At 38.3% G+C, this 72,089-nt stretch overlaps 1 protein-coding gene across 8 annotated transcripts; it reads right to left on the bottom strand.

Moving 5' to 3' along the window:
- Nucleotides 1-6,779: 6,779 nt before the first annotated feature.
- Nucleotides 6,780-45,233, bottom strand: LOC132606128 (guanylyl cyclase 1). 8 transcript variants are annotated; one of them, XM_060319481.1, is made up of 13 exons: nt 45,089-45,233; nt 44,635-44,786; nt 43,247-43,444; nt 42,978-43,145; nt 42,627-42,751; nt 41,073-41,184; nt 40,241-40,315; nt 31,020-31,061; nt 28,920-29,008; nt 28,668-28,729; nt 21,684-21,756; nt 8,002-8,077; nt 6,780-7,219 (listed from the first exon to the last, which is right to left on the bottom strand). In XM_060319481.1, the coding sequence occupies exons 4-13, from the start codon at nt 43,143-43,145 to the stop codon at nt 7,178-7,180; spliced, it is 864 nt and encodes a 287-aa protein (XP_060175464.1). In that variant the 5' UTR covers nt 43,247-43,444; nt 44,635-44,786; nt 45,089-45,233; the 3' UTR covers nt 6,780-7,177. The 8 variants fall into 8 exon arrangements, with proteins under 8 accessions (XP_060175464.1, XP_060175465.1, XP_060175463.1 ...); XM_060319482.1 differs by having other exon boundaries at nt 44,635-44,789; nt 45,089-45,208; XM_060319480.1 differs by lacking the exon at nt 45,089-45,233 and having other exon boundaries at nt 42,978-43,159; nt 44,635-44,937.
- Between the last annotated feature and the right edge of the window lie 26,856 nt (nt 45,234-72,089).

The following is a 72,089-nucleotide window of genomic DNA, read 5'->3' on the forward strand; positions in this document are numbered from 1 at the left end:
CAACTACAACACAACACTTTATGATCTTCCTCCATAACTATTTTCACTTTTAAGACTTGCTAAACCTTCAAATCAACTCAACATAAGAGATAGGATGAAGAACATACCTTATACTTGAAGAACTTTAGCCACACATACTTTCTTCAAGACCAAACTCACCACAACATCAAGTAGAAGCAAGAACAATCACCTTTCATGGACTAGTTTGGTGTAATCTTGTTAAATCCTTGATTTAATGGGCTATAAATGTTTGGGGGATGAGTTAGGAAGTTTATAGGACTAATGAGAATGCAAAATGATGAAAAAAAATGGGGTTGATGGGGTTTTTATACCCCTTGAAAGTCGGTGGAACCGACTTTCCAAAGTGGGACCTGCGGAAGCCATTTGGCAGTTTGAGGGGTTATCTTAAAATGGCCATAACTCCTTACTCTGATGTCGTTTTGACGAGCGGTTTGTTGCGTTGGGAACTAGACTCGACGAACTTCATTTTGGGATTTTGAAACACATTAAAACTCCTAATATACCTGGAGATATACCCCTCCAAAGTTGACCCAAAATTCTATCTAAAATTCTGCCAACTTTTTTCTAAATTTTTGAGAAATTTATTTTTTTCGATTTGCTTGGTCTCGGAATCTTCCGAAACTCTCCATACATGATATTTATCATTAATCATACTTGATAATGGTCATGTCCTTTGGTTTCAAGGTTGTCCTTCCCGGTTACGACTTACGAGATTGTAATTCATCCTTTACTTCATTGTTACGTACTTCCCATGACTTATACCTTCAAAAACTTCATGGGACGTCTCCGATACTCCATTAATACGGTGAAGTACGTAGCATGCTCATGCTCTGAAATTGCGAGGTGTAACAGATAGTCTCCGGCATACCACATGTGGAACCCACTAGTATATACAATAATCTTGTACAGTTTAAGTAAATATTATTTATTTAAAGCGTTCTATTTATATTTATAAATATTATCTTAGTCTTTATTATTGTTTATAGAGTGTCACATCCTAAATTGATAATAAAAAAAAAACGTGACACATTAGAAATAAAGTTATGCATTAATTTAAAAATAACATGAAACCCTAAAACATAAATAACATAAAGTTAATTACTACAAGTCTTCAAATAAAAATGAACTTCGAGCACTTTTCAACCACTAAAATGACAATCCAAATTTTTGCGTATCTCTGATGTATTAAGCCTACCTTATTAATCACACAAAAATAAGTAGGGTTTTATATAAAATATTGAAGTTCCGGATACGTAAAAAAGTGTGAAAATATAAAAGAAAGAGAGTTTCAGCGAAGTAAATAGCACCTATGGCGCAGTATTTTACTGCGCTAAAGGAGATAGTCAAAATCCTTTAGCGCAGTAAAATACTGCATTAAAGGACTTAACCATGCCGTTACGGTTAAGTCCTTTAACGCAATATTTTACTACGTTAAAGGTATTTTTGTACCTATTTTTTTTTTCTTGAGATATTTTGGTTCACTTGGTCTTTCATTGGGTCATTTTGGTTCCAGACTATTTGGAAGGGCCTATGCCTTTGGTGTAGTAATTTTGTCGTAGCTACTAAAGGCTTATGATTTTGGTCTAGTAGTTCCACCACGAGGACCTAGCGTGCGGGTGTTGGATGATGTTTATGCTTAGTTGTTGTCCAACTAATACACTGGTTGTAGTGTATTTCCTGTGTGTGTGTGATGTATTACTCAATTCTCGTGCACGGTATTTTAAAACTTGCTTCGAGGGGGTATGATGGGGGGCAAGGTCGATCTTACTATGTCCTTGTGGCTCATCACTCGCTGCTCTCTTGCAAACCTTACAGTTAAAATTCCTTCAGACGCTTAAGAGTTTATGATTGTTGTCATGTCAACTGAGGTTAGCCGTCCACTTGGTTCGTGGAGGCTAGAGTTATTCAATGTATCTTAGCTTATGTTTATTTAAAACATTTTGAACAATTTGTATGCGTATTCACAATCAAAATTGAATACTTCGATTTTCAGACATTAAACCCCTTCACATAAGCGGAGATGAATGAACTATAATATAATCTATATGACATTTAGAATACGTCTCTTGAATTTATACTCAATTGTTAGATGATCCATGACTAGTATGTCGGCTTTGGATTATTATTCAATTAGGTAGCTATTGTATTCCACTGTCACGTTTAGATATGAAGAATGGTTACTTGTCATTTATGTGTTTCTATGATTATTGGTGTAGCCAGTTCACTTAGTTGGATTCGGTGCTCGTTAAGTGTTGGTCACGACCTTGCTGATATTGGGTCACTGACCTTTAATGTGGGCAATTCGCGGTGGTCTTTAACTTTTGCCCCTCAAATTGGTGGTACTTAATTTTTGACCTTCGCCTAAAACTTATGGGTTCCGGATTCGAACCCCCGCGCAGTCAAAAATTTTTCAAGGCAGAGTTTAAATTTCGCTCTGTCGGAGGGGGTAGACTTTACCTTGAGGCATATTTTATGTTTTTTACTTTTCAAGGCAAACTTTTAGTTATGCCATAAAGAAAAGTTCCGCCTTATGGGGCATACTTTTAGTTATGCCTTAACTAAAAGTGTGTCCCATAAGACATATGTCACGACCCAAACCGGAGGGCCACGACTGACACCCAAGGCCCTACTCGGCTGAGTGTCATACTACCATTCTATTCATAAGTCACAACTTTTTATGAACCTTTAAATTATGAAATGACGCCTCCGTCAAGTAAAAGATGAAAACTTTTTAATAGAACTTTTTCATCATGTCAAGGACTTCTCCCTTATCGTTAAGTCAAAGAAAATCTTTAGTCACAATAAAATCTTTAAATCAATGCATATGAACACATCGACCCATGTGGCCGCCTTACACAATTGTTGACATCGCCCCCAGGCAAAGGGACGTCAGTACGAATAATGTACCGAGTATGTAAGGCAGAACTGAAATAATATATCTCGACCCGAACGATGAAAAGAGTAATAGACTCAGTCTGTACCTGTAACCAACAGGGGCGGAGCCACATTGGCTCCAGGGGGTTCATCCGAACCCCCTCGGCAAAAAATTACAGTGTATTTTCAAAGTTAAAATTATTTTTTTATGTATATATAGTAGATGTTGAACCCCCTGACTTCTTCGTGTATTTACCTTTTAGAATTTTTGAATCTCCTGGATGAAAATCCAGGCTCCGCCACTGGTAACCAACACTGATAATCGTGTATGTGCATATGAATTTTTACAACATTATGTGTGTATATATATATATATATATATATAATGCATACTTTCGCCCTGCTCGTAGGCCCTTCGAGTATAATAGCATAATGGCCCCATCGGGCAGCCCTCTCGGGCATCATAATCATCGTATACCAGCTGATCAGGTGGTTTGCGTATATAACGCCATAGCCCTTCCCCTTCCCCATAAAATCATGTCGTACATATATATAAGTGTGCAAATGCATGATAATCTTTGTAAAACATCAAAGGACTCCCGTCGGAGCAACCTTTAGTTCAAAATGAGAACTTCTTCCACTTTTCATTTGTCTCCTTCGAGACTTAAAAATCAAATATGAAATGCATATGAATAAAGAAGCCATGTGAATGTCTCCTTCGGGATTTAGACATCATTATGAAAACATACGACTTATGGATGCCCCTTCGGGACTTAAGAAGTCAAGGAACTCAGGATATGAACAACACCAATATAAACATAGGGACATGAGCTCCTACATCTAGGAGTGGATTCATTATGAGTATCGCCACGTTCGTACTTATCATAGATCATGCCAAAGTGAAAGAAAGGATAACCTTAACATACCTCAAGTCGCCCAAGCAAATCCAACAATCGGGCTAATTACAACTAGCACGTATTCCTATAACAAGGAATACACATATAAACTTAGATGATGCTACTATATCACGTATATCAACAAGTTGATTCTAGAGTAAAACGGGCAGCATTTCCCCTTACTCTCCAATCACCTCAACATATACAACAACCCACAATAACAACAACAAACTTACAAAAGTCCTTAAATACTCCTTTTACTGCCCTTACAAAAAGTATACATCAAACAACCCAAAGTATATCAATATATAATAAATTATATACACTTCCTTTCTTCCCAATCAAGGAGCATAGTCTCATCAACACACCAACAACATTAGATACCATCCATATACATAGAAATTAGCTCAACAACACAGCCACAAAATGCTCAAAATAGTGCATAAACTCAACAACTACAACACAAGACTTTATGACCTTTCCTCCATGACTATTTTCACTTTTAAGACTTGTTAAACCTTTAAATCAAGTTAACATAAGATATAGGATGAAGAACATACCTTATACTTGAAGAAATTTAGCCCCAACAACTTTCTTCAAGACTAAACTCAACACAACATCAAGTAGAAACAAGAACAATCACTTTTCATGAACTAGTTTGGTGTAATCTTGTTGGATTCTTGATTTAAGGGGTTATAAGTGTTTAAGAGAAGTGTGTGAATGTTTCTAGAGCTCACAATAAGTGTAAATGATGAAAAGGGGGGAATAATAGGGTATTTAGACTCCTTAAGAGTCGGTTCCACCGACTTTCCAAGTGGGGCCCGCGGGGAGCCATTTGGCAGCTTGGAGGCATAGCTTGAAATCCCCATAACTCCCTACTCCGATGTCGTTTTGACGAACGGTTTGTTGCGTTGGAAACTAGACTTCCTGAACTTCAATTTAGGATTTTGTTTCACTTCAAAACTCCTGATATACTAGGAGATATACTTCTCTAACTTTGACCCAGAATTTTTGTCCAAAATTCTGTCGAATTTTTCAAATTTTCAACAAACTTATTTTCTTTGATTTGCTTGGTCCCGGAATCTTCCGAAACTCTCCATACATGATATCTATCATTAATCATACTTGATACTGGTCATATCCTTTGGTTCCAAGATTGTCCTTCCCGGTTACGACTTACGATATCGTAATTCATCCTTTACTTCATTGCTACGTACTTCCATGGTTTGTACCTTTCAAAACTTCATGGGACGTCTCTGATACTCCATTAATATGGTGAAATACATGGCGTGTTCATGCTCTGAAAGTGCGAGGTGTAACAACATAACTAAAAGTATGCCTCATAAGACGGAACTTTTCCTTAAGGCATAACTAAAAGTTTGCCTTATAAGACAAAGTCTATGCCTTAAGGAAAAGTTCTGCCTTATGGGGCATACTTTTGGTTATGCCTTAACTAAAAGTCTGACCCATAAAGCAAAACTAAACTATGCCTTAAGGAAAAGTTCTGCCTTATGGGGTAGACTTTTAGTTATGTTGGATCCGGCATAACTTTAGTTTTTCCTTCCCCAGCCCTATCTTGCGAAATTATTTTTTTATTTTATGCCTGAATGAAGTTCAAACCCAGAACCTCAGTTCGCCCATCTTTCCAGCAAAAAAAATGCTTTAATGTTTGTCCATTCAAACAATCTACATTTAGCATGACAACATAACCTAACGGGTCATCATAAGAGAACACAATGTTTAACTAGTCTCACTATACATAGATGAAAAGAAGAGGATAAGAAAAAGGGTTGGCTTAAATTACGACCAAAAAAGAATAAACATTACAGGTAGAAATCAAACAGATTATTTTGTAAAAAATGAAGAAATGGATATATTATTTTAAAAGCGGAAAAGGGCTTAAAATACCCTCGAACTATTGGAATTGGTATAAAAATACCCTCCATCCACCTTTGAGCTCCCAAATACCCCTGCCGTCCACCTATGAGGTCTAATATACCCCTGCCGTCCAGCTATAGGGTCTAATATTCCCTTATTTCTAACAACTTCATCTCAATTATAACACGACAATATTTAATTGGTTACCCCATATGATTAACTAATCTAATTAATTTTAAACCCACTTACCCGACAAACCCGACCTGCCCTAAGTTAACTAAGGCTAAAAATGAAGTAATTTTATCAAATTATCACTTATTTCTACCGGAAACAATAAAAATTGTGGTACGCTAATGCTTGATTCAAGCACTAATACCAGGCTGCATAATAGTTTATCCACTGCCCGCTCAGTTATTCCCATCCAGCTAATAACCCTCAAATAACCTTCTAAAAAGAAGAGTAATTTAACAAAAATCAAAAGAAAAGGAAAAAAAAGTTAAAATTAGCAAAAAAAATAAAACCAGTATGCAATAAGTGATTGGGTAACCAATTCCTTTCGCACTTACCATGAAATACTTATGGTATATTTGGGACGGTTTGGGTTTGTCGAGTACGTGGGTTGAAATCCGATCAACATAGTATAAAATTAATTAGATTAGTTAATTATATGAGGTAACCATATAAATGTTGTCATGTCATAAATGAGATGGGATGTTAGAACGCAACCACGCAGTGAGCACACCTTTTACTAAAATAAAAAAAAAAAAATAAAAAAAAAAAAGAGATTGGGCTGTTAAAAATAAGGGTATATTACCCAATAAGTGGACAGCGGGGGTATTTGAGGGCTCAAAAATGAATAGAGGGTATTTTTATACCAATTCTAATAGTTCGAGGGCATTTTAGGCCATTTTCCGTTTAAAAAAAGAATGAAGGTGCAAATAGGAAGCGGAACAAACATTAGGGTACCAAATGCAAAGACCGTCAAAAAAGAATGCTCCATACTTGAATCAAAACAAAAAAGGGAACCTGCATATCAAAACAATAATACAATTTTGTTTTGCACAAGAGACTAGGATAATACAGATGCACACTACGTAATTTACGAGGAGGTTTATGCAACTACTACACTATTTATTAGTAACTTCTGGAACTATTATTAATTTCATGAGGTACATATGATAGATACTTCTCGTGCACAGCCATGATACTATTGCCAAGAATGTACATAATATACAAGATTTACAAGGAGACTAAATTCATGATACTACTGCCTAACAACAACATACCCAATATAGTCCCACAAGTGGGGTCTGAAGAGGGTAGGATATACGCAGACCTTACCCCTACCTTTGTAGGGTAGAGAGGCTGTTTCCGATAGACCCTCGGCTCTCACGATACTACTGCCTAGATGAACATAATATACGACTAAAGAATACCCAATATGGGCAATACAACAGCAATGGCCAAGCCACAGAGGATCAATCATTCATCCATGGAAATCACAATAATCAGAAGGGGCTGCTTTCAGTCTCTTCTTTCTGTAAATGGATCTGCATGCAAATATAAAATCTTAAGAATGTCACTTGTGGCATCTTACAATATTTCCATCAAAAGAGCATATTAAAAAACTATCTGATGCAAAATTTACAAAAATTTAATGCAACTCCAGCCTTTTCTGGAATAGATTTTTTTTTTGTTTTGTTTTTTTTTTTTTTTTTGTTGATAAGTAATGATTATATTCTCATATGTTCAACTTATTTCGGGGCAACAAACTCAGGAGGGTCAAGGGGAAGGTACTGACACTGTAGATTGGTGGTCATTACCAAAGGAATAGTAAAAGATGTTTACTAATTTCATCCAGCAGTTTATACTAAAGCCATATTTGATTTAGGTCTTGTATAACACTTTTCTTTTTATAAGTTTAGAGCTTTTGCAACGCTTGAAACATGATATGTTATCCAACAATAAACCCGTGGCGGTTAGCCAGTTTTCATGCATGAATAGTCGAATACTGCTCTCCAAAGTTCTCCTTTTATCCCCTTTTGATGAAGTAATTACTTCTCCGTGAGCTTACAGCCAACGACAACGAGTAGTAGCATTAATGAACCATCAGAAGGGTGCCCTGTATTCCCTGGCAAAAGCACCATTCTATTGCATCATAATGAATGCTTCAAGACCATGCATACTTGTACCAAGCAAGCTGATTAAGCAAATACTGAAGTGCACTTAAATGTCTAGTCATCAAAGTGAACAAGTTTCAGATTAAATAACTTAATACAGAAATAAGTATCTCAATCAGCAAAAAGGAAAGGTTGCTAAAAGTCAACTTTACCAGTAAAAGATCCTCATCAGTTCCAAATGATTTGCGTGCCCCTTCTAAACAGCTTGAGGTGACCTTTTCATGCTTCCTGAATAAGGTTTCCAGGCAGACGTAGATCCAAGATTTTAAGTCAGTATACACATAATACTGATATACTCACTACTATTTGTGGACAACAGATACGAACTTTGTATAAATATATAGTTTCTTAAAATTTTATATATATATATATATATATATATATATATATATAGAGAGAGAGAGAGAGAGAGATGTATGTTAAGCCCACAAACTCTCCCAGACGAGATGAAACTAATTGTATAAGTCAAAATAAAAAAGGTTGATCTTAGATGTAGGATTTGTCAAATTAGTCAAGGTATTACTCTCTCAAATCATATGAAAGCATAATTCTGCAAGTCCAAATAATAAAGGTGGATCTCTTAGATGTAGGATTTGTCAAACTATTCAAGGTAATATTTCCTGCCCACTGTCCTACTACATCAGCAGATCAAGTATGAATTTTCTTCCTTGTGTCAACTGATCAGAGAAAAAAATTTACAAGTAGTCAACTATGCAGTCTAGATCGTGCTATCAAAACTAGAAAAAGTTCCTTCATTATAGTGCAAATCATCAATTTACCAGGACATTCAAACACACATCACATGCACTTCTTGTGATGAATTGCACACTGTAATGTCCCATATTTCTCAAATCTTCAAATAACTTAATCTTATCAATAGAACTTAGCACCGTAGCATGCAGGATGAACCATATCTCATGTGTTCTGCTATGCTCTGGGGTCGGAGAGATACTACCCTGTTAGATAATTAGACTTCTTAAAACATAATACAAGTGTACAGTGTATACACTGCTGACTCACATAAATGCAATGTGTAAATTGTAACGTGTTCCTTGAAAGGATTCAAGCGTAAATCATTTGTCTTAACACAGTGACCCGATTTCTCATCTTTTTTATCTCTTATTCCTCAAATGAAATTAGAGCATTGGTGAAGAATCCATTTCCATGAAAACAACAGCATGTTGGGTAGAATAAAACATCGTTTTCGATCAATTTTACTACTGTCGTATTTGTCCAAGATTTTCGCACTCTTTGCGTGTTTTACATACACCCGCACCACCTTTCACTCTAGATCCTCCTGCAAACCCAACCCAAGAAACCGCGCCATTGTTATAGTTCACAGATGCTCTTACGTTCCACTAGAAGGTAAGACACCTCCCCTTCGTGCAACATCATGCATCGGAGAGTATGAGACTTTCCCACCAACTTTTGACCGCCACTGCAATACCTGTAGGATCGACTCGTTATTTCGATTTGACCCATCTTAGTCCTAGTTTATTTCGGTGGCTGGAACCCTAGTCCTATGACGATCCTAGAACTTTCCGGCAGCATTTCTTCATCTACCACTTCATGCCCAATTTTCTAGCATCATCCAAATTGGAATTGGCTAAGAAACCTACCTAGTGCATTCAAAAATGCTTGACCACTCTTCAGCAAGTTTCTGATGACTAGTCAATTTCTGGTGACATTTGTCAGAAAAATCTTCACAAAATATCTTATATCAGTCTCTTTGTCAACCTTTGATAGTTCTTCTTGTAGCTTGTGGCTCCTCTGATAAATTAATTTTTACTGTTTATCTTTAATTCCAACTATGAAATTATTAATATTTGGCAATTTTTGTTCGAAGAAAATGAAATTTGGTAAAACGAATCTTATGGTTACCACATAACATCTCAATTGGAGGATTAAACTCTTGACAGTGGTATTTATCTATCAATTGTGGGCCAGAGGGCACCACTCATGAACATCTCACCAACAAGCTTTAGATATTGATGTATACTATCTCGTAAAGTACTGGAGAGTTGATATTCAACTGTGCTGTCTTTTGTGGAAATCTATTAATCACTAAATTGACAATACCTTTTTGTCCTTTACAAACTCGCTATTTAGTTAAGGAAAGGCCTGCACCCTTAAGGCTGTTGTTTCGTCCCTTCTAGACTTACCTTTTCTTTTTTTTATAATGGTATGAAATCTTACATTAATTCTCATTACCAAGATGGTACTGAAAAGGTTGCACAAACTGGACTTCCCCAACTTACATGACAAAAGAATCTAGCAAGTCCAGAAAATCCAACACATCAGGAGCAAAAGACCCAACAACAACAACATACCCAGTAAAATCCCACGGTGTGGGGTCTGGAGAGGGTAAAGTGTACGCAGACCTTACCCCCATCTCAGAAGATAGAGAGGCTGTTTTCAAAAGACGAGAAAACATGACGAGAAAAAGTTAGACAAGCACAAACAGTACAAAGCAAAACGGAAATGAAACTAACGAAAGCGACAAAAGCCATAATAAAGCAGTCTAAGAAAAAGAAGCAGTAGCTAGCACAGATAAATACGATAATTGTGGTACAAGAAATGACTAATATTTGCAAGAATCAAAGGACAAGAAAATGTAGATCGAAACTGCGACTACTAGTACGACGGGATATGTGGGACTACCTACTAGCCTTCTACCCTAATCTGAGTCCTCCATAGCCTCCTATCTAAGGTCATATCCTAGGTAAGCTGAAACTGCGCCATGTCCTGTCTAAGGACCTTTCCCCAATACTTCTTCGGCCTGCCTCTACCTCTTCTGAAACCGTCCATTGCTAGCCTCTCACACCTCCGCACTGGGGCATCTGTGTCTCTCCTCTTCACATGCCCAAACCATCTCAGCCGCGCTTCCCGCATCTTGTCCTCCACCAATGCCACTCCCACCTTGTCTCGGATATCTTCATTCCTAATCCTATCTCACCTGGTGTGCCTACACATCCATCGCAACATTCTCATTTCTGCGACTTTCATCTTTTGAACGTGCAAGTTCTTGACTGCCCAGCCCTCCACCCCGTACAACAAAGTCAGCCTCACTACCACTTTGTAGAACTTGCCTTTAAGCTTTGGCGGCACCTTCTTATCACACAGCACTCCCGAAGCGAGCCTCCATTTCATCCACCCTACGCCAATACGATGTATGACATCATCATCAATATCCCCATCTCCTTGCACAATAGACCCAAGATACTTGAAACTCCCTTTCTTTTGGATAGCCTGGGTTCCAAGCCTCGCTTCCACGCCAGCCTCATGTGTCACGTCACTAAACTTGCACTCCATGTACTCTGTCTTGGTCCTACTCAACTTGAATCCTTTAGACTCCAGAGTTTGTCTCCAAACCTCCAGCTTAGCATTCACTCCGTTGCGGGTCTCGTCAATCAGTACTATATCATCCGCGAATAACATGCACCATGGCACCTCACCTTAAATTTGCCGCGTCAAACCATCCATCACCAAGGCAAATAAAAATGGGCTAAGAGCTGATCCCTGATGCAACCCCATCTCCACTGGGAAGTGTTCCGAGTCTCCTCCCACTGCCCTTACCCTAGTCTTCACTCCCTCATACATGTCCTTGATCGCCCTAATGTACGCCACAGGTACACCTCTAACCTCCCAGCATCTCCATAAAACCTCTCTTGGTACCTTGTCGTAAGTCTTTTCTAGGTCGATGAAAACCATGTGCAAGTCTCTCTTTCTTTCCCTATATTGCTCCACCAGTCTCCTCACAAGATGAATGGCTTCTGTAGTCGAGCGCCCCGGCATGAATCCGAACTGGTTCTCTGAAATGGACACGCCTCTCCTCACCTTCATCTCCATCACCCTTTCCAACACTTTCATAGTGTGACTTAGCAGCTTGATACCTCTATAGTTGTTGCAATTTTGAATGTCGCCCTTGTTCTTGTACAAAGAAACCATCGTACTCCACCTCCATTCCTCGGGCATCTTCGTCGTCTTAAAAATGACATTAAACAACCCAGTCAGCTACTCCAAACCTTCCCTGCCTGCACTCTTCCAAAACTCTCCAGGGATCTCGTCAGGCCCGATCGCTCTTCCTCTATGCATCCTACGAACAGCACCCTTAACCTCATCTACCTTTATACTCCTACAATACCCAAAATCGCGACGTCTCTCGGAGTACTCCAAATCTCCCAACACAATGTCTCTGTCACCTTCCTCGTTCAAGAGTTTATGGAAGTATGACTGCTATCTCCGTCTAATGAGAGCATCCTCCACCAATACCTTGTCATCCTCGTCCTTAACGCACTTTACTTGATCCAGATCCCGTGCCTCTCTCCCTTACCTTGGCTAGCCTGAACAATTTCTTATCCCCGCCTTTGTCCTCTAGTTCTGCATATAGGCGTTCAAAAGCTACCGTTTTTGCCGCCGAAAGACCCAATATTCCCAAACAATAGATTATGAATACATTTAAATTTTATAGCAGCTACAGATTCCTTCTTCCCATCAAAGCATCTTTTGTTTCTTTCTAGCCATATGGTCCATGCTATGCATAAGGGAACTGTCCCCCAAAGCTTCTCTGGCCTCCTGTCAATCTCTGTGTTTGCCAAATATGGAGTAGCTCTCTAAAGTTTGATGGCATTATCCAGTGAACTCCAAAAAAGCATAAAAATATAGAGCAAATCTGCCATGAAGAGCTACAGATAAGTAGCAAGTAATCCAATGATTTCCTAGCATTCTCACATAAAAAGCACCTGCTGAAAAGAATAAATCCTTTCTTCTGCCGTCTATCATGTGTTAAACACGCTCCAAGAGTAGCAATCCAGCGAAAGCAAGCCAGTTTGGCACTTTAGTCTTCCAAATCATTTTCCAAGGCCAATCTTTTTAATATTCCACTGGAAGCTCTTGCAGCTTGTCATAGCATGTCTTAACAGTGAATGATCCATCTTTACTTGCCAGATAGAATTGACAATCTTTCTTGCAAACATCTAATGTCACATTCTACATTTTCTGCATAAAGGAGGCAGCTTTGGTCATTTCCCAGTCATTAAGCTTTATTCTAAATTGAAAGTCCCATCCTGAGTTAGAAATGCATTCTGCCATTAGACAATCCTTATCTCTGACCAACTTGCATAAGGAAAGAAACATGTCCTTAAGTATCTTCACACCATTTATTTGTCCATGGCCTAATTTTCTCCCATTTCCAACTTTTAGAATTATACTATATTTGAACCCCCCCCCCCCCCCCCCCCCCCAAAAAGAGGTTCGCAATATATCTCCAAATTGCTTTTATGTATGAAGTCTTAACAGGTTTGGGATCCCAACAGCCCTATTTGCCATATTCAGAGACAGTAACAGATTTCCATAAGGCATTCCTGCCATCATTCAACCTCCATATCCACTTGTATAACAAACACTTATTGTGAATTCTTGAGTCCCTTAACCCAAGACAACCCCCTTTTTTACATCTACAAACTTTTTGCCAATTGACCAAATGAAACTTTCTGGTAGTGGCATTTCCTTCCCATAAAAACTGGTTTCTTAACCTATTTATCCTCTTCTTCACTTTAGCAGGAATAGGAAGCAATGACATTAGATAAGTTGGTATCTAGTTCTAGAATACTATTAATTAATGTCAATTTGCCACCAAAGGACAAGTATTGTCTCATCCAGGGAGTGAGTTTCATTTCAGACTTGTCAATGATGGCCTGCCAAATATTTGTTATCTTTTCCTCTTGCCCCCAGAGGAAGTTCCAAATAGGTGGAAGGAAAGCTTTCAACTTTACACCACAATATCCCAGCCAACTCCTAAATCTGGTTATCTGCATTTACTGAGAAAATGCTACTTTTAGCCAGATTATTTTTAACCTAGACACAGCTCCAAAAGCTAATAAGATCACGCTTAGATAAAGGATTTGTTCTCATTCTGCACCATTGTACTTGTATTATGTCTTTGTTCTATCTCTTAAGTCTATAAGTGAAGCTCTATCACATAAGCTATGACTAAGGACAATTTTTTTCATTAAAGTATCTATTTAGAGCTTGTTCCTGTTCCTCCATGTAAATTTCACTGTCGGTTGTTAGTGGGTCGATGGTTAATTGATCAGCTTAGAACATATTAGGTTACCAAAAGTATACTAAGATATTAAGACGGACTATTGTAAACATACTTGCAAGTGGTTAAAATTGCTTCCCTGTGTCTCTTTTATCCATGACTGTTATTTGCAATTAGCTCTTCATCAATTAGACATCAAGAATATATTTCTTCACAATGGTATTCAGGATGAAGTATATATAGAGAAACCATCAATGTCAGAGTCTAAGGGTCCTAGAGGTCTAAATCTGTCAATTACGTCGATCATTATACAGCCAAAAGCAGTCTCTTTGAACATTACTCGATAAATTGAGACATAGTTTATGAGTTTGCATGACTTGTTGTGAAACTAATCATGAAGTGTCCTATTATCATTCTGCTTCAGATGTGCATTTTTATTTTATTTTTGGTAAAAGTTTATTATGTTGATGCAGTTAGTGATCAAGAGAACAACAACAACATACCCAGTGTAATCCCACAAGTGGGGGTCTGGGGGGGTAGTGTGTACGTAGACCTTTACCTCTACCTTGGAGAGGTAGAGAGGTTGTTTCCAGGAGACCCTCGGCTAATGGGAAGGTAGTGATCGAGAGAGCATTAACAAATCAAAAGGTCTATCCAGCACCTTTAGACCAAGGACCTACGCAAATTGCAAATATTTTCTTGGGGTATTGAGGCTGCCCATGCAGATGTGGCATTATAGAGAAAGTATACCTAAGTGAGGATCCTTAAAGATTTTGGAGACATAGACGATAGGTTAGCAAGTTAAACTATGTTACAGTGATTTGACCAGACATTGTCATTCCGAGAGTTTGTACGTCAATTTATGGATCTCCATTTGATCCAATTCATTACTATGTAGATGTAGTGGCATGTATCTTCTTTGTAGATAAAAAGTTCCCAAAAAAATACTTAACGAGCATAAAGGACATGAGCAGATCGTTGACTATACTATACAGACAGAGACAGAAAATATCACCTATACAAATACAGACTGGCAGGGTCACCTTCTAATAGACGTTCCAGCTCTGGATACTGTGGTTTGTTAGGAAGAAATTCAACGGCTTGAAAGAGCAAGATACAAAATGTGGATGCAAGATCACGTGAAAGAAAATATAGGGCCAGTACAATATCAACTTGTGAACTCGTAGGGATGAAGACCCTACACCGAGAACTAACGTTTGCATAGACTAGCAGACAGAACTTGTGAGTATGATACTGATACTGCACTTGGTATAGCATTTAATCCAGTATTTCATTAGCGAACCAAGCATGTAGAATGATGGTCATTTTGTCATAAAATCTATGAAGAGACGCCATTACTAAGTTTGTAAAGTCAAAGGACTAACTTGCAGACGTATTAACTAAATCATTTGCTAATCCGTGAGCTAATTATATATGTAGGTTGAAACAAACTTGATACATACTACATCTATACAGTATACACCCATTAAGGAAGAGTTAGATAGCTAGATAACCTGTTTGATTGTGTACAAATGTAACAGTTTATTACATCGGAAAATGTAATACTCCCTTCGTCCCAATTTATGTGACCTTTTTTACTGTGTATGGAGTTTAAGAAAGAAAATAAGACTTTTGAAACTAGCAATCTAAAACAAGCCATAGACATTTTGTGGTATAAATCATCTCGTTAAGGGTAAAGGAATTTTAAAGTTAAGTTGTTTGTAAATATAAAAAGGTACTATTTTTTTTGGAACAGACTAAAAGAGGAAAGTGCGGCTTTTGGAGCTACTCAACACTTCTCCTCCTCTGGGCTCAACTCCAGACTCTTTTCTGGAATTCCAACTCTAAAGGTCTCTTATCGGTTAGAAGCTGCTATTGCAATCTTATCGGTACATCTTCACAATCCCTTTGGCCTTGGAAGACTATTTGGAAAAGTAAGGCGCCTCACAAAGTCAAATGTTTTACTTGCTTGGTATCTCATGGAAAATGCCTTACTCTTGACAGCTTGGAAAATAAAGGCAAAATACTTTGTAATTGTTGCTCTCTATGCGGAAGGGATTGGGAGGGTGTGAACCACTTATTTCTATATTGCAGCTTCACCAGTCATAGTTGACATTTTATTCTGTGTCATGTGGGTATTAAATGGTGCATGCTTAGGAGCACGGTTGGTTGTCTCCTCTCATGGCACAAACAGGATATGCATAAAGCGTCGGCTTACATCTGGAAGTCTATCCCAGCAGTAGTTTGGCGGGTTGTATGGAGAGAGAGAAATGGTAGAATTTTTTATAACAAAAAAGACAATCAAGTTAATCTAAAGCACAAATGTATATTTTTGCTTAATTTTTGGTGCAACATAACCTTTGCAAATGTTTTGGAGCCGGAGGCGTTGGCTGAGTTTCTTAGTTCTTTACATTCACAGTGAAGCTATCTTTTAGATGTACTTCTGTCCAGCTTTTCCTTAAACTTGGCCCCTTCTTTACATCAAATTAAATTCTTTCAGTTACCTATCAAAAAAAAAAAAGTGGGCAGAGGGAATTACACATTGTAAAGTGTGTTGATGATAGGCTATAAACACAGGTTTTTAACTATATTTTGCCTCTTAATTGCTACACTTTAATCGTGTTTGAGCTATAATGTTAGTATTTTTATACTTATTAGGTGTGTTTCTTGTGTAGGACTTGTTCCTGAGTAAATGAGCGTTTTCGAAGTTCAAAAGGAGATTTTGGGACTTCGGAGTCTGAATAGAAGTTCAACCAACAAAAATCAGGATTGAGTTCAGGATTCGAGGACTAGTTATGCATGCTAAAAGGTGAAGAAAACGGACGACAGGAGGCAAACCAGGCGACGCGTGATGCGCCAGCGACCAGTAGCACAGCCTGAGAGAAAAAAATGAGGTTGCAGAATATTTGGCGTGCCGCCCGCCTAGCGCCATGCATTGCGCGGGGCGGTCGGCCAATTTCGGGTTGTTTTCAATTTCTGATTTTTTAAGGGTATTTTGGTCCGAGCACTTTCTGCTTATCCTATAAATATATGAAAAGCACGTTTTTTAAAGGACTTTTGATCTAGGGAGCATTGGAGGAACGTAGAAGAGGATTTGACAGCCGAATTCGTTACTTTCCATCACGATTCGATTCAATACGGAAGTTTGGATCAATCGTCGATTGTAATGTTTTCTACATCTATTTCTCCTATGTTCTTTTATTCTATTATGGAGTAGTTTCTTATAGGGTTTTGACAGACATGATGTATTTATTAACGTTTTTAGATTCGATTCTTCTTTTATTGCTTGAATTCATTAACAAGGTTTTGAATTGAATTGCAGAGTTATTTACTATTTTATTTAATTGAAAGAAGAATAGTTTGGTGGATATCTTTGCATTATTTTGTTTGGTTCTAATTGGTGATTCTTCTAAGTAACCGAAAGAGCTTCTTGAATCACTGGTTGAACCAGCCAAACAACGGGCAAGAGAGCTACCCCTAGAACAGCACCATCTCATGATAGTATTTCAATGGAACTCCTTGATTTGGCCTTGATGCTGTGGAATTCCACGATCAAAAGTGGTTTACCAAGTTCTTCCCAACCGTTAATCCAACACCGGAAGAGGAGATAAATTCAATCAAGCTGCGCCTTAATTATATTGATGTTTACCAGAGCCTAGAGCCTTGATCGACTGAGGATATTCTCCTTGACTAATTCATTGGGTGATGCGAATAATGATATGGTGCGGGAATTCTATGCCAACTGGGTCCCAGGATTGGTATACACTTCAGACTATGTTATCCAGGTAAGAGGGACGAGGGTGAATTTCTCGTACAAGGTGATTAATGAGTTGATGCGGTGCCCTAAAGTACCTTGCGTCGAATATGATGACTTCTTGTGGAGGCCCGATTATAAGGCCATTCATCACACATTAGGCGGGACAAATTTCGTGGCTGCTTGGGTCCGTGATGCTGATGGGTGACATCAGCATATGCGCCGATGTGATTTCAATATGGAAGCCAAGGTTGTATTGCGTTTTATCAACTGCCGCACTATGCCCACAGACCATGACTCTACGGTGTCCAAAGAGAAAGTGTACTCGATATACGCCATCTTAACTCGTATGCCCATTAATATGGGAAAAATCATGATCACAGTAATGGGTAAGACTAGGAATGATGGTAAGGGAAGGTTGCTCTATCCAAGCATTATCAACAATTTGTTGATTAAGGCCGCGATGCCTACAAACCAAAGGGGTGATGTCATACTCACCTGTTCTAAAAAGAAGTATGATGTCACGTCAGTGAAGGAATCTACAGGGGAGTCTAGTGCTAGGCTCACTGCTGCGCAGAGGACAAACCGCATTGAGCAATCAATTTCTACTTCTAATGGCGGATTTGCGAATCGGGCTGCGAAAGGAGAGGCAAATTTAGAGGAGCACCTCCACGCCGGCCAAATGGCAACGGAAAACAAAGCAGCAAATAAATTACTACACCCATACTTAAGCTAAGTGTTGTCCTCAATGCGGATAAACTAATTTAAAATTCAAGAACATATGCAAAAACTATCGAATGGATTTAATAGAAGGAAAACTTCTCTTGAATATCTTCTGAGCTTGATTCAAGAGCAATTCAAAGAAGCTCTTACAATTACTCAAAGAACTGCACTTCAACAACAATATACTAGCTTAAGTATTCAATAACGTAGTTCTCTTTCGATTAACTAAAATAAGTAAAACATATGCATAATGTTCAAAACTACAAACGAGAATTCTAGCAAGAAACATAATCAATCTGTAAATAAGTCTCAAAACACCATGTCTGTCAAAAACCTAAGATAAACTACTTCATAATAGCAAAAATAAACATAATAGGAGAAGAAAGTAAACTAGAAGTCATTACAACCAACTTTCGTATTGAATCGTTTGTAGAAAGTAGAAAAGTCTTCTCTCAAACTCTAAGCCGCCTCCCAAGATGTAGCCGCCCAAAGATGAGCACCATCTCATAACGACATGGAACTGAGTAGTGTTTCGATGAAACTCCTCGATTTGGCCTTAATGCTGTGGAATTCCATGGTCAAAAGTGGTTTACCAAGTTCTTACCAAACGTTAATCCAACACCGGAAGAGGAGATAGATTCAATCAAGTTGCACCTCAATTATTTTTATGTTTATCAGAGCCTTGATCGATTGAGGATATTCTCCTTGACTAATCATTGGGTGATGCGAATCATGATATGGTGCGGGAATTCTATGCCAACTGGGTCCCACGATTGGTATACACTTCAGACTATGTTGTCCCGGTAAGGGAGAAGAGGGTGAATTTCTCGTACAGGGTGACTAATGAGTTGATGTGGTTCCCTGGGGTACCTCCTGCCGAATATGATGACTTCTTGCGGGACAAATTTCGTGGCCGCTTGGGTTCGTGATGCTGAGGTGTGCCACCAGCATATGCGCTGATATCATTTCAATATGGAAGCCAAGGTTGTATTGCGTTTTATCAACCGCCACATTATGCCCACAAACCATGACTCTACGGTGTCCAAAGAGAAAGTGTGCTTGATATACGCCATGTTAACCCGTATGCCCATTATATGGGAAAAATCATGATCACAGTAATGGGTAAGACGAGGAATGGTAAGGAAAGGTTGCTCTATCCAAGCATGATCACCAATTTGTTGATTAAGTCCGCGATGCCTACAAACCCAAGGGGTGATGTCATACTCACCTGTCCTAAAAAGAAGTATGATGTCACGTCAGTGAAGGAATCTACTGGAGAGTCTAGTGCTAGGCTCAATGCTGCGCAGAGGACCAACTGCACTGAGCAATCAATTGTACTTCTAATGACGGATTTGCGAAATCGGGCTCCAACAGCGGGTCCCGCTTGCACCATACACTGTATAGTTCCTCAATCTTGGAGCACCTCCACGTAGCAAGCATTGACACCATGAATAAAGACTACAACAGCGGGAAAAAAAAAAGGTCCTTTAATGTATGGGGTTAGCTATTTTGGTCCTTGATATATCCCCCTTAACGTATATGGCCTTAAATGTATGCAAAAGTAGACATTTTCTTTCCATAACCTTAAAACTAATGGAACTCATGTTAAAGTTAACTAGATTTGCTCACGTGCATTTCACGTGACAAGAGAAAACACAACAAATAAATGGAACCTTCATTTGCTCAACGAACAGAAGTGACAAAGAGTAAGTTCTCCTAATCTTAGCTTGCAAATCTGTAAGTTCTCTTAATACATGATGCACTGCCATCCAATAAATCTCATAGATGATGGATATCCAGTAAATTCTCTAATACTGTGTTATAGGTACTCCGAAACTTAGACGTTCCATTCTGTTTTACCATCGCTTTTGATTTCCATTGGTTGGTTCAGAGCTTCTCTAGTGTTTGTGGAAATCCTGTGCTGAATGGAGTTGGAAGTCAAGGTTTGTCCCAACTTGTAAAATGTCAAAAAGGATTTTAGGGAAAAATTTAGTTATTACTTGATGAAAGGAAAAGAGAGCTTGCCATCGTGCATTGGCAGCTGTGGACCGGGCTGATGAGGTTAAACTAAAGTTTTCCCCTCTCCCACCTCACTGCCGAAATAAAAAGTGAAATTAAATAGAAAAAAAAGGGGGAAGTATTGGATAAGAGGGTGGATCTAATAGTTGCTTGTTTGTGCAATTATTTGTGTCCTAACTCCTAACTAAGATATTTACAGTCTTTATGAATATTCTCTTAATGTTGATATTGTGCAAAGTGTATCAGCAAAATTATATCTTGTATGGTATAACTCTGGTCTGGCTCCTGCACGGAATAGCTGAGCAAATGTTGCGTGCTTATCTAGGTTCATTTGGTATCACTGGAAATCTTGCTTTTTCTCCAATGTACACCTTGTCTAGTATACTAGCTTTCCAGTTCTTTTGTTCAAATCAAAAAGATTCAGAGAGTATTAGCCATCTCTTCCTACATTGTACAGTGGCTGCTGACAATTGGGACATGTTACTACTCTATTTTCGGTCTACATAGGGTGATGCCACAGAACATCAAAGATGCATATGCAAGCTGGTGCCTATGGACAGTTGACAAATCCATCAGAAACATTCTAGATGATGATCTCAGCAAGTATCTTTTAGTGTGTACGGAATCACGGATGCTTTATTGGAATCTCAACTCCAATCACTCCCCTAAAGCTAGATGATTGCTTAACTATTTTGTTGGACAAACTTAACACCTGTAATTAGCATTGATAATGTTTTGAATGTTCATTCCCGAGTCACAGCATAGCCATCTCTTGTAATGGAGCCAACATCTGTACTTCTGTAACCCCCGCATCTCTTTGATGTATTTGAATGAAATTACTTACTTCATCAAAGAAAAAGATTCAACTCCACATTCTGCGCTGCTATGTAATGCAAATGAAATCATTTCTTTTTGTTGTGTTTTTTCTTCTTATATGAGATGCACTTGAGCAAATCCAGTTAACTCTAACATGTTTTGGGGTGCTCCGTCAGTTTCAGGATTGTGAACAGAAGTTTTGCGAACATTAAGGACCCTTTATGTTAAGAAGTACATATCAAAGACCAAAATAATCCAACCATTATACATTAAGGATCATTCAGGTTTTCTCCTCGACTTCAACGAGTATCCTTGTAACCTATTATTCCACATTCTATATTTACATGATGTAAAATTTCACGAGATGAACCTAAAATCATTTGAATGGTAAAATGAGTCATCATAAATAGGTGTTGCCAAGTTCTATTTTCTCCTCTTTTTTTTTAATGTGTTTTTTATTTGGTAGATCAAAGACAAACCTTGAACTGGCAGGATCACGAATCTCAAACTCATCTGTATCAGCATCATATCCACAGATGACAACATAGTGACCTGCATCGACATATTACCAAATTATTATGATTAAATAACAAAAGGAAATTGGTTCGCATTTAGATAATAAACAACTTTCATTCACTACTCTCACAAATTGATCTAAAACCATAATCCACCAAATGCCAGTGTCAAATCCACCAAATGCCAGTGTCAAAGCCCACACTTCAGAGTAGTGAAACTAAAAGGATGGAGTACATAAAGAATCTACCAAAGAAGCGCTACCAACATGTTCTACTCGACAGTGTTTGTAAGCTCCAAACAGCAAAAATTAAGGACACAGGTTAACAGTTCACCAATGTAGGATGTGCTGTCATTCATAGAGAAGATTATGATTGTATTCAACTTTTTGGGTTTAACCCTCTGGTAACCGGAACCCACTGGCCTGAGTAATTCAGATTCGCACGGCGTAGGCCCATTTAAGGGGGAAGCACTCCTACCAGGAATTTCTCCATTCCATTGTTTGAGCTCGAGAACTCTGATTAAGGGTGGAGCGATCCCATCCATCAGACCACATCATTTAGATAGACTTATGATGGTATTCTTTGAAAATGAAGGCAATGCTCCCTTAATGAACTTCATATCAAATAATAAACTCCAACAACTACCACAACATTGTGTAAATAAAGTTTCATGTCTCAACGTTAACATTTCTAACAGCTATTTATGACTTGTTTATAAAGATAATCCCATAAAATATTGAATTATATTGGTATCTACCTGGACATGTTATTTTTTTATATTCATCAAAAACAAAGTTTACAAAAATGACGCTTCAAGAATAATTATTACCCAATGTATTTTTTATTTTTTTTTGAAACTGGTAACTTTAATTATTACCCAATGTATTATTACCCAATGTTAGCCTAGTTTTAGTATCATATAAGCATATAAATATAGAGATACACTAATTTTATGTCAACCACAAGGAGATGCATTCAATTCTTATTCAGGACATTGGTGTGATTGAAGCTGTTTTTTCCTACGCATCAACAAGATGATGATCGATATTAATTCCAGTTGGGGAGGTACAAAATCTTCATGAGATCACCATGATATATGGATGCAGGCAGTGGCATAGCCAGAACCTCAGCAAGGGTGTTCAAACTTTAAAGTTGTCAATCTTAAATCAAACTACGCAATATTTAGCTAAACCATAAAAACAATTGTGATTAAACTATAATTTTTAAAGAGTCAAGAGAGTTTGTAGTTTTTTTAAAAAAAAATTAATATACCAATAGGACAGTCCTATTGGTGGATTTTATTTATAAGGAGATAACAATTGTATCTTACATCATGCTCAAAATAAGAACTAGCTAAAAGAAGAAAGACTATGACTATGTTGAAGTTCAAGCTTGTGAAGCTCTCCCTTCCTATTACATGAAATAAAGCTAACTTATATATGAGTTCCTCATTGTTAGTTGTGAGCTTTTTGTTATAGAATTGTTTTTTTTTTTTTTTAAGCAAAGTCCACTAGGCTTTTTGGGCCTAGGGCTAGTTTTATTAATTTTCTAGAAAGCAAAAAATACCCCAAAGGGAGAGTACAAGTAAGGGGGACTAGGCCTTACTTTACTAATCCTATGAGGCAAAAAAAAAAACCTCTAAACTAACAGGAATGGAAAAAAAATGAACTAGAAATGATCAAATAGGCTATGATCATCACAAAGTTTATAAAACACTCTGTGATGATATTACACATGATAATACTAAGATAATGAGAAAATAATACAAGAACGAGAATAGAGTCAAGGCCCTTGTTCTTTGAACTTGTAAAATCTTCTAAATCTTGTAATTCTATCACCGTGTCTTGTTCTTCTAGCCTTTCCAAAATATCTTGGAACTTCATCAATTTTTCTTGGATCTAGTCGACTTATTTGAAATGGTAGGAACTGCCACTTTTTGTTTTGCTTGCCTCATTGGAATATGCCTTGGGATGAATTCTTCAATCACCTTTCCGTCCCAACTCCCCTTCCTAGTGTGACTTTTATTTCTGAATTTTCCACTTTGCACCTGTCTAGGTGATATATCACCCTCCCTAGCAACATTAAAAAAATTCTGTGCAGTAGACTCCTCATCCATATCAATTCTAGCCTCTTCACCAACTGGAATTGCAACTTGCAAATTTCCTTGGGACTCAATTTGCACCACCAGGCTTTGCTGCTTAGCATTGTTCATAGGATCTTGCTGCACGATTTGCTTCTGCTTGGTTTCTGAATTCCTTTTATTCTTTAGCTGCAAAGAATTCTGAGTAGATGCATTTCCTTTCCCACCAGACTTTGCTACATTTGCATGTTGGTTAGCACTATTTCTATTCTCATGAACTGCAACTAATGGTCCTGTATCATTCTCCTTTGCTATGTGTTGTTGCTGATCTTTGACTTCATTTGACCTCACCATTTCATTGTCACTTGCACCATTTATTTTTGATGCACTTTGCTGTTGTTTGTGACCGAATTTCACTGGAGAATTAACTTGAATTATGTGCACTGCTGGACTGCTTTCATCAACCAAACCTTGCACCTTAGCACCAGATTGAGCTTCAGTACCAGGTTCTACAACCATATTCTCCTGAACACCAATAAATACATCATCCATGTCCTTGCCAAACATAAGATTAATGGCATCTTCTGATGGTTCTGAATCACCGGTCTGCTCATAATCAACTTTCTCCTCACTATTAATTTGATCCTTCTCTAAATCTTCTTCAAACTGCTCACTCCATGTTTTCCTTTCTTCACCAGTTCCATAAGTAGTAGATGGAACTTCTAAGCAAGCTTGGTTCAACGTAACAAGCTTCTCCACTACTTGGCATTGATTAATAGGAAATGTAGCAGCAGTAATATCTTTCATAGATGGCTTCAAGCTCTTTATTGAAGTGAAAGCTTTAGCATTAACATTAAGTTGCTTCTCACCAGCCTTATCAGCTACATGAACTGAATATGCAACCAGTTGTAAAGCAGTTGTACTTTCTGCAACCTCCACAAGATTACCATCACCAACAGCTGCAACAACCAACTGCTTCTCTAATCCATTCTTAGCAACCTTATTCACTGCTTGAACTGTAGGTGTTATAGCAAACTCCATATTTACCACATCTGCAATCTTGCCTTCTTCCACATTTTCTCCAACCTGATCACTCCACAAATTCCTTTCACCACTAAAACAAGTGCTGGAAGGAACTTCATGACAAGCCTTATTCATAGTGACCTTGTGCATATTTGGACTTGGAAAAGAGGCTTCAACCCACTGCTTAGTATTTAACTGCTTGCCAAGACCTACCTCCACCACAGGAGCAAATGGCACGACTGTAGCATTCTCTGCTGCATTATTTCCATTTATAGGTGCTGCTACTTGTAATGAAGAAACTGATGCTGCAACTAGTTCCTGCTGTAATTTACCACTAACTGCATTAACTTGCTGCACCATATCTACACCAGAGGTTGACACATTCTTTCCCATCTTTGTTTCTGCAACAACCAGCTGTTTATTAACTTCTCTATCTAACACCTCAACTACATCATCATCTTCACCATTCCTTAGTGCTAGAAATTTGTTATTTAGTACAATCGCATTAGACTGCACTGAACCAGTAGCATTTTTCCCATTTTCCACATTATTTCCACCAATACTTTTAACTTGTATTAATGCCAACTGCTCTTGATCGTTATCAGCAGCTGAATTTCCTACTGTTGCACTAACTTGGTTAGTATTTTGTAACCTCCTTGGATCAACTGAAACTAGCTCCTTCCCAGTGTTCTTGTCATTTACTTTTCCTTGTTGTAACCACGACTGATTCTGCCCATTATCCTGCTTGTGGTTCTTTCTCTTTGGAATATGCCATTGACTTGCATTATGCATTGGATTAACAAGAACAGATGACAAGACTAATGCTTGGTCAACATTAAGATTGGTAGCTGGTTCCAACAGTGATTCCTGCACATATTTCTCTATATTTTCCACACCATTATTTGTTGTAAAGTTTAAATCATGAAACTGCCCAGCTAACGTTCCTCCACCATCAACTTCTTTATTCCTTTTTTCATTCAGAAACTGACGTAAATCGCCATCAAATTTGTCCACATGAGGCTGTTCCATAACCCCTGCAACATCCTTACTAACTTCATCATTATTTTGCTGCTGCGACACCCTCTTCTTCAATATCAACCTACAGTTGATTTCTTCATGTCCTTGATGATGACAAAATTTACAATATGGAGGGAGATTGTCGTAAACAATCTGCTGAAATTCCTCTACTATTTTCCCAGTAGCCTCGTCCAACAAATTCACCCTAACACGACTTGGTAATTTATCAAGCAAATCTAGTTCGACTTTTACCCTTGCCGTACTTGGACGAGATCTTTCATTGGTCGCCTTATCAATTGTAATTGGTTTCCCAACTGCCGATGCAATGGACAATAAGAAGCACGAGCAAACAGGTTCGGTGCCAAATTTGGCAGTGAAATCCACACAAAAGCCCTCGAAGTTTCTTCGTTTGGTTTGAAATTCCTAGTCCAAGGGAAAATTCTATACATATAATCTTCACCTTTACTATGTAACGAGCTAATCAATCTTGAAACAGCCATTACATAGTCTTCATAAAGATCAAACCTTACGAGGATGTGCCTATACGCAAGCCACCCGATCACACAATTTCCATGCGCACCTAATTGCTTAGGAATAATATCACGAAGTGCATGAATATCAGGATGCCCGAATGAGAATTTCATGATTATAGCTTGATGCAAGCCTTCCTCAATAATGAATTGCTCCACTTCCTTCAAAGTAAATTGAACAGTAGGTTCACCATGTATATATTCAACAGGTTTAAGCTTGGTTTTTGGAATAACTTGGGCGTATTTTTTGGGATGTAGCTTGGCAGCGTACAGTAGTTGAGGTGTAGGGTTAGTATTCGTCTCTCCCACAGCCATGGGAGGCTGGGGAGAGGCCAAAACAGACATGGGAGGCTAGGTCTCCATCGGCCAGAGAGAGAAGAGAGGGTTTAGGGTTTGTGGTAAATCATAAGATTTTTTTAATAAACAACTTTTAGTTAAATGAAATTACTTTAAAGATAAACGAAATTACTTTAAAGATATGTTGGTCGTTTTTACACACTTTTAATAGCATTTATTAAGAAACTCAGATTACAAAAGAGAGAGTCAAACAGACCACCATGTTTGGTCTTTGGTCTGTTTAGTCTTGGGAAAAAATGGGCAGATAAAAATGTTGAACACGGGAATCGAACCGGTGCACCCTACCTCCCTTTGAACACCCTTGGCAGTTGGCTCTCTCTCTCTCTGTTGTGCAAGGGTATTCAAAATGTAAAATATACTTATACAAAGTAGTTTTTGACCTTTATACACTATGATTTTATTGGTTAAGGATATTCGCTTGACCACTCTTGAGACACTATAGCACCGCGACTGGATGCAAGGCAGTCATAAATTTAGGTTTGCCTTTGGAAGGAAGAAAAAAAAAATAGTGAACTCCAACAACCTGTTATTCAAAAGATGGAGACAAGATCGGAGAGATGGAAAATGTAGTATTTGTCAGAATGTAGAAGAGTCACCCTAAATAAAATCCATATTCTCTAGTATTCCCATTTAACTCATCTTTGTTCACCATCCAATCCATTAAAAGTATCATAACGTAATGAGGAAATTCTTGTGCGGTGTGCTGAGAGGCTTTATTTGGTGAGTTGGGATAAGGGAACTGCTCGCAGCTCGCAGGCCTGCTCCCCTAGATTTGGGCAGTTTGGACATTTGTAGATTATACATCTTCAACCAATCTCTTTCAGGGAAATGGTTAGCATGATTCCTCTACCAGGAAAGAGCATTATGGAGAAAGGGGATTCTGATGAAATACGAGTGATAATGGAATAAGTGGTTATTGTGGAAGGTCACAGCCTCATATGGAATGAGTGTTTGGAGATGTATTATGAAGGAATGGAATAAGTTCTTCAGAATTAATGGCTTTACTATTGGAATGGCAATCGGGTTCGCTTTTGGTTGGATGTTTAGCTCTCAACTCTGAAGACAACTTTCCTCGTTTATTTTTATCACCACTCTCAGGGAGGCCACAGTAGCTGGTTTCCTTACAAGAGATGGGTGTCATGTGACATCGGATATATCTTTTAGGAGTCCAATTCAAGAATGGGAATGGGATAAGATCAATGATTCGTTTCAAGAAGATCTATAACTATACTAATTTTGGATGATGATTGTGTTCTTTGGAGGGTGAACTTATCAGGGCAATTCTCTATCAAGTCTTATAATACTGTCTATTCATCAAGGGACCCAAATTAGTGAGGAAACTGAAAAGAAGATAAAAGGCACAAAACAGGTGGCTATCTTCATTTGAGGCACAGCAAGGTATCTAATCCTAAAGACGGGCAACTATAGGAGCACAATATTTAGTTGGTGTTGCTTGTTCAAGAACAATGAGATGATGAAGGCCACATATTGTTATCCGTTGCTTTGCCATAAAACCACATATTGTTATCCGTTGCTTTGCCATAAAACTATGGCCCTTGGTATATCCCGTATTTGACTTCTCTGGTGAAACCTAGGTCCATGGTTATTGGATGTGAGGAAGGAGTTGTATAAGGTTTCTCCCTTTCTGGATTTGGCAGATATGGGGAGAACAGAATAGAAAAGTTTTTGAAGGAACAGAAAGTCCGTTGCGAAGAGAAAAGAGCTCCTTTCTGTTTCATTTGTATTTTCAGTGTAAAAAGGATATTTGATATTGTATAGGTAGTTTTATTGTCTTTTCAGGTAAACTAACATCGCAAGGTGACAATGACTTGGTGTGACATTAATGAACTATTTTACTTTTCAAGTTATAGCTCACTCTACATGAAAAGCTGACACACATACACACACGAAAAGCATAAACTACAACAAGACGCTTCTCACCAGTATAGCCTGGGCTATCATTGCAGAAGTCTGATATACAAATATCTTCCAGCCACGAGTGACTGCAAAAAAAGAAACAGAGAAACAGAATTACAATGAGGGAAAAGCAGAAGTAAGCACTTATAACCTCATTGGCGACAATGTATACTAAAGAAATCTCGCTTTTGCGGTGAATCTTCTGTGGCGGGTGAGGTCGGCAGTGGTGGATTTAAGGAGAAAGAAAATTGAAAATGTGTATGCAGAAGATTCTACCTTAACTTGTATTGGTCAACCAAAGCGATCCCAATAAATTTCCCAGACATGATCAATGAAGAAATCTCTTCACTGCTAATTGATCTGCACTGTAAAAAGAGGATGTTTTGTACTATTACTTTTGAGATGTACATAATGTGCTGAATTCAATTTCTGACATGAATGACAGAAATTAAGGCAGAAAATTTCAAAAATGACAAGTCGCACTTCAGAATTCTTTTCCAGATAATTTAATGGGAGACAAGGCAGATAGATAAACAAGCTTAGGCATTGATAGTAGGAGGTCAGCTGAGCTGCAATGCCCGGTCATTCCCAGATCAACTAATTCACTAATGCCAAAGCCTATATGAGGTACATAACACACCCTGGAACCAGAAATTTCCAGGATTTGGACAACCCAAGGAAGAACCAATCTCTTATGTACTCCACACCATCTGTTAGCTCCATGAGTAGTCCAATCATTCCACCATACTAAGGCCACATGGACTACGAGGCCCAAACTAGAGGGAACTCTGGCCATACACCATGCAAAAGATTCTTCTTCTGCTAAGACATCTATCGATACCAATATAAATACATAGGCTTGCATTTTGGTGCATACCATATATATGTAAATGCATCATTGAAGAAATATACTTCCCATCGTAAGTGTAGATACCAAAATCATTGGGCTAGAGAGCAACTTATCTGGGCTTCATTGTATTACAACAATTCTAAGGCTCGTGTGCTGGAGTTACGATGCAGAGGCTTGTTACAAATAGGACCAGCAGGACCCTATCCTAACCTGGTGAGTGGTGACAGAGAGCAGTACTAGTACTACTACCTAAGGGAAACCACATCACTTAGAACTTCTTTTTTTTTTAACTGAGACCTTGCCAAACTTCTTTTGTTTTCTTGATAAGTATCACCTTACACAAACTTTACACCAACTTTATCCTACAACCTGTACATTATTGTCCACTCTACAATAGGTGAGGCACTCCTCATAAGTATGATTTGATCGTAAACATTAACTATGTTATAGTTTTGAACTGATTGCATCTTTCTGCAACGAACATTTTCCTAATAACCGAGAGATCGCCAAGGGCCAGTGGCGCATGGTCCGAACTTGGTGATAATGGACCAACCCCTCTATCCTTCTCTAGTTAAAATATCAGTTTTTTGTTTGTGGTAGGGCTAAAATCCGTGATATGTGCCTAACCCACACATTATGTGTTGCGCTCTTACAACTAGACCAGAGCCCTGGGGGTTTCTCCAACAAATATTACATTCCAATTTTATATGAAATTAAAGCAAGACTTCATGGTTATAAAAACAAAATCACATGAATGCACAAAAAATCTTACAGGTAAGAAGGCATTTGATTCAGAGGAATAAGATTTCTTGGTCAAGCTAAGAAGACTACCGATTGGGTCCTCTAAACCCACCAAGTCTGGCCCTTTATCTATCCTTAAGAAAGAGGTATGACGCATGGGAAAGAATGCAAGAACTCTATGATACAAACATACAACCTTAACCACGAGCAGCAACCCTCTTGATTGATCAGAAAGAGTGAAAGGTGCTTAGCCACTTCCTATAACCACCCTGATCAATGAGATGAGCAGGCTTCCCCTACTTTCATTTTTTACCTAAAGCAACCATAATAAGATTGGATTATAAACATAAATAAACTTATTATTCTGAACTGCTCCCTCCTTTTTCCAAAGGAACATTAGACTTTCATTCTGACCTAAAACAACAATCACTTAAACCCTTGCCCCCCCCCCCCCCCCCCCCCCTCTAGAGGGAGTATAATCAGAGTAATATACCTATCCACATGCCAGTTTTATCAGGTTAAACTCTCACCAACTCTCCCATTTTGCTTGGTGTCTCTTGTTCCACTAGCCTCATCCTGCTACTCTCTCCAATAAAGCTTCATTTATAAGTTCTTATCCCAATACTTCAAAATCAAACTACCTTCAACACTTAAGTCCCAGACTAACAGCTGGTCAAAGTTCACAGTTCTCAATATTTCGACTTTGGAGAGTGATAGCTGTCAGAAAATAGTATCAATAGTCAGTCAAGCGAATCTAACTGAAATTGGAGAGTGTAGGAACTTACCTTTTTATGATTCCTTAGTAATATACTAATAGCCACCATGTGCTGAATAAACAAGGTAAAAGGGAAAAGGGTCAAAATTCCGTTTCAGTATACGAAATTCACAACATTTGTCCTCCATTAATAGTTTGGCTCAACCATGCCCCTATCATTACTTTTACTCGGACCAAATGTACCCTTATTTCACACGGAACCTGACGAAGCATAATTAGAAGACTAATTGGAGGGCAGTTATGGACCTACACCCATACATTAAGGGTATATTTGATCCAATTTAGTTCCTCACTGCAATTATGCAATAACTTGGTTAAATTGTAATGAATTTTCTCACCAATTTAAGACATCACATTGAGCACATCGGTGTTCATTTTTAAGCAACTTAAAGTGCCATTTTATAAAACTTAAATTAGAACCTCTAGGTAAAGATACAACAACCATATTGTCATAAAATAAAAATAAAAATAAAAATGCATCGCATTACTTCAAACCACAAATATCTTTACATTCTATCAAACCACCAAATGCCATTAGATTCCATCAAACCACAAAATACATTTACATTGCATTAAGATAGCATAACTAAACCCACAATTTGCTTCAAAAATATACTCATAAAGAACAAGAACATTGAGACATATCATAAACAATATACTCATAAAGAACAAGAACATTGAGACATATCATAAACAATTGAGAGAAATAAATGAGGAAGATAACTTCAATATTACTCCAAATATACTTAACTTGGAATTTACCAAAATTAAAGGAAAAAACTAAATCCATTAGAGCAGATTTGGGAAACTTAGAAGAGGGGCTAGGGTTTGGTTCGAGTAAGAATATAACGGATTAAATGGGGTTGAGAATAGGGGAGGGCGGTACACTAATTAATCTAATTAGTCTTGTAATTATGCCGGCTGGGGTCCTGAATGAAATAAGGGCATATTCAGCCCAACTAAGTAATGGTAGGGGCATGGTTTGACCAAACTATTAGCGGAGGCCATATGTTGTGAATTTCGCATACTCGAAGGGCATTTTTGACCCTTTTCCCAAGTTAAAAATAGATCATAGAGAAAACACATATAATTCTTTTTCCTATCATAGAACCAATAGAAATAAGTTTGACAAACTCTTAGGAACAAAGTAATCTCAACCAACAAGATTGAATTGTTTAAATTAAATAAAAAAGAAGAGATTGAATCGTGCCCTTGTCCTTTTGCTCAGTGGTTTTAGGAACCCTTTGATATTTAAAAACCCGTTTTGTTTTTAACAATTCCTCTTAGCCTCTTGGATAGGGGAAGAACCTTTGCATCTTTTGACAGTTTACCTCAATCTCATAGATTAAATCAATCAAATATAAATAAAAAAATGGAGAAAAGAAGCAAAGAGAACACGGTGAATGGCTTAACAAAGAATGAGAAACTTTCTCCTAAATTTGGTGCCTCCTCGAATTTGGAGAATAAACCATCCCTTGGGACTCTAATCAACAAGAGAGGGTAAGCAGAGAAACAGATATCAATGTAACATGAAAAGCTTAAGCTTGCCAAGATGCATTGTTACAACCAGCTAGCACACTGAATTTGTCTTTGTTTTCTCATTTTGTGTGATTCAGTGATATTAAAAATGGAAAGGGAAAAGAAGTATTCTTGTCAAACAAACACAAATTGAAAATCATTTCCAGGGCCATTTTTCTTAAGTTATATGCAATACTCAATCCAGTCAAAGAAGTTCAAGCTAACGTAAATGCAATCAAATTGATACTGTAGGCTACCAAGGCAACCAACCAAATCTGATGACAATTCAATGTTTTCTTATTCAATATTTTTTGGACGAAACTTGGAGGAGTAAGCCAGTCTCAAGGTATTTCCACGGGAAAAGGGTCAAAAATACCCCTCTACTTTGTTTTAATGGCTAAAAATATTCTCCGTTACAATTTTGGGCCATTTATGCCCTTGCCGTTATGAAAGTTAACAAATATACCCTTCATTTGACGGAAATCCCCAAATTGATTCAAATTACCCGATTTCATAAAAAATAACCCACTCCCCTATTTTACCCGCCCCGACCCACCTCCTAAAATGACCCATTCTTCCTCTCTCCCATATTTTCTCCTCCAGCTCTCAAGCCCACTGCTCCGGCAAACTCCATCTCTGAGCAACCACTTCTCCCATTCCCTTTCCCTTTCTCGATTTTATATCCCGTTTCAGAAAATTTGGCAAAGCAGCCATCTCCAGCGAGCCATGGAATCAATAAACCACTACTAACGGTTGGAAAACCTTCATATCTGGCCAATTTATATGATCGTCTTGTGCTTTGACATTGCTCCGGCGTGTCGCCGTCGAAGCAATGACGCTGTGGAGAGCTATAAATACACACATCAACAAAAAAACAGAGGAGACGGGGCGAAATTGTCAAACTGCTCAAGGAAACTAATTTGTTGGCATCAGAAGGAAGAAGAGGAGGGAAATGATAACACATTGCTTTCAAGATTGCCTTTGAAACCCCCAAATCTCTATTCCCATTACCTAAAGCTGATATCAGAATATCCCCAGTGAATCTAGCAACGTCAGTAGAGAATTCTGGAGATAATTCACATGCTTTACAGATATATTCCAAGAAATCATGGAAAAAGGAAACAATTGAGCCATCTCCGGCAAACCACGGAATCAATAAACCACCCTTACTAACTGTTGGAAAACCTTCATATCTGGCCGATTTATAAGATTCTTGTGCTTTGGCATTGCTCCGGCGTGTCGCCGTTGAAGCATGGACGTCGTGGAGAGCTATAAATACACACAGCAACAAAATAAACAGAGGAGACGGGACGAAATTGTCAAACTGCTCAAGCAGAGCTGAAACCAATTTGTTGGCATCGGAAGGAAGAAGACGAGGGAAATGATAAACATTGCTTTCAAGATTGCCTTTGAAACCCCCAAATCTCCATTCCCAGTTGGTTTCAAATCTTATGACATTGTGAGATCCACTAACACTGCAAATTCTTGGTTTGATTGGATGGAAAGGAGTAGAAATTTCATTACAGAGGTTTCTCTGAATAGGAAGACATTGGAATGGATCGTTCAGATTCTAAGAGAGGCCTCGAAGTACAGAGGTAATGGTGTGAGAAGGTGGAAGAAAAGAGATAATTTGTCTGAAACTTTTTGTGCAAAAAACTTTAATAGTGTTGGACGTCTATCAGCATCATCAGCATTCGTGGCAGGAGTAGGGCTGCTAATCATTCCGGAGACTTCATTCAATGCTGAATGGAGATGGATGGCTGACAAGATCGGTAGGTTCATTAACTATCCTAGGGACATAGTTCATGAAGGAGAACCCATATAGGCAGACAAAGGACTTCCCTAAGCAGATGCACTTAGAAATCCCAGATGGTCCAATAAAGAAGTGGTTATAGTCTTCAAAGGGGGGAGATGTTATTCACATCAAAGAAGGATTTGATTCACCGGAAAAAGAGGTATTGAACAGATGTCTGGTTGGTTTCTTCTCAACCACAGCGCATAAACCTGAAATTTCAATTTTATCAGATATCAGAAGATGTGCTAGCTCAACTTGGAGGCAACTACATGGAATGAATATTTATGAAATATGCGATGGCAGATTCCTTTTTGAATTTGCATCTAAATTCAGTGTTGAACAGAGTTTGAAGGGGAGATGGTACTGGAAAGATATCATTAGCTTCCAGTGGTGGTCGCCAGTGAAAAGAGGCCTGTCTAGGGATTTTCCGAGCACTATTTGGACCAGAATAGTGAGCTTACCATTACAATTCTGGTTGTCTGAGGTCTTCAAAGCCATAGGAGACTATTGTGGTGGATAGGTAGAGACAGAAGAGGAGACGGAACTTTGAAATCATCTTAAATGGGCGAGAATTAGGGTTAAAGGGATGCAAGTAGGGTTCCTAACGAAGTAACCTTGGAACATGAAGGTTTAATGTTTACACTCCAGATCTGGATGGAATCGCCGCAAGGATTTACACTGGAGAAGAAGGGTTGACGCAAGTGAGAAACCAACAGATATCGAGGGATCTGTACAAAGGATCAGAGGTTGGTATTAGGGATTGGCATGGTATGGTAGATACCGATTAACATACCGAAACCGAAATTTTTTTACCGCGGTTTCGGCATTATGGTATTTGATACAGTATTTGGTACGCATTTTTAAAAAGTTTGGTATTCCGTACGGTATTCGGTATTCATAAAGAGAATACCAAAATACCGAATACCATACCGAAGTATATAATTACACATACAATTCATATATCTTAGTATTCTAATACTAACAAATATATAAACTAGTATTATTAGAAAACTAATTGTTTAAACGTTGGAACTTTGACTACTCTATCTTGATTTAAATGTCTTTTTTGTGTAATTGATTTACAAAGGGGATTGCTTGTACTTTCTTTTGAATATTTTTACATGTGTAAGGTGTTTAGTACATATAATTGAGACATTTCTTAAGTAGCAGAAGTCATAATTCTCCACAATATGAGTATATGTAAGTCGAAGTCGAACAAACTATGGTACCGATTTACCGCACCGTAAAATACCGAAACCGAACTTTAAAATACTGACCGAATTAATTTGGTACGGTAATGGTATAGCATTTTTAGAAACCGAAAACCGAAATTACCGTACCGAAGTTTCAAATACCGTACCATGCCCACCCCTAGTTGGTATGATACTGGAATCGAGAAGGCTGGCAGATCACGTGGGGACCTCGAGTGGGCCATCTAATTGCTGTAATTTTTTGGACATGTCTTTAAAGACTTTGGGCCCAAAAGTTATTGGGCTTCAGAATGTAAAGTCAATGGGTCATAGCTCTAGGACTCAATTAAAAAAAGATTCTGGTCTCATTAATGCACCATGTGACACCTCACGTGAGCCTATTCTGGTCTCATTAATACACCATGTGACACCTAACGTGAGCCTATCTTATTAACCCAGAAAGATAGAGATTTATAGCCTGTTTGGCCAAGCTTATTTTTCCCCCAAAAGTACTTATTTTTTCCATAAGTGCTTATTTTAAAAAAAGTGAGGTGTTTGGCCAAGCTTTTGGGAGAAAATAAGTGCTTTTGGGGAGTAGCAGAAGCAGTTTTTCAGAAGCTAAAAAAAATAACTTTTGCCCAAAAGCACTTTTTTGAAAAGTACTTTTGAGAAAAATACAATTAGAAGCACTTTTTAAAAGCTTGGTCAAACACTAATTGTTGCTCAAAAGTACTTTTTAAAATTAATTGGCCAAACACAAACTATTTTTAGCCAAAAGTACTTTTTGGAAAGTACTTTTAAAATAAGTTGTTTTTAGAAGCTTGGCCAAACAGGCTATTAAGAGTTGATTCTCAGACGACTGCTTTCTTCTCGAATTTGAAGGAAACTGCAACAAAGTTTCTGGAGAGTATTGCGAACTGGGAAGCAGCGAACAAGAAACAAAATTCTGATCGTTCTTCTTCGTCTCTTCTATTTCACGAGGAGGCTGGTAAAGGTAGTGGGGCTGTAGAAAAAGAGAATGATACAGATGATATGATATGACCATAGTTGAAGAAGAGACATTTATGGTGACCCATACAGATGCAGAAGATTCGAACATGCAACTATTGCAGGTGCATGAGGCTGTTCCGATTGACATGCAAGTCAGGATTGCCAAGTGTCTGAAGTGGAGGCATCTAATTGGGTAAAATTCAATATTTTGGAATTAAGCACCATTTATGGGGCCGCTTTTGAAGATTGCAAAAAAGAAGCCTTAGCTTTGCTCATCAAGCTGGATGAAAGGAAGAAATTTATAGAGAAACTTGAGGGGAGCAGTACAGCAAAACTCGAAGAAGTAAAGGGTTGTTTAAAAATGAGCTGAAAAACCTGCGATCAGACCTTAATGAGGAAGTGGAAGGGGTGAGGAGTCGGGGGAAGACTAGTATAACTTATCAATGAAAGTAAAGTTAGCGACTTGGAATGTGAGGGGACTTAACGGGTTAGCAAAAAGGAACCTTGTTAAGAGTTTAATGTTAAATTGGAAAGCTGATATTTACTGTTTTCAAGGGACAAAGCTTGAAGAAGTTGAGGTGATGGCCAAACATTTGTGGGCCACAAGGAAGTTGTGAAGGAATCATGATTTTATGGGATAGCAGAGTATGGACAGGGGAGTTAGTTGTTGAAGGACCTAATTCAATCTCATTTAGGTTTGAAGCTGTACAAGATTCCTTTTCCTGGTATCTAACTGGAGTGTATGCACCACATTCTAGACTGGAGAAAATTGATTGTTGGGATGAGATTGCAGCTGTTAGAGGTCAGATGGAAGGTCCCTGGGTAGTGTGTGGGGATTTTAACACCAATAGATACATGGCAGAAAGGAGGAATTTCTCAAGAATTACAAATATAATGAGTGATTTTTCTGAGTGGATTGAAGACATGGGTTTACATGATCCTCACCTGAATGGGGGTCAATTTAACTGGTTCAGGGGGATTAATCATAATAGTGCAGCTAGACTTGATAGATTTCTTTTTTCCGTGGATTGGGAGGAAGCTTTCAGAGACATAAGACAAAGAATACTTCCTAGAGCCATTTCCGAGCACTCTCCAATTACTTTGGAGTGTGGAAATGGGAACCAAAAGAAGTCTCATTTCAAATTTGAGAATTGGTGGCTAGGCATGGATGGTTTCAAAGAATTGATACAGAAGTGGTGGAATTAATTTGAGGTCCAGGGCTGTCCTGATTTCCAGTTAGGCACCAAACTAAGAATGTTGAAGAAAAAACTTAAAGAGTGGAGCAGAACAAATGTTGGAGAATTGGCAAACAAGAACACTTGTCTTCTGAATGAGCTAGCTGAACTAGATCAGGCTCAGGACAGCAGGGAACTCAATGAAGACGAGATGATGATCAGGGCAACAATTATGGTTGAATTAAAGGAATTGGCAAAAAATGAGGAGGCAAGCTGGAAAGGAGAAATCTAGAGTCTTGTCGCTTCAACAGGGGGATAAAAATACTAAATGTTTTCAGAGGATTGCTACTGCTCATAAGAGATACAATATCATTGACAGGTTGAAAGTTGGGGATGAAGTTGCGGTAGAAATGCCTGATATCAAAAGGACTATGGTGGATTTCTATACGAAGCTATACTTAGAAACAGAAACTTGGAAGCCCTCTTTTCAATTTCCAAATTGTCCCAAAGTAAATGATGAAGAAAGTGACTGGTTGCAAAGACCTTTTTCAGAGGCAGAGGTTCTCAAAATTATTAACATGTGTGCAGTGGACAAGGCACCTGGTCTGGATGGTTTCACAATGGGGTTTTACAAAGAGTGTTGGGGAATCCTTAGAGAAGATATAATGGCAACGGTTCAGAACTTTCACCAGAATGAGATTTTTGAAAAATCATTCAATGCCACTTTCATTGCTCTGATTCCCAAGAAGAATGGTGCCGAAGAATTAAAAGATTTTAGACCTATAAGTCTTATAGGTGGTGTCTACAAGATCTTATCCAAGCTTTTTGAAGGCACTAGTAGTTCTACACAGAAAATTAGGATGAACTGTCTTAATCTGTTCTTTTTTTGTGTAAATAGAATCTGTGGGGGCAAGTAGGTGAATTAGTTGACTTGATAGGCAATGTATAAGATATAGGTTTTTGAACAGGGTTTTTGATAAAAGGCAAGGAGGAGTGATTTGGGCATTTCATCTGAATGGTTAGGGCATTTTGATAGAAATCGGGCAATGGCGAGGTGGTAGTTTCTCCACGAATTGACCTGGGTTTTCTGCGATTAAATCACATAGCTTAATCAATGACTCCATTATCAGAGAAATGGAGTAACAGCTAGTTAGACATCTGACACACTGCTGCTAGATAACTAATTAGTTGATCAATGGTGTTTTTGTTTTGCTTTGTAGTAGAGATAACGGATGGTGGAGATGTGGCGGCAGCCGCCGATGGTGGGAAAGGGAATGGGAGAAGTGGTTGGTCGGAGATGGAGTTCACCGGAGCGGTGGACTTGAGAGCCAAGTTGCTGGAGGAGAAAATATGAGAGAAGGAAGATTTGGGTTATTTGAGGAGGCAGGTCAGGGCGGGTATATTATGAGAGTGGCTTATTTTTGAGAAATCGGGTTATTTGAATCAATTTGGGGATTTCCATCAAATGAAGGATATATTTGTTAACTTTCATAACGGTAGGGGTATAAATGACCCAAAATTGTAACGGAGGATATTTTTAGCCATTAAAGCAAAGCAGAGGGATATTTTTGACCCTTTTCCCTATTTCCACCGAAAGCGGAAGAAGTCTATTACAGTGACCATCAAAATCACTGAGAAGGTGGTACATCTAATTTGTCCCACTAACCAGATATTATGGCATGAAACAGATCTGGATGTTTGTAAGTCAAATTCAATTGATAAAGCCACAAAGCAAGAGGTCAATTAGTTAATCTACCAACTACCATCTAGTGCTTCAATCCAAATTCCAACTAGTTGACCAATTAGACTTAGGTTTGCAAGCAACATTGAGTGATAAGGACATCCTTTTTTTTTTTCTTTTTTCTTTTTTTTTTTTTTTGATAATGATAACAGATAAGGACATCCTTTTCTCTTTACACCAGATACTGATGCTACAACTCAATCTAGAGGTAAAAACGACACGCCATCTAATCCTCAAATTTAACTACTTTCTTCCTTCCATTTGTGTTGTACGTGAAACATAATTGTGTTTTCACGTGAAACATATCCCATTATCTGCAATCTTAGGTCTAATTGCTTAATATGTAGACCAAGACAGTGACACCAGTCATTTTTTATATAAAGATGAGTTCCTTAAAGCCTTGAAGACTACGTTTGGAGAACAACAGTTCATGCATGAAGCCTTTTCTTCCATCAATCTTTTCGATAACAAAGAAATCCCTGAGCCCTCTCCTTCCATCAATCTATATCATTGGTCTATAGCAATGAATGGTTTTGAAAGACACTAACCACACCTTTTTCTCTCTACTGTACTCAGTTTTAGCTTTGTAAGCGAAGCTTGTTAAATGGTAGCTAGCCATTAGATGGTAGCATTACAAAACAGAAGGTCAAAAAATCGAAGCAGTAACTGATCTTTCATTGAAGATATAACTGGACAAGACCCTCAATCACAACTATTGTCATAAGCATAGATCTCCTTCTGATGAAAATAACAACTTATACCCTGACTAATAGCACGGCAGAGTATTTACTACAAGACTGGACACAACTGAATGGGCTTTACCTCTATATTAATACCAGCATCACGTGCCTTTTGGAATAGCATATCAACTCGGACCAGATCATTGGACAATTGTTCCTGCAAAGTACAATCTGATCAGCATCACAAAGACAGCAGAAGAATGACAAAGTAAAGTTCTCAGACTAGTAGGAAGACAACAGCGTGTAGAACTGTAGATTCTCTATACTTTTATCATGTTTAGTTACCCTGACTTCCTGCTTCTCCTATACAATCAACATACTGATAATAATACTAAATATGCAAAGACAAAAAAGGCAAGGAGCACATTGATCTTGATAGTATATGCTACTTTTGATAAAAAAGTACAATACAAGACATGTCTAACCTGATTTTCCAAATAAGAATATGTGCACTTCGACAAATGAGATCAACGATAGTTACATCATTGCATATTTGAAGCTTGACACACTTGAAAAAGTGAAAATCACAACGAGAGCAATCTCTAATTATTTGATCTTCTGAGGGATATATCGAAGAGTGATTAATAAAAGATTATGTGATGTTCATCAGACTAAATATAATCCTATTTTGTAATTTTTTCCAAATAAGGAACCTATTTTGTATGTTATGTCACAGATATTTGATTTGGTGATAGCAGTTGAACACATCCATACTTCATATGAATATGCTATGAGATCTTTAAACAAACATACGATGTGAAATTGCTGATTTATATAGGTATTATCTTCACTTATTTTTGGCCAGTTACTCACTTCATTTCTAACAATACTTGCAGTGTAACAGAACTTGCAGGGTAACAGAGGCAAGAAATGTAAGCAACTCTAACTCCACAAATCAGTCATAAATACTCCACCTTGTAAAATGTCTCCGCGCAGAAACTTGGATTAGCTCCTATTGTGACTGTAAAGTAGGAAAAGTTGACAGAAAATTTATGCAACAAATATGCCAGATCAACTGTCCAAATACTGCAAAGATTAAAAACAACGTCAATAAACTTTGTGAAGCTTTTTATCTCATTCATATAAGAGCTGTTTCATCCGAATCAACATACCCAGCAAGGAACCCAATTGTGAGACTTGAGATGCAGTAAATGAAAAACTATAGAGAGACCAACAAGTCAAAAATAAAATGTAAATTTCTTGAACATATTCATTTTAGCAATTAGTATGCTTGCATATAATTTCGAGTAAACTCATAGTTCAATGGAGATCTGCCGAGTGGAGAATAAGAGAGAATTCCTTATTGAAAATATAGGTGACAAGAAAATAATTATTTGCATTCTAAAAGAGAAAAAAACATAAAGAAGGAAAGAGCTGGTAGTATCATGATTTGTTAAGTCTAAGACAGCGATCCTTAATTTCGATTGTGAACATACCAGTGGTCGTTTAAAATTCAAAAAAAAAAAAAAAAAAAAAAAAACCCGTTAATCTAGTCAGTTCAATTTTATTTATTTTTTGCTATATTCCAACACAAAAAGACAAACTATGACACCACATGTTTCTCCATGAATAGTATAATTTCACTAATTCTCTTGAATTTCCTGCAAAGTAAAACATCTGACTACTTGTTTTAAAGCATAAAAACACACTTTTCCCCTGGTATTATCTGCAAGAATGAGAATACCACCAAAATGAAATGAAACGGCTAATCATGTTCGTAGTTTAGCATTATTAAAAAACTACAAATCGATGCAGAGACTTCAACAAGAAAGAAAATGGAAGAGGGCCAGAGTGGACGTTCCCTCTTGCTCTGACATTGAACATTCTTTGTCCACTCATCTTAAAGGATTAGTCTAGTATTGAGAAACATGATTGACAAATAAATCTAGGAAATTTGATTCAATCTTCCTTGGAAAGAAGCATTCTTGCATAGCACGGTTGATGCCACCAATCAGTGTGTCAGGTTTTAATTTTCATTGTAAGAAGGCCATTGTGCACTACCTTTTCATGTACTTTGCAGTTTATCATAGGAAATCATCATTATGTACATCAATGTAGTGATCAACCATTTATAGGAACAGTCTACATTGGCATAATCCCCTCTAGTTCCAAATATGTTGTAACTCTTTACACAGAGCACCTAACTGACAGTTGGTCTTTCTGAAGATCCGAACGCGTGGAGAAACGTGCAAAAAGGATAGGTTTAATAAAATGACAGAGGAAAGTTGAGGTAAGACATCAAATATTACATGATACGTAATTATGGGCTTTCAAGGAGTGTGGAATTCAAATGTTTCTATTTCGATTATTGCAAAAGGGAAATTCCCCAGGAAATAATTAGATAAAGCCAAACCAAAAAATGAAAAGATGAATGAAGTAGACTCAAACATGATATTTACCGTCGTAACGTAGCAAAAGAAGTACTTATAGAGTGAGGAGTATATTTTTATAACTTTTAAAAGAAGTACCTTGTAGTGCAGCAGAGCTCTTCCAGTTCTTGCATATCACCATCCTTTATCCCAAGAGTCCTCAAAACCATTAAAACACAAGCAAGACCACAGTCCCATGTATGTAATTGGTTAATGTGCGGAACCTATATTAACAAGCACAGCCTGACTGTTAAAACTAGAAAGACAACTGAGCATATATCTAGAAGATGCTTGCTAAAACAATAAATGGTAGAAATAATTTTTTTATGACCGTAGTATTATGTACACATAGTAGCCAATATTCAAATTTTTAAATTAGCAAATTACTTCAAAAAAAGTGCCCCAAAAAAAAAAAAATTATATGGTTGTGAATAGAGCAAATAGACTCACTTCACAAAAGGATGAACACGAAAGGACTGTATTGTCGCATTTGTTTGTGCCAACTGATCGTTTACAAAGGAAGGACTCCACCCAGCTTAAATGATCCCTTCCAGATCCTTGAGTGCTTTCTTCTTCTGTCCTCGAAAACTTACTCAAGAGAACATACAAAGGCCACATCTGCAACCAATAGACTGATGAAGGAGCTAAACATCTCAATCCACAAACCTTATGTAGCAAATTACAAATTGTCACTTTGATGGAAAATCTCAAGTCCTCACCTAAGTTGCTTGGACTCGGGTGCGGGTATCCGATACGGGTACAGATCCGAGTGTCGAATTCGGCAAAATCTAAATTTTAAGATTCGGGGGTGCGGATCCAGGTATGGGTACAGGGATTCGGCTAAGAAAATCCAAAATTATAAAAATAGAGCTATAAAGAACACGACCCCTCGAATTCTTGGTTTCTCTCTGTTTGGCCTGAAACATGAAGCAACGAATATGAGACAAAAGGACTATAATATTGAAGTTATGTCATTTCCCATGTCTTAAATCTGTTTTCTCTTTCATTTTGAGAAATCAAATTCTCAATTTTCCCCCCAAATTTGTCCATGGACTCCGGTCAAAGTATCCTTGATTGACCGTATCCGAGACGTATCCCGCCCCCGCACCTGCACCCTTCCCGTGTCGAGACAGGTGCGGCATAAAAAATGAAGAGTCCGCGCAACTTAGGTCCTCAGTTGTTGTGTCTTATCAGATACACTTTTTATATTAGATGGCAGGAGGATGCAGCAACGTTCAGAAAGTATTCAGGGTCTGGAACAAAAAATATTGCACACTATTTCAGATATTTACATGGTTCTTCTTTTCTCCGCGCTTCCAGATAGCAACATCATAGAATATAGAATACTTTCCACTTGCACCCAAGGGTGTGGCCGTCAATAAAGTGAGAGAATCATGAGGTCTCACGTTCAAATCCCAGCGGAGGCAAGAAACACCATGTGATTTCTTCCCCTCTACCTAAGTCTTGATGGGTAGAGTTACCCGCTACCTGTGTTGGCGGTAGCAAGTACTCGATGGAATAGTCGAGTTGCGCGCAAGCTGGCTCGGACACCACCGTTATTAAAACAAAAAAGAAAGGAATAATTTCCACTACAACAAATGTGATCAGGATATCCACATCCACAAGTTGGTTGCATATACTATAGGTACCATTTCAATTAAATGGCTAAGCATATGATGGCTACGGAAAAACACATTTATCTACGGGAGAACATAATTCCTGCAAATGCAATTTCAAATCTCAGTGGAGGCAAAAGAAGTCAGCGAATATTTCATCTGACTAAGCATTAGCAGACAGAATTGGGGATTCAAGATTTAAACTCTACGGATTCGACCTTTAAGGTTTTAGTATTGAACCTATTAAAATTTTAAAATTAGGGGTTCACCCCTACTATTTGTTGCAATCTTATTAAATTTTTAGACAAATTAATACTCCGCGTCGTATAAGGTTGCATCTGCCCCTGCCGGAGGTAGCAGCCTGCTCCTAGCAGGTACTAGTAAGAAGTGAGTGCAAGCTGACCCCTATTATTTAAAACAAAAAAACAAAAAACAAAACAAAACAAAAAAACCAGAAGAAGATGCAGTTTAATAGATATATGATCAGTTACCTTCCTCTCAAAAAGTTGGGAAAATGAGCAACCAAAAATTCATTGAAACCCTTTGCAGCTCCTATTTCAGATATATAGAATTCCAATCGGATCAAATTAAATTGTGTGCATTCCAATAGTCTTACAAAATCCCAAGACAGAGGTACACATTCCTGCTGGGATCATTCAAATGCGTCAAACAGAAAGATATATGGGCATAGAGATATAGGTATGATAGACCAATGGAAGAAGTGGGAAACAGAAAAACAAAATAGTTTGATCAGAAGTCAATAAAGAAAAACTTTTAGGTCTGCTTGGTACGAGTAATAAGAATAAAAAAAATTATCCGGTTATATTTGAGATAAATTTATTTTAAGATTTAATTGAGATAAAATTATGATATAATTAATCTCAAAATTAATTATTTTAAAATTATAGTGTTATTTTACTCTTGTGAAAAAGTAGACTAACTAACCCCTTATCTTGGATAACTTGTTTCCAACCAAAGTATCCTTGAGCGGAAAAGAACTGACAGAAAGGCAGGCAGGGTCTCTAATTCTTCGTTGAATTTCTTTTTCTCTTTTTCGTTAAGGCTTTCTCGACATTCTATTTGTTGAGCGCTTCTGGGTCCCACGCTTTTATTTCCGTTAAGAAGATATGATGCATATAATAAAACACATTGATAATTTGACAGTCACCCCCAATTAATACCTTATTACCCTACCCGTTTCGCCATGAGAATTATTTCCTTTTTTTTTCTTGGAACTTTTTTTCACTTTTCTAAAAAGTTAATGTTTAGTCATAAAAAATTTAAATATAACTTGAAGTTATATTTAAAATTTAAAAATGTTGTACTTGAAATTTAAAATACAACCAAAATCTTGTTTTTCACTTTTTTCATTTTCTATTTTGGACCGTTACTTTTATTTTTCTGTTTTCAATTTTTATCCTAAAATTTTTTATTTTTATAAAAAGGACACTCAAAGTATTTATTTTTACAGCTACTTGGTTTAGTTCTTGTTGGGTTTTGTATGGAGTACAAGTGCAAGGGATTGAAGGGACAGTTTTTACGCACTGGTTATATTTAATAATTACTTTGGGTGATTTTGCTAGTTTTTAGAAATTAGGAGTAAAAATCATATTTCATGTGTTTTAGAAAAAGTACATTTCAACAACCAAATACTATTTACAAAAACTACCGTCAAACACAACTTCTACTCCAACTCCAACTACAACTTTAAAAATTTCAAAAAAAAAGTGAAATTATTTTTGGTTTCTATGGACATTGCCTACTAAGTAGTTTCTCTGCACGGTACATTGCACCTGTATTCTTAGTTTTGTAGTGTCATAAAATAATATTAATATAATTAAAATAAATTCTTGGGTAAATAATTATAAATTATAAAGTATAATTCTATGTGAATACTCAATGCGGATCGTCATATAGTAGCTTATTTGTCGTAGGTCAAAATGACTGGATCTTGTCTGGCCCTATAGGAACTATCATTCACAAGTTTAAATTTGGGGAGAAAATAACATTTCTTTAGTATTTCTTTTCTAGTTCGATCACTGTTATAATTTGTAGTTGTACGAAATCAGGTGAGTTGATATAATCTTTCCTCGGTTGGTTAAAATTTATTTTTTGGTAGCATTATGTGTTGTCGGTGGTGGTGGTGATGGTGGTGTATGTATGTGTCTATTGTTAATATTTTATTGAAAATAAAACTCAATGCAGCAAGTAATGTTCGAACATTAACAATGTTTCTAATATGTCAAATATTTAGTTGATTGTTTCCTTATTTTTTGTTATTTTAACAACACACTTTAAAGCTGAATATGATCAACATTGACTATAGTTGCAAATTTTTATGTCTTAAAATTTTTGCCTTGTTTTTAAGCTAACCTCGGAAACTTCATCATCAAGTCCACTCGCAAACCCTGATAAGGGATTAGTTAACTATATTTTCGGAAAAAGCTCTCTAGAGAAACCCTAACCTAGCCGAAACCCTAATATTTTTTTCTTCCCTTTTTAGGCCACTGGACAACCTCCACCGAAGGGTGTCCAGCCATCATTGTCACCTTCACACTTGATAACACAACCCATGTAGCCCCAATCGTATGCGCATGTAGTAAAACCAACACAAACAAATATCTTTTTTCCTTCATTGTCACAAAAAAATATTATGCACTTGCATGGAGAGCCTAGATTTCTATGAGATGAGCAGGAAATTGAGTAGATGATTTTACGTGAAAACTTGCAATATGCAATCGTAGGAAAGTTCTCTTATGGTTGGCTAGACATAAAAGAATTGCGTAAACTTATTCCAAAACAATGTGAATTGAAAGGCGACTGTTCTATTGGTTTGTTGAGGAATAGGTACGTTTTGCTTCGTCCAACTCTTGTGGAAGACTACGTGAGTTTATTGTCAAAGCCTGCTTTCTACATTAATCATTAGATTTGGTGGTATCCGATGAGAACCCTCAAGTGGGATCCATGGTTTGATCCAGATGCAATTGCATGGATTTCCTTTCCATACTTTCCTCCTAATTTCTTTGTCAAGGAAGTTGTGTTCACACTAGCATCAGCAATAGGTAAGCCTTTTCAAGTTTGATATAGCTACTAAGAATCAAACCAGGCCAAGTTGTGCAAGAGTTAAGGTGGAAGTTAACTTGCTTAGTGATTTTCCACAAAGGGTAAACATAGGCATGAAGAAAAAAGGATTTGTCACGACCCAACCGGAGGGCCATGCTGGGCACCCGGAGCTAACCTACCGAGCACCTCTGAACATACGTCATCATAATCATTTCTGGGTGGACCACAAAGATAACTCATGGGTATCATACTCTGCAAAGACATATATCACAAGATAATGGCACATCTCTATGTAATTGTCAACAAGTGTGTCCATCATTACAAGCCGACATGGCTATCAAGATATCATACAACAATATGAACCGGTAGGGTTACGAAACGTTTAACTGTACACACATGTCTACGAGCCTCCACATAGAATACAAATGACCATAAAGACCAATACCAATAGACTGCAACTCCGAAGTAAATGGAGTGCTCCTGAGAATCCGCTGATAAAGCACCTACGGATCTGATCCTTCTCCCTACCTACCTGCAGGCATGAGCGCAGCGTCCACAAGAAAGGACGTCAGTACGAACAATGTACTGAGTATGTAAGGCATGAATAACAACATAATAAGAAATACAGAACATAACATGAGATAAAGATAACCTGAACATCTAATTGCCTTATAAGGCGGATACCATGCACGCTTAGCTTTCCAAAGAAAACATTTTTCATGCATATATAACATAATAGTGTTGCGGAACGTGCATCCCAATCCATAACTATATTATATCATCATCATATACGTTGTCGCGGAACGAATGGCCCGATCCATTTATCCCATAAATCCCGCGTCCGGGACGATATCATAATATGCCAACTGATCAGGTGGTTATGCATATGTAACGCCTCACCCTTCTTCCCATATCCTATATATATATATATATATATATATATATATATATATATATATACGCAGCATGCATGAGAGCCCAAATAAAAGCTACCACTTTATCGGAGTGATGTAAGGTCGGTAGCCTCCGATTTATATTATAGAATAATCATCATCGCTATATCTCACCTTGAAGGAACAATTATCATAAGGTGAGATCAACATTAATGAATGAAATTAAGAAAATCATGGAATAAGCTCAATAATCTCATAATAGCATCAAAACCATAAGCTTTGGAATCTCCAAAAATGGAATCATCATCATCACTATCATAGAAAACATCTATCTTTGGAATCATAAGAACTTCGAGAATCATGAACTTTGAGCTTTTTGGAAATAAGGATATTATGGAAGTCATGTATGCGTTCATAAGACAAGAATCATGCCTTTGGAAAGAAAGGAAATAGCCTTAACATACCTTTTTGGTCTCCTTAACTACTTAACGTTTATCCTTCCAAGCTTGTAAATCTACATCCAAGAGAATTCATACTATTGTTAGGCTTATCGTCATATGCTTGTCTTAAGCCTTCAAATTAAATCCCCTCAGAATCTACCGAAATTCGAGCAGCATCTCCCCTGTTTATATCCCTAGCCCGAAATCACAATACCAACAAAACAACAACAATAGCAACACCAATATCAACAACATCATCATTAACATCAATATGCTCAATAAAACATCCCACACGATGTTTCCCCAATTTCTCAACCAATCACTAGACTTTACGAAGCTTTAACAAATAAATTTCCATGGTACAATTTATAATACCCATAGTAAAGAATATCCTTACCTCAATCAAGGTTGATAGGTCTTGAAATCTTATTTATATTCGGCGTCCTCCTTTGATTCGTCGAGATTCATTGTTTAGAACAAGAACTACAAGACCTTATACGCTTCCCGGGCCTAAATCCCGGGGTTTCACTTGATATGGGCTAAAATTCTATGGAGGAAGTTGGGAGAATGTTCTAGGGGGTTAAGGAAGGTTTTAGGGGTGTTTGGATGAAAAACATAAGGGGTAAAACCCCTTTTATAATGTTCTAGGGTCGGTTGGCACCGACCTAGAATTTTCGAGTACTGTAGCTGCGCGCTTCTGCTCTGCCAGCTTGACTTGTAACGTCCATAATTCTCTACTCCGACATGGTATCGACAAGAGGTTTATTGCGTTGGAAACTAGACTTCATGAACTTCAATTTAGGATTTTGATTTACTTCAAAACTCCTCATATACTAAAAGATATTCTTTCCCCAAGTTGGCTCGTTCTTATCGTTCAAGTAGCGCTCATCTTCTTCCAAAGTCATACTAACTCAACTTCTTCCACTCATTTCCTTATAGGACCTTCCAGAATTCCTCATATGCATCCTTTACTCATAAAATGTACTTAATAATGCTTCATCCCTTATACTCCAAAGTTGTTTTACTTAGCCATAGTTCAACATACTTACGCTCAAATTTGATAAGTGCGTATCCACAAGTACGGGGTGTAACAGGATTTGGAGAAATCATTGACAAATGGATTGAGATCAACTATGATCATCTGCCAAAGTATTGCAAGACTTGCAAGTTGCAAGGTCACAATGAAAAAGAGTGTTTTAAAATTCACCCTGAATTGTATCCTAATAAGGAGGAAAAGGAAGAAGATAAAAATCAGGGAAATACTTCACAAGGAAATCAAAACAAGAAGAATACTGTAGAAAAAACTAATGGTACGGTGGAAAGAAAAGCTAATAAGAATGTAGAACATGCAGTTGAGAGAAATCCTGAAAAAAATAAGGAAGATAAGATTCACAAACAGGAAAAGAGTCAAAAAGAGGAGAGACAAGGTTATCAAATCAGGAAAAGAAGATACAAAGGGGGGGGGGGGGGGTATAATAAGCCTATTCAAGGGTGGAAAGATAAGGTAGACAAGAGATATTATAGTGCACAGGTGTCACACCCCGACTAGGAGTATAACGGACTCCGACCCATAGGCCGGGAACCACCTGACTTAACAATTACTTTGAACATTATATACTGTGACTCAAGGAACACCTGCACGCAGAAAAGGCCCAATAAATAAATATCCAATAATCCAACATATATGTACATATGCGAACCGACAAGGTCGCTAAAACATCACGAGTATCATAAAGCCGTCAAGGCTTACAGGAAAATATCACAACCTGAACAAGGCCGGCAAGACCATACATAGTATATACATACCGCACTGTGTCTATGAGCCTCTAGGAATGTACATATATTACATTAACTTAAAAGTACCAAAAGATATCAAGTCCGGAGTAGTGGCACTTACTGACACCGCTGAAGCTGGAAGTCCTACTGCAGATGCTCTCCAACAACTCTGTCAGAGCCTGCAACACAAAATGCAGCGTCCCGTGCAATGGGACGTCAGTACGAATTAAAGTACTGAGTATGTAAGGCTGGAAGCAATAACATAAGTAGGACAGAACTATAAAGAGAGTAGAGGTAACCTGTCAGCTGAGAACACACAATATGAAATGCATAAATCTTAAACATCATTTGTAAGTAAGCACACACACACATATATATATATATATATATATCATATAAGTGTTAGTGCTGCGGAACGTGCAGCCTGATCCATATAGGTTAATGCCGAGGAACGTACGACCCGATCTATATATATATATATATATATACACACACATGTTAGTGCCGAGGAACGTACGACCCGATCCATAAATATAATATGTTAGTGTCGAGGAACGTACGGCCCAATCCATAATTATCATATGTTAGTGCCGAGGAACGTACGACCGCCGATCCGTAATTATCATATGTTAGTGCCGAGGAACGTACGACCCGATCCATAATTATTGTCACGACCCAACCCCGTAGGCCGTGACTAGTGCCCGAACTGGGCACCCGAACACACTCATCCTATCCGACTCACATACCGATAGCGTATACAGGCACAAATATCACACACTGCCTCAAATTATATCAAACTGTCTCAGACACATTTCAACACAACCACATATATATATATATATATATATATATATATATATATATATATCAGAAGCCGACAAGGCTATCAAATGGCACAACGGCCCAAAACATGTACAAGTGCACGCCGACAAGGTTGCCATGGCGAGTGGAATCATACAAACACATCAGTACAGAAGTAGGCACAAACCCACATATACGTCTACAGACCTCTAAACAGACCAACCGAATCATATGGCGGGACAGGGCCCCGCCGTACCCCTGAACAAATATATACATATGCAACGAACGAATATATATACCAAAATGTAGGCTCCGGGATAAGGGGAGCACTCCAAACAGCAGAAGAGGGTGTCCTAAACTGGTGGATCACCAAACTGTGCGTTTGTACCTGCGGGCATGAAACGCAGCCCCCCGAAGAAAGGGGGTCAGTACGAAATATGTACTGAGTATGCAAAGTAGAAGGTACAGAAAACAAATCTGAGGCATAAACGAAATAGAAGTACAGAAAATAAGTGCAAGTCCAAAATATCAAAATGTTTACTCTCAAAATATAAGTCATGCGTAGGGCACAGAAAATATAGTCGCCCGCCCGTCGATGGCGCCATTACACAGCATAACACCAGAAGGTTTCACATCTCCGTGTCCCCATCACACATCATAACACAACATAACGCCATACACAGCATAACGCCCAATATAAGTGGAACCCGACTCTCTAGTGAGTGGCTCGGTGAACCATAAACACAGCATAACACCGGAGTATATCAAAGTGCGCACGATAACAGAACCGGCCCGGGACTCGGCGAAAGATATAACAGAACGCACGAGCAGAGTCGTGAGTAACCATATGCATAAAATCATTATCATGGACTCAAATATAAGTAAAATGACCATACTTGAGAATCAAAATAATAGTCATACCAAATTCTTTCAAAATTCTTCCGAATTACATAAAGGAAAGTTGCGGGACCCACGGACGGGTATCGACCCGAGCCGGGCCCGCCTATGGAGAGCATACTCATCATACGCCATGCAAACTCTTACGAAAATATCGGAGCAATCCGAGCCTTTATGTGAAAGATACGACGTCCATAGTTACGGAATTCTTTTAAAACAAAACTTTTTGTGCAACACTTGGAAATCAATTGTTTCAAAGACATAAGGGTTCATATTTCATCACATCAAACATACGAATGCCAAGAAATATATATAAGAGTCATAACGTGCTCGGATTGCGAATTTAGAATTTCCTCGAGGCTCGTGACATAATCTATTTATAACTAAGGCATGCCAAAAGAAGGAAGGTTTGAGCTTTACATACCTCGTACGCACTCCAAGCTAGCCCAACTCAAACTAATCCCAACCTACGCCTCGGGCTCCCCAAGGTCTACAAATACGTCAACGAATATCAAACATTAGACATAGGCACTTAGGCGATTTATTCAAAACTAACACTCAATTCTACAGATATTTGGGCAGCATTTCCCCTGTAAATAGGCCAACCCCGAGAATTTAACTCGGCCAAATCAACAATCACAAAAACAATAACCAACCTAACAACTCCAATGACCAATCCGAAAGGCAATATAACATTAATAACTCTCTTTTACATCATTCTACAACATTCATAATATTCAATTCGACGGCTTACATTCAAGCCACATTACCGCTCATACATTGAATTACCAACTCGAACCCATACCAACAATATTCAAGGACATTTTAAACAATTTACACAATATTTCCAACAATCCAACAATTGCTCCAATTTTCCCGAAAAACAATCCCAAACCCGAAAACACAACCATAACCCATTCTTGTCATGCAATATGACCTACATTCGGCCACACTACACATATACATATATTGATGATTCTTATTCTTTTCTCCACACTACACAACTAAATATGCTACATAGAATCAATTCATCAACCCAATCACAACACACACATCTACACGACCATACATACCATACACGGCTCACCTCCAACCTACTATATTTCACAAATTTCATCCATATTAACATACTACAACATGCATAAAACATTCACAACACATAAAACAAGATCAAATCTTACCTTTCTTCTTCAACTCCACAAATAGGCTAGGGTTTGCGATCTACTAGACGGATGGTTTGATCGCTCCAACAACACTTCCACGTTACTTAGGGACCTTCAATTAGTGGATTTGCACCAAAGAAATATTTTTGGGATGGCTAAAATTGGACTTGGTTTTTTCTTGGTTTGGCCGAGAGTTTGTTGGTTGTTGTTCTTCAACTTCTTGATTTTTTTTTGCTAAGTGTAGAATGATAGAAGATGACTTAGAAGTCATCTTTTAGGCTCCTAAATGAACCCTCCAAGTGTCCATGGCCCACACATGTGTTGGACCATTTAAAATTGGCCACAAAGTGTGTGGGATCACTTTCAAAGCCACACGGCCAAAGGGCCTCTTTTGCAAGATTTTTAACTTCCAAATATATGACTTTTGGTCCCAACTTTTCCTAAGTGTTTCATGCCAACAATTTCATGTACAACCTATGTCTCAAAATGAAATCAAAGGTCAAAAGTCCCGGCTTCAAGTCCCGGAATGGTCTTGGCCCTAACTTATCATAGTTAATCCGGATTGTCCCAATGTATAAAATACGGGACGTAACAATTATCATATGTTAGATATACATAACGTAAATAGTATGCATGAAAGCTCATATGAAGATACAACTTTATCGGAGTGACGTAAGGTCGGTAACCTCCGATTTATATTATAGGACTCGTGTCGAATCCAAAGAAATAACTTAATGATGATAAACATGATAATATACCAAGAATAAATCAAATAACTAAGACATTAAGATTTGAGCTACATGACATAAGAATGGAGTGAATTATATTATGGAACGTTCATATTCATGTTCTAGTTGGATTTGTGCCAAGGAAAGAGAGAACGAACACCTTACATATCTTATTCGTCAAGCTACCTCTTAAGGAATCCTTTACTTCGGTGCCTGCCTGTCACGACCCGACTAGGGGCCGTGACGAGTACCCGGTACTTGTACCGAGCACCCCTTATCTTGACTCATATCCTTATTACTAAGTGGGTCGTATGACCTATACCATTTTTTTTCTTTGTTACTTAACATTAACATTAGTAGCATAGTTATGAACATAGGCAAACAACCTTTACTAACACATTTTACATCGACTAGGACTGCTAAAATTACAAAACATTTAACTGTACACATCTGTCTACGAGCCTCTAGACATAATACACATATACACAAGAAGGGCCGAGCACTGTCACGCCCGAATATATATATACACAAAAGTAGTACCAATAAACAGTGGCTCCGGAACAACTGGAGCACTCTCTATGAACCGCTGGTGGAGCTTCTAAGAACCGGACCCGTCTACCTGCTTACCTGCGCGGCATGAAACGCAGCGTCCACAAGAAGAGACGTCAGTACGAATAGTGTACCGAGCATGTAAGGCATGAAAAATAGTAAAGAGAGGAATATAAATTGCAACCCATAACATAATGAAATCATAGGACATATAGAGCGATAATAGAGCAACCTGTACATGTATGTGCCACCCAGGGAAGATGCCATGCATGCTAAGCTGTCTTTAAAAAAAACATTTCGTGTTCATATATGAATATAAAACATAATGTATTGCCGAGGCGTCGGCAACCGATCCATTTAGCCACGAATGTGTGTAAATATCCCGCGTCTGGGCATCCCGCGTCCGGGACGATATCAAGTCAAATGCGGCTACATGTACCGTGTGTATATCCCAGCGTCTATAGCGCTCTGCCCTGCTCCCTTCTTCCCCGTATACATATACATATATACATATATATCATAGCATGCAAGGGAGCCCAAAGAGAAGCTATAACGTTATCGGAGTGACGTAAGGTCGGTAGCCTCCGATTATATTATGAAATCGTCATGGTCGTCAGGTCTCACCTTGAAGGAACAATAATTATAATGCGAGACTATCAATAAAGAATAACATCACGAGAGAACATAGAACAGGATCATAAGGTATCGTTTCATGTACTATGGAATCTTTAATCATGGAATCATCATTGTCATATTCATCATGTAAACATTTTCTTTCCTGACATCATCCATGTCATTGTAGAACATACTCATCGTCATTGACAAAAAAAAAAACTTACTTTGCCATAACCTTTGTTTTGGGAAAATGCGGGCGTTTGGAAAACATTTACGAGCTATTGGGGAGAAGATCATACCTTAGGATCAATAGATTAGTTAAACAACTATTGTTTAGTAGTCGGAATAGTAACTAAAAGTTTCCCTTAATTATAGTACGGAAATAAGCTAAATGGAACAATAGGAGAGAATTTGGGAATAGTGGGCCCATCTCGGGTCGACCGGGATGGCGTACCCAAATTGCATATAATAAGTTTCATGGAGTCACTTATGAAGGTTTTGTTATAATCCGGTTTCATTTGGCAAGTTATAGAAGTAGGAGCCATTGTTTCAACAAGATATGAAAAATTTAAGTCAATTCTATTGAATGAAAAAGGGTTAATTTCAATCTCGGATTTCTAGGAATAGGATCATCCCCGAAGTTTGTATTCAACCCTATTACGTCTAAGACATGCCGAATAAGGAAAGTGAGACCTTACATACCTCTTTCCGCTCCTTTGGCTATCCCGAATTCAACTCCCAAATCCGCCAAAATCTACAAATTGGTCAAGTTTACCAAACATGATTAGTGCCTTTAGAATTGAATTCTTAAAATGATACTTGGCTACCGAAATTTCGGCAGCACTTCCCCTGTAAACTACTCCATCCCACCAAGTTCAACTTGGCCAATTTCAATCAACAACAATCCGGGAATTCGACCCGGCCAAACTAACAACACAATATCAACGACCATACTAAAAATTTCCATATTCATTCCAAGTTACATTGTAACAACTCAATCAATATACTACTTCCTTCAAAACCTTCCAACTCCAATAAGAACATTAACAACATTATAATTCATATACCAACAACACCACACTAACAACATTATCTTCCATACATGCAAGAACATAGTATTCAATTTTAAATACTCCAACCGCAAGTCTCCAACTTCTTCAACTTCACAAGATTATTATGCATTCATCAACAACATAGTATCCGCAACACAACGACAACCAAAACACTAAATAAAATTGGCTCATCTTCTTTCACTACTTAACACATATATACGGCTATACATATAATACACTACACGGCCACCACCCTACATACACAACTACAACCTTTCCAAAATCATTCAACTTCCATTATCCACATAACTTTCACAACAACAACAACCAAATACTAAACAAAATAATTACAACATAATTTCTACACACACATATATATCACACGGCCACACACACCCACTTCCATATTCTTCCCAATTTCACTTATTTTTGTACACTACAACATGCAAAATCTTCCATAACATATAAGAAAGATTTAAACCTTACCTTTTTCTTCAATTCTTCACTTGGCTATATGTTGGTAGCTTGAAAGAATATAAGTTTTTCTTGCTCCAAAACCACTTCACCTTGCTAATCACCCTTCAATGGATTTCTTAGGTAGAAGAAAATAATTTTTTTTAAGAAAATTTATCCAAGATTTTGTTGGTCTTTCTCCATGGCCGAATGGCTTGGAGTTTTTCTCCTTCTTGTCTTGCTTCTTATCTTCTTGAAATTTCTAGAGGATTTAATGAATAAGATGACTAATTAAGTCATCTTATGGTCTTATAAATTTTGTGCTCATATGGGCTTTGGCCCATTTACTATAGGTGGCCCAAATGGCCCCTTTTTCTTCCAAGCCCATATTTTTTTTTGTGCACTTCATGAAAAATTATTATTATTTTTCCACATTCCAAATTTGCCCTTCGCCTTCCTCCATATTTCCACGAGTCATGTTGCCAATTTACCTTTTTGCCTCTAGCCTTTCTTAATATTCCCAGTTCAAATTTTTCATAAACAACTTGTATGCCAATCAAGATCAAAATTATAGTGTTGCTCTTAACCTTCCGCCATTATCTTAAATTATCCAAATACGCGAAAATGCGGGATGTAACATCCTCCCCCCCTTTAGAACATTCGTCCTCGAATGTTAAACTGGCCTCGTAGTGTTTTATAATACTTCGGGGAGGTCTCCTTCGTAGATATCTAACATGTCACTTAAGATATCCATTCCAGGAACTTGGGTTGCCTTCTGCGACCCTTTTACAATTGTAATTCCTTCTTCGCAGATTTTGTCGCGTCTATTCCCTTGCTATATATATGTTCCCGTATGTCACCATATTAGGGTTTTCTAGCCTTACCCAGCATGGGTTCGGCATCGGTCTTCCCTGTGACATCCGTACTTATCTCCTTCATCACGTCTTTTGAATTTCATCCAGCTAGCATATTCTATGTATCGCGACACTGTTTGTTAGGGTTCTACAGTCACAGATAAGATGTCATGTACACATATACATTTCCACCACTATTTTACTTACAGACACTTCCAAAAGCTAATTAAGCTTTCTTTAGTCCTGAAGCTCTGTCATGCTTTCTCCCCTTCTGCTAGTCTAGTCCGTCTCAGCCCACATGACTTCTATAGGGTTCCTAACCACTCCACACACTCTAATTTACATTGGGCTACCTATTTTCACATTCGTCTCTTGTTCCCACATTTATGAAATTTTCAGCATATTTCCCAGGGGGTCACCCATCTTGATATTGCTCTCAACCTAGCACGCTTAACCTTAAAACCTTGGTGCATTTTTGTACGTGAATGCTGGTATAATTATATCGACTGCCCCGCACTACCTATATCACCTAATATGGGACAAGTTGGGGTCTTAGTAGTTTTCGAAACGCCCACGTAACACGTCTCTTCTTTTAATTACAATTCTAACCTCCGCAATCCCCATTATTCGTCCTTTTACCTATGTATATGGCTAATTTTTGTCCTAAGTCTCCACATTCCCAGTAGTGGCGAAAACACCTTAGTCGCAACAGGCATAGACATCCCAGCTCGTTTGATTTAGCTCGGGTTTCCCCTCCCTAATATGTTCAGCGATTTAGGGTGCGATATCTGACACGTAGAACCTGAATCAATCGATACTTGTACATTGTAGAAAAATACTGATAATATACCTGGAACGTCATCAGGGGATGGCTCAGGATCCTGTCGGCCAGCTAGTGCATAGGTATGATGCTGGGGTCCACTCGAACTGTGTGTTCCTTCTCGGTCTCTTTCGCTGCCTACTGCTATCTGGGACCTTTGCATTGGAAGGTGCGCCAATGATTGTGAGTCGCGTGTTACCTCCGTGGGCTGAACCCTCCCTCTGTCACGGCGAAATGGGCAGTCGCGCATATAATGACCTGAGTTAGCACAAGTATAACAAATACCCAAACCTGCGCGACACGACCCTGCATGGAATCTACGGCACTGAGGGCAGTGTGATACGGGTGGTCTCCGCTGATTAAGCTCACCGCCACACTGGGAACCCAAAACTCCATAGCCCTGACCTGATCCGGCGGGCTGAGTTTGGTCTCTGTCGTACCTCCGTGGGCAATCACGCATCAAATGGTCAGCCCGACCACAGACAAAACAGGCACCTGTATCTAAGTAACACTACCCAGAGTGTGGCCTGCCACATCGCGCACACCGCGGTGGGGGTAGCCCCGTGCTACTAACGTTGGCTCTATGCCGGGGCCCCGAAACTCGAGCACTCTGATCTGGTCCTGAATACCCCGACTGCTGCGGTGCCTGCCTCCTTCTATACTCACTTCTTGTTCCGGAAGGTCTAGCCCTTTTTCTGCGATCCTTATTACCAGAATCTATGCCTTGTTGTTGGGCTTGAGTAGCTTCTATCTGAGTTAGCAGAAGGATGGCCCGTCTCATCTCCTGAAGTGAAGCATCAGGTGGGGGAGCAGGGAGTGCTGAAATTGTAACGGAAATCCCTTCTTGCTCCCCTAATGTCTGCGGAGTGCGATCAGCACGAGAGGGAGCCTTACTATGAGATTCGCCTTCTTCAATATTTACCGGTGACTCCCATTCAATCCGCCTTTCCGCTATCGTCTTGCCCTTCTCGGCGGCTGTCGCTTTCATCTTCGCAGGTATCGCTGAAAATATATCACCGGATTAGGAAGAAGGAAAAACCCTTACTATAGCTCTATCGCACGATCTAGAATGCAAAGAAGGTCATATTTCCTAAATGCCCCGCAGCCTCCTGCCTATAAGTGTGGCGCGCTACACACCCATAAACAGGACTCTACTGGACACGGCTCGTAGACAAACCCCTAGGACCGAACTGCTCTGATACCACCTCTGTCGCGACCCGACTAGGGGCCGTGACGAGTACCCGGTACTTGTACCGAGCACCCCTTATCTTGTCTCATATCCTTATTACTAAGTGGGCCGTATGACCTATACCATTTTTTTTTCTTTGTTACTTAACATTAACATTAACATTAGTAGCATAGTTATGAACATAGGCAAACAACCTTTACTAACACATTTTACATCGACTAGGACTGCTAAAAGTACAAAACATTTAACTGTACACATCTGTCTACGAGCCTCTAGATATAATACACATATACACAAGAAGGGCCGAGCACTGTCACGCCCGAATATATATATACACAAAAGTAGTACCAATAAACAGTGGCTCCGGAACAACTGGAGCACTCTCTATGAACCGCTGGTGGAGCTTCTAAGAACCGGACCCGTCTACCTGCTTACCTGCGCGGCATGAAACGCAGCGTCCACAAGAAGGGACGTCAGTACGAATAGTGTACCGAGCATGTAAGGCATGAAAAATAGTAAAGAGAGGAATATAAATTGCAACCCATAACATAATGAAATCATAGGACATATAGAGCGATAATAGAGCAACCTGTACATGTATGTGCCACCCAGGGCAGATTCCATGCATGCTAAGCTGTCTTTAAAAAAAAACATTTCGTGTTCATATATGAATATAAAACATAATGTATTGCCTAGGCGTCGGCAGCCGATCCATTTAGCCACGAATGTGTGTAAATATCCCGCGTACGGGCATCCCGCGTCCGGGACGATATCAAGTCAAATACGGCTACATGTACCGTGTGTATATCCCAGTGTCTATAGCGCTCTGCCCTGCTCCCTTCTTCCCCGTATACATATACATATATACATATATATCATAGCATGCAAGGGAGCCCAAAGAGAAGCTATAACGTTATCGGAGTGACGTAAGGTCGGTAGCCTCCGATTACATTATGAAATCGTCATGGTCGTCAGGTCTCACCTTGAAGGAACAATAATTATAAGGCGAGACTATCAATAAAGAATAACATCACGAGAGAACATAGAACAGGATCATAAGGTATCGTTTCATGTACTATGGAATCTTTAATCATGGAATCATCATTGTCATATTCATCATGTAAACATTTTCTTTCCTGACATCATCCATGTCATTGTAGAACATACTCATCGTCATTGACAAAAAAAACTTACTTTGCCATAACCTTTGTTTTGGGAAAATGCGGGCGTTTGGAAAACATTTACGAGCTATTGGGGAGAAGATCATACCTTAGGATCAATAGATTAGTTAAACAACTATTGTTTAGTAGTCAGAATAGTAACTAAAAGTTTCCCTTAATTATAGTACGAAAATAAGCTAAATGGAACAATATGAGGGAATTTGGGAATAGTGGGCCCACCTCGGGTCGACCGGGGTGGCGTACCCAAATTGCATATAATAAGGTTCATGGAGTCACTTATGAAGGTTTTGTTATAATCCGGTTTCATTTGGCAAGTTATAGAAGTAGGAGCCATTGTTTCAACAAGATATGAAAAATTTAAGTCAATTCTATTGAATGAAAAAGGGTTAATTTCAATCTCGAATTTCTAGGAGGATCATCCCCGAAGTTTGTATTCAACCCTATTACGTCTAAGACATGCCGAAGAAGGAAAGTGAGACCTTACATACCTCTTTCCACTCCTTTGGCTATCCCGAATTCAACTCCCAAATCCGCCAAAATCTACAAATTAGTCAAGTTTACCAAACATGATTAGTGCCTTTAGAATTGAATTCTTAAAATGATACTTGGCTACCGAAATTTCGGCAGCACTTCCCCTGTAAACTACTCCATCCCACCAAGTTCAACTTGGCCAATTTCAATCAACAACAATCCGGGAATTCGACCCGGCCAAACTAACAACACAATATCAACGACCATACTAAAAATTTCCATATTCATTCCAAGTTACATTGTAACAACTCAATCAATATACTACTTCCTTCAAAACCTTCCAACTCCAATAAGAACATTAACAACATTATAATTCATATACCAACAACACCACACTAACAACATTATCTTCCATACATGCAAGAACATAGTATTCAATTTTAAATACTCCAACCGCAAGTCTCCAACTTCTTCAACTTCACAAGATTATTATGCATTCATCAACAACATAGTATCCGCAACACAACGACAACCAAAACACTAAATAAAATTGGCTCATCTTCTTTCACTACTTAACACATATATACGGCTATACATATAATACACTACACGGCCACCACCCTACATACACAACTACAACCTTTCCAAAATCATTCAACTTCCATTATCCACATAACTTTCACAACAACAACAACCAAATACTAAACAAAATAATTACAACATAATTTCTACACACACATATATATCACACGGCCACACACACCCACTTCCATATTCTTCCCAATTTCACTTATTTTTGTACACTACAACATGCAAAATCTTCCATAACATATAAGAAAGATTTAAACCTTACCTTTTTCTTCAATTCTTCACTTGGCTATATGTTGGTAGCTTGAAAGAATATAAGTTTTTCTTGCTCCAAAACCACTTCACCTTGCTAATCACCCTTCAATGGATTTCTTAGGTAGAAGAAAATAATTTTTTTAAGAAAATTTATCCAAGATTTTGTTGGTCTTTCTCCATGGCCGAATGGCTTGGAGTTTTTCTCCTTCTTGTCTTGCTTTTTATCTTCTTGAAATTTCTAGAGGATTTAATGAATAAGATGACTAATTAAGTCATCTTATGGTCTTATAAATTTTGTGCTCATATGGGCTTTGGCCCATTTACTATAGGTGGCCCAAATGACCCCTTTTTCTTCCAAGCCCATATTTGTTTTTGTGCACTTCATGAAAAATTATTATTATTTTTCCACATTCCAAATTTTCCCTTCGCCTTCCTCCATATTTCCACGAGTCATGTTGCCAATTTACCTTTTTGCCTCTAGCCTTTCTTAATATTCCCAGTTCAAAATTTTCATAAACAACTTGTATGCCAATCAAGATCAAAATTATAGTGTTGCTCTTAACCTTCCGCCATTATCTTAAATTATCCAAATACGCGAAAATGCGGGATGTAACACTGCCCTTCACCCGAACCTATATATAACGAGAAATACATCTTTAATAATACTTTTCCATCAACTTATTTGTACTAGTTATCGAAGACTAATTTGGGTTACGAAAATTTGGGCAGCATCTCCCCTATATTATCTACTTCCTCCAAATACCAAAACAACTCTCAAACAATACCAATTACATCAACAACAATATCATCAAGAGTCTACAAGATAAATATGTTTAATTTCATCCAAAACTTTCTTCAACTTCAATCCACATGCCAACAATACCAACACCACAATCTATATCTCTTATTCTCGTAAATATTCCTAAATAAATATTAATAAAGAGAGATTCACACCTTACCTTTACTAGAATAGGAAGATCTTCAATATTTACTTTGAATCCAAGCCAACTCCAACACAAAACAAAACTATAATTGTGGCTACACGTTATCCGGACCTCGATTAATACTCCATCACTTGAAATTACTCAAAATCCTCACTTTTATGGTGTATATAAGCTCTCATATGTTTGCTGAGCTTTCTAGAATATTTGGGAGATTTATTATGAAGAGAAATGGGGGTTTTACCCCTTATATAGTGGGATTAGAGTCGGTTGGCACCGACTCTAAAATCCTTATGCTCGTTCGCGTTGCCCTGGGGCGCGTTCGCGTAGAGTTGTCCAGTGCTACTCTATGCGTTCGCGCAATCTTTGGCACGTTCGCGCAGGTTTAAGCCTTGCACTGGCAGTTCGTCTTAAAATTCTCATAATTCTCTATTCTGATGTCGGATCGACACGTTGTTTGTTGCGTTGGAAACTAGACTTCCCCAACTTTAATTTAGGCTTTTATTTCACTCCAAAACTCCTCATATAATAAAAGATATCCTTTCCTTAAGTAGGGCCAAAATTTCCCCTCATGCTTTCTCTAAAATCCAACAAACTTAATTTCCTTGATTCACTTGCCCTCCAATCCTTCCGTAACTTATAATATAAACTTAAACCTTCATAAACATAGGATAAGCACATTTAATCTCGTGTATACTTGGAGGTAACTCCAATGTCCATACTTAAAACAGCTAAGACCTATGAATTTCAACGTACAAAACTACGGGGTGTAACATTCTTCCCACCCTTTAAAAACATTCGTCCTCGAATGTTGGAATACTTAAGGTATAATCATACATTTCAAATTTTTACGGAACTTTAGTAAAGTATTTTTTGCAATTGCAGCACTGCTAATTTCCTTTCTACCACAAACTCCAATTTATATGTCTACCGTACGACACATAAACATGCAGTAATTAGAATAATCACATTGACTCTCAAGGGGTTAAATATGACTTTTACCATGTAAGTGAATTGCGGGTAAAGCAGAATCTTGCAAGGATTCCTCCGGAATAGTATCATCTGTGGCAGGGAATAAATAGGGATACTTGGACTTCATTTCTGCTTCAGCTTCCCACGTCATCTCTTCCCTATCGTTACTCCTCTATAGAACCTTTACTGAAGCCAAATCTTTGTTTATGAGTCTGCGGACTTGTCGATCGAGAATAGCAGTTGGTTTTTCCTCGTATGTCAGATTTTCTATAACTTGTATATCGTCAACAGGTACGATTCTAGAGGGATCTCCACTATATATTCTCAGCATGGATACATGAAAAAATGGATGACCTGCTTGCAGTTCTGATGGTAACTCCAATTCATAAACTACCTGGCCTACCTTTCGGACGATCCTTTAAGGTCCGATATATCGGGGATTGAGCTTCCCCTTCTTACCAAATCGTATCACGCCCTTCATAGGGGATATTTTTAGGAATACCCAATCACCTACCTGAAACTCCGATTCTCATCGTCGTACATCCGCATATAATTTTTGGTGGCTTTGAGCTGTGTGCAACCGTCCCTGAATATGCTTTACCTTTTCAATAGCCTGATGAACAAGGTCTGGCCCGAATAAGTTTGCTTTTCCAACTTCAAACCAACTGGCAGGAGACCTACACTTTTTGCCATATAAAGCCTCATACGGAGCCATTTTGATATTGGCATGGTAGCTATTGTTATAGGCAAACTCTATTAGAGGCAAATGATCATCCCAACTTCCTTGGAAATCTAATACACAGGCTCACAACATGTCTTTCAAAGTCTGAATAGTCTGCTCAGCTTGCCCGTCTGACTGTAGATGGAAAGCCATACTAAGATTTACTTTAGTCCCAAGGCTTTCCTGAAAAGATTTCCAGAACTTTGCCGTAAACTGAGCGCCTCTGTCGGAAATAATGGACACAGGAATGCCGTGAAGATACACAATCTCCTTAAGATATAATTTAGCATAATCTTCAGCAGCATAGGTGGTCTTTACAGGTAAGAACCATGCTTATTTGGTTAACATATCAACAATCACCCAAATAGAATCGAATTTGCGACGAGAACGGGATAATCCCGTGATGAAATCCATATTAATCACTTCCCATTTCCACGCTGGGATCTCCATTTCTTGTAATAAGCCACTGGGTTTCTGATGTTCGATATTTACCTGCTGGCAAGTGAGACATTGAGTGACAAAGTTAGCAATATCTTTCTTCATACCATTCCACCAATAAAAGCCCTTGAGGTCATGATACATCTTGGTGGATCCGGGATGAACTGAATAGCAGGAGTAATGAAATTCTGACATGATCCTGTCTCGAAGCCCGGTTACATTTGGAACACACAAATGGACTCGATATTTAAGAATCCCATTTGAATCCAGTTCAAAGGCTGAGATCCGATTTTGTTGCACTCCTTCTTTAATATTAGCTAAAATTGGATCCTCATTCTGTTGAGTCTTTACATCTGAGGCAAGAGTCGATTAGGATATATTCTGTAAGATAATCCCAGTGTCTTCTAAATCCAGCAGGCGAACTCCCAGATTTTCTAAGTAATAAAATTCCCTAGTCATTTCCAACTTTTCTGCCGGCACATACAATAGGATACCCATTGACTTGCGCCTTAGAGCATCAACAACAACATTAGCTTTGCCAGGGTGATATAAAATCTCAGCATTGTAATCCTTTAGCAATTCGAGCCACCTTCGTTGCCTCAAATTCAGTCCCTTTTGCTTGAATATATATTGAAGGATTTAATGGTCTGTGCTTTCATGGTTTGTATAAATATTAACATGGACTCCATATAAGTAGTGCCACCATATCTTCAAAGCGTGAATCATCGCGGCCAATTCCAGATCGTGGGTTGGATAATTTTGCTCATGTTTCCATAACTGTCGAGAGGCATAAGCGATCACCTTACCATTTTGCATCAGTACACACCCCAAGCCTGTGTGTGACACATCACAGTATACAGTGTAACCCTTGGTGCCTTATGGAAAGGTAAGAACCGGAGCGGATGTTAACTCATCTTTCAATTTTTGAAAACTCCGCTCGCACGCTTCTGACTATTGAAACTTGGCCCCTTTCTGAGTTAATTTTATAAGGGGAGCTGCCATTGAATAAAATCCCTCTAAAAATCTTCGATAATACCTAGCAAGACCCAAGAAACTTCGGACTTCTGAAGCGGTTGTTGGTCGGGGCCAGTTCTTAACGGCCTCGACCTTCCTGTTACACCTTGGAAAAAAATTCCCCGTTAATGTAAAGTAAATGGGATAGTGAGGAACACGAGGTATACGATGATTTGGATAAGTAAGAAATAGTATTTGATGGTCTTAATCGAGATCCAAAGACATTTGACTAAAAGGAAGAAGTTTGGCAAAGAAAGTAAATGATATGTTAGGTGTCGGGTAAGAATTATGGACAACGAATTAATGATGGAATAACAATGTCTTAGAGAAGGGTGATAACGTCCCTTAGATTGGTATTGAGGAGTTAAAAAAGTGTCAAGAAGGTTCCGTAAGGATCGGAGATCAAACGAGTCGACGAGAACGAAAATGGAACCACTGGGCACTATATGGCCCAACATACGGACCGTATAAATTTTACTGGCCGTATGTTAGGCCGTATAATTAGGCAAGAGGGACACCATTCTCTGGACCAAACATACGGACACACATACGGTCCGTATAAAATGTACAGACCGTATGTTGGTCCGTATAAGTTGGTCGGGACAGCTTTCATGATTTAATATAAGGGATCCTTTCTCATTTCATTTCATTTTCACTCCACAAGTCAAGAAACCTCTAGAACACTCTCTAACATTCATCCACAAGAAAATCAAAGGAAATCCATGATTAACTACATCAATCCATGAAAACAAGTGTATGAAACCTAGTGAAAGTCATCCAAGCCAAGAAATCCCAAGAGAAGTGAAATAGGGTTTTGGTGTTAGAAGAGTATTTCCATTCAAGGCTTGTTCATCCATCATCTAAGGTAAGTTTCATGACCATACCAAGGTATTTTAAGGTATTAGAAAGCTAAGACACTTGAATTGTAGAAAGACATAGAAAATGAGTCATAAATGAGTAAATAGTGTTATTGTTAAATAGTGGTTGGGATGAATCATGAATGTTGGTATGTTGTGATTATGAATATGTTATAAATGACCTATATAACATGGAATGAGTATTATATATGAGAAAATGCGATAATGAGCTATAACCATTATTGTGGAGAAATGGAAGAGAAATGGTGAATTGTGGTAAATGTAGATAAACGATGATTGTTGTTTGCAATATTGTGAATGTTGATATGAATGTGTGGGAGTTGATATAGAATATGGGAAAAGTAGTAGAAACAAAGGAAATGCTGCCCAATTTCCCCTAGAAATAGTAACAGGTTCTTATAGTCGATTAACTAACGCTAATGTGAATTCTCTTGAAGGTAGAAACGTGGGCATCGAAGGAGAACGGGCGAGCAATAGATTAGTTAAACGTAAAAGGTATGTGAGGCTAGTCCTTTCTTTCTATGGCATGAATCCGATGGTATGATTCTCCTTTCTCTCCATGAATTCTCTATATATCCCGGAAAGTCAAGAGTCTATGATCATGAATAGCTATATGAGATAAGAGATATGTTATGAGTCCAATGATGATGATGATAAGCTTGAGTCTAAAGATTCTACAGTTCATGATATGACGTTCCTATAGCGCTAATGATGTCGTATGTTGTATACACTCACCTCATACATTATTCCCTTCAAGGTGAGGCAGAATACCATTAAGTCAAGTATGTCATGTATTGTATACACTCACCTTATGTATTGTCCCTTCAAGGTGAGGCAGAGTACCATAAAGTCGATGATGTTATGCATTGTAAACACTCACCATATATACTACTTCCTTCTAGGTGAGGCAGAATGCTTGTGAATGCTCCATAATGAAGTCGGGGGATCACGACCTTACGTCACCCCAAAAAGTATAGTTGTCCTTGAGTCTTCATGCATGTATTATGATGAGCATACTATGATGAGCATATTATGATGAGTATATGATGATGATATTACACCGTACCTATATGGTCGGGCAGATATACACACCACTATAGTGGGCAGCTTATACCCCGGACGCTGGAGGCCTAGACGCAGGTTACTTATTATTACACCGTACCAACATGGACGGGCAGCTTATACTTATACATTTATGCATATATGATATGATGATGAGTATGAGTAAGACAACATGATTTATTTCTTTTATGATTCACAGTCAGTTACCGATTGCTCCTCATTTGATGCCTCCTCATTTCATTGATGTTTCATTATTGTTTATGCCTCTCATACTCAGTACAATGTTCGTACTGACGTCCATTTTCTTTGGACGCTGTGTTCATGCCCACAGGTAGACAGAGAGGTGAGCTTGATCCAGACTCGTAGAAGCCAGTAGCTGATTAGAGAGCACTCCATTGTTCCGGAGGTGCTTATGATTATTATTTTGTGTATATTCATGTATATGTATTTTGGGCATGACGGGGTCTTGTCCCGTCCTTATGTCTAGCACTCCAGTAGAGGCTCGTAGATACGCAGTGTGGGTTACATGGTCTCACGAGATTTCTACCATGTATATATATATGTGTATTATTTTGATAGCCGAGAGACTTATGTATATAAAAGTATTTATGTTCCAAAATGAAATATGATTTTCTTATGAAATGAGTATGATGAGTAGCAGAACGAGCGGTGCTCGGTGGTTAGCCCCGGGTACACGTCGCGGCCCCTAGTCGGATTGTGACACTTCGATCATCAACTTTTATACCTTCATCGGACATAATATAGCCTAGAAAAGCTACTTAAGTTAGCCAAAATTCACATGTGGAAAATTTGGGATACAGCCTTTGATCCCACAATGTTTGCAACACCTGTCGGAGGTGATCATCATGTTCCGTCTCCGAACAAGAATATACCAAGATATCGTCAATGAATACTATAACAAAAACATCTAAGAAGGGTCGGAATACTGTGTTCATTAATGCCATAAATGCCGCAGGAGCATTTGTCACTCCGAAAGACATAACTAAGAATTCAAAATGTCCATATCTTGTTCAGAAAGCTATCTTTGGAATGTCTTCCCTTTTTACTCGTAGTTGATGGTACCTTGACCTTAAGTCAATCTTCGCGAATCATTTGGCACCCTGTAGCTGGTCGAACAAATCATCAATTCTAGGCAACGGATATTTGTTCTTGATAGTCACCTTATTCAATTGCTGATAGTCAATACACATTCTTAGTGAGCCATCCTTCTTGAGCACAAATAATACCGGCGCTCCCCACGGAGACGTGCTGGGCCTAATGAAGCCCTTATCGAGCAAGTCCTGCAATTGCACCTTTAATTCCTGCAATTCAGCAGGGGACATGCGGTAGGGTGGAATAGCGATGGGTTGAGTGTCCGGATACACGCTAATAACAAATTCAATTTCCCTTTCGGGAGGGAGACCTGGTAATTCATCGGGGAATACATCCTGAAATTTATTAACTATAGGAGCAGATTGCAAAGTTAGTTGTTCGGCTTCAGTGCTCATAACTCAAACCAAATGATAAATATAGCCTTTGGAAATCATTTTCCGTGCCTTAAGGTAGGAAATAAACCTACCCTTTGGAGTCGGAATATTGCCCTTCCATTTGAGAACCAGCTTACCCGAAAACTGAATTTCACATTTTTGGACCAACATTGGCATAGCAAGAGGCTAGCCGGTCCATACCCATAATAGCATCGAAATCCACCATTTCTAATCTCACTAAATCGACAAAAGTCTCACGACCACATATCGTAACCATACACTTATGATAAACTTGTCTCGCAATAACAGGTTCCCCAACCGGAGTAGAAACTAAGAAAGACTTGGGCAAAGATTCAGGCTTAATACCAAACTTATTAGCAATATAAGGAGTAATATAAGATAGTGTGGAACCTGGGTCAATCAACGCGTGAACATCATAGGAACAGATGGATAAAATACCTGTCACAACATCTGGGGACGACTCAAGATCCTGTCGTCCTGTAAGTGCATAAATACGGTTCTAGCTGCTGCTGGAACTTGACACCTGACCTCTTTCCCTACCTCTACCGGTAGGCTGGAACTAAAGAAACTTGCCCAGGAGGGCGAACAGAAGATGAAGAGCCTGCGATCGAACCTGTCGGTTGTGCCTGACCACCTCCCCCGCGAGTCGGACAGTCCCGTATAACATGACCAGGATGTTACACCTTGAAAATTTGGGTTTTCGTATTGTGAGTAGACTAGAATACGCATAAGGGAGCTCCTATTACGACAAGAATGATATTTGGTAGCTTTATAGTGTATGCGATAGGAATGTGGAGTTATATGAATTGGTGAGACTAAGTTCGTTAAGGGAAAGTGAAGTATAAGTTGTGTTTGGGAAAGGTTCTGTAATTATCGAGCTAACGATTATTTAGTAAGGTCTTGAGGATGAGTTATAAGGTTCCTTGAATTTTAAATGAAGTGTTAGACAAGTGTTAAGAAGGTTCCATAAGGATCGAAGATCAAACGAATCGACGAGAACATTTTCGAAAAAGGGTGAGTTCTACGACCAACTATACGGTTTGTTTAACTTTATACGGTCCGTATAGTGGTCCGTATAACAGTCACAAAATGGACCAGTCTCTGATGGACTTATATGGTCACTTATACGGACCGTATAAGTGTCCGTATAAAATCATTACGGGTTTTTGCAATTATAAATATAAGTCCCAAGTTCTAATTATTCATTTTCCATCTTCCCCACTCCTCTCAAGAACTCTAGAATATTCTACATGCCCTACTAACATAAACTCAAGGGAGATCAAAGATCAAATATCAAAAACTAGTAGAATCAAGTGTAAGAATACTAACTAGGTTTGATCGGAGGTAGAAATTTCATTGGAAATGAAGTTGGGGTTTTCTCCAAGTGAAGTATTCTCATCCAAAGCCCATTTCTACATAATCAAAGGTGAGTTTTATGTTTATTCCATGTTATTAAGAATATTGAGTGGTTGAAAGACTTGGATTATGGAAGAAAGTAGAGTATGAAGTTCAAATATGGAAATAGTGGTATGTTTGAATAGTAACTTGACTTGAATCATATTTCTTGATATGTAATGAGTATAATCTTGCTATGAATGATATTAAAGATGTTGTAGATGCAATATATGTGAATGAATATGATGTTGTGTCATAATTATGGTTATGGATGACTTTGAAAGGGGATTTTGAGAATTGAATAACGTCTAGCTTGATGAAGTTTGTTGATTATGATATTGTGGGTGTTGTTGAAGTTTGGGAGTTGTTTATTATATTGAGGAAGTTGTTAGAACAAAGGAAATGTTGCCCAATTTTCGTTAGCGTTTTAGTCTCTTTAGTCTATATTTAAGCATGTTCTCAATGAGCTAATTTAGTACGAATTCTCTTGAACGTAGAGTCATGAGCTTGGAAGGAGAACGTTCAGTTGTCAAGAAGACGTAAAGGTATATTAAGGCTAGCCCTCTCTCTTTCAAAGGCATGACTCCTATATTATGATTTCCCCTCTATATTTCCATGACCTTCTTACATTCCAAAGTTGAAAGTCTAAGATTATTAAGAGTCCCTCATGAGCTAGAGACAAGATATGTTCTATAATAATGATGATGAGATGACTATCCCGGACGCAGGCTAGTAATGATATATGACTCAGACAGCTAACTTATACACACACTCACCAACACACACACACACACACACACATATATACATATATATATATATATATATATATATATATATATATATATATATATATATATATATATATGTATATACACGTATGTTATGATATGGTTTTAACAATAAACGTTAGCGTGCATGGTATCCGCCTTAAGAGGCAATCATATGTGCAGGTTATCTCTTTATCTCATGTTCCTTATCTCTTTATTATGTCATTATTCATACCTTACATACTCAATACATTATTTGTACTGACGTCCTTTCTTTTGTGGACGCTGCGTTCATGCCCGCAGGTAGACAGGGAGACGGTCCAGATCCCTAGGAGCAGTATCAGCAGATACACCGGAGCACTCCACTTCTCCGGAGTTGCCGTTTATTGGTATATTCTTTTGTGCACATATTTGGGGCATGGCGGGGTACTGTCCCATCCTTATGATTTTAGTACTCCA

This window comes from Lycium barbarum, chromosome 8 (genome assembly GCF_019175385.1).
Source record: "Lycium barbarum isolate Lr01 chromosome 8, ASM1917538v2, whole genome shotgun sequence".
Classification (NCBI taxonomy): Eukaryota; Viridiplantae; Streptophyta; class Magnoliopsida; order Solanales; family Solanaceae; genus Lycium; species Lycium barbarum.

Coding starts and splice junctions, on each gene's coding strand:
- LOC132606128 (XM_060319481.1), bottom strand. CDS start 43,145: ATGTGGCCTTTGTATGTTCTCTTGAGTAAGTTTTCGAGGACAGAAGAA. Junction 8,078..21,683: donor CGTGATCCTGCCAGTTCAAG/GTTTGTCTTTGA, acceptor AACCTTATTCAG/GAAGCATGAAAAGGTCACCT. Junction 7,220..8,001: donor CTGATGAGGATCTTTTACTG/GTAAAGTTGACT, acceptor ATTTGCATGCAG/ATCCATTTACAGAAAGAAGA.